The 71212-nt window shown below is 47.4% G+C and overlaps 2 protein-coding genes and 2 gene segments (V, D, J or C); 2 read left to right on the plus strand and 2 right to left on the minus strand.

The window, feature by feature from the left end:
* Window positions 1-2727: 2727 nt before the first annotated feature.
* On the minus strand, window positions 2728-8431 carry LOC137306742 (immunoglobulin gamma-1 heavy chain-like). The segment is given in 5 exon segments: window positions 2728-3480; window positions 4818-4876; window positions 7103-7405; window positions 7493-7831; window positions 8320-8431. Coding segments are annotated over 5 exon segments (789 nt in total).
* A 3601-nt stretch (window positions 8432-12032) lies between these two features.
* LOC137306743 (Ig kappa chain V-V region MOPC 149-like) lies at window positions 12033-17255 on the minus strand. The segment is given in 5 exon segments: window positions 12033-12300; window positions 13512-13570; window positions 13683-13799; window positions 15117-15455; window positions 17147-17255. Coding segments are annotated over 5 exon segments (594 nt in total).
* A 3453-nt stretch (window positions 17256-20708) lies between these two features.
* On the plus strand, window positions 20709-38242 carry paqr6 (progestin and adipoQ receptor family member VI). Its single transcript, XM_067975907.1, has 8 exons — window positions 20709-20886; window positions 23496-23684; window positions 24405-24532; window positions 26379-26584; window positions 28424-28550; window positions 29575-29671; window positions 30960-31104; window positions 32341-38242. Exons 2-8 carry the CDS (start codon window positions 23634-23636, stop codon window positions 32610-32612), a joined length of 1026 nt encoding a protein of 341 aa, XP_067832008.1. The 5' UTR covers window positions 20709-20886; window positions 23496-23633; the 3' UTR covers window positions 32613-38242.
* A 2542-nt stretch (window positions 38243-40784) lies between these two features.
* LOC137306609 (eukaryotic translation initiation factor 3 subunit J-A-like) lies at window positions 40785-49486 on the plus strand. Of its 2 annotated transcripts, none has more exons than XM_067975908.1 (4): window positions 40785-40834; window positions 40935-41023; window positions 42503-42554; window positions 43611-49486. In XM_067975908.1, the coding sequence occupies exon 4, from the start codon at window positions 44623-44625 to the stop codon at window positions 45829-45831; it is 1209 nt and encodes a 402-aa protein (XP_067832009.1). In that variant the 5' UTR covers window positions 40785-40834; window positions 40935-41023; window positions 42503-42554; window positions 43611-44622; the 3' UTR covers window positions 45832-49486. The 2 variants fall into 2 exon arrangements, with proteins under 2 accessions (XP_067832009.1, XP_067832010.1); XM_067975909.1 differs by having other exon boundaries at window positions 40791-40834.
* Window positions 49487-71212: the final 21726 nt, after the last annotated feature.

Raw genomic sequence — 71212 nt, forward strand, 5'->3', positions numbered from 1 at the left:
GTTCACACATTCTGTAATGTACACGTGTCTGTCTCATTCATAAATAATTCTACCAGACTGAAGCAACTAACTATACGAGGTGTATAAAATGATGACATTTTCTATCATCTCCAGACTTTCTGCTCCACCCCCCATCGACGGCCGCCGTTAGAAAATCCAAGTAGCCATTCTTAGTGGGCCAGCCTGCCCAGGGGCTTCTCAGCCCTGAAAGAGCAGCTTGTGAATGCCTCATCCCAAATCCAGACACTGCGAGGCAGTGGAATGCACTTCTGGGGTGAGTGGTTGAGGCTGAAACTACATCATACAATCAGATTGGAGGAATGATTTGGAAGCGGGCGGGGATTTGCGATTAGATTTGCGCATATGGAGGGTGAACGCCAACACGGGCTGGTCGGGCCGAATGGCCTATTTCCGTGTTATGACTTCTATGTTTATTTCGATGCATATTTCCAGTGGGGCTAATATTTGCCTTCCCGTTTACCAGGGGACATCCTATTGGCCGCTGCACCAAAATTGAGACAACTATACTGTTGCTACTGTTGCTCTGGCGAAGATGAGTTAACAAGTGTTTTAAACATAAAAGGAGCGGCACAGGTTAATAAGGCCATTAAAAAGCAAACAAAGCACCGGGGTTCATTTCTAGAATTGAGAAGCAGAGAAGTTATGTTAAACTTGCATCGAAACTTGGTTAGACCACACTTGGGGTACTGTGCACAGTTCTGGTCTCCATATTATAAAAAGGATATAGACACTGGAGAAGGTGCAAAAAAGGTTTTACAAGGATGATACCAGAACTGAGAGGTTACGCCCACCAGGAAAGTCCGAACAGGCTAGGGTTTTTTTTCTCTAGAAAAGAGAAGACCGAGAGGAGTCCTGATCTTTAAGATTATGGGAGAAGCTGATCGGGTAGACATAGAAATGTTTCCACTTGTGAAGCGAGTTCAAAACTATGGAGCCATAAATATAAGAGAGTCACTAATAAATCCAATATGGAATTATAGAGAAACTTCTTTACCCAGAGAGTGGTGAGAATGTGGAACTCACTCCCACAAGGAGTAGTTGAGGCGAATAACATAGAGGCATTTAAGGGGAAGCTCGATAAACACATGAGGGAGAAAGGAATAGAAGGATATGCTGATAGGGTGAGATGAAGAGGGGAGGGAGAGGAGGCTCGTGTGGAGCAGAAACACCAGCATAGACCAGTTGGGCCGAAGGGCCTTCTCTGTGCTGTAAATTCGATGTAAGTTAATAACTCAGATGGAATCTAAGTCAAAATATGTCAAAATACCAGTAACTGTTCCTTAATACTGGAAAGCGAATCTACATTGAAATTGCAGCTAACTTTTACAGAAACTTCACAAATCGAGCATTTATTTTGTCATAAACTCCTGCTGATTAGTAATTAATCATCAATTTGACTGACATAACTTGACAGATCACCCGTTCATATTTATCTTTTCTCCGCCTCTTGGCGATTCCTTTTGACTGGAAATCGATCCATTGATCCCTCCAGGCAACCGTGCGCCCTCGGATTCCCTTCCGAGCCGCTGGAATGGTTCTGACCTGATGACAGAGGGGACAGACCGATTCTGGTATAACGGACACAGAATCAGAAGTCCCAATTATGGGGGTAAACTCGGAGCAGCGGCCCTGCCTATACTGGCGCTGTTCGAATCAACAACTACAGTGGGAAACTTTTGGATTTTAACCGAGCAGGTCGGGTGAAACTGTTGCCTCTGTGGCATGTGGGCCGGTAGCCAGAGGGCGCCGGTTTAAAATAACTGACGAAAGAACTAGAGGGGAGGTGGGAAATTTGTTTTCACACAGACAAGCGGAAGGCGCTACCAGAAATCAGAGTCTACAAGAAAGTCTACCAAAAAAAAAACACAATTGGACGTGTAATTGAGGTGGGGGCTAATTTGCAGGAACAAGCTGGGCTGCGGGACTGAATTAGACAGCTCCTCCAAAAAGGCCAGCACAGGCACGAAGGGCCGAATGGCCTCCTCCTGCGCTGCAAGATTCCAGGCTCCCACCGAGCGGTGACACCTAATCTTGGTGTTTAATGGATGGCTCGACTGTTTTAGATTAGATCAAACCAAATTTATTATTGTTGAAGTCCGTTTCTTTCCAGCCAGACTATATCCCTCCACAGCACTTCAACATTTGAAGAAGATTGAAGGTGAGGACAATAATTTGTCTATTGAGAGAGAGTGTCACCATGCCGCGAAATTACACAACGCAGGCTCAGCTTTCCCCAATCTCCAACGTTTCATGATTACTTCTGCAAAATACCCGCTTTCACTCGTATTTTTAATTAAATATAATTTATTCTATTCCCCAGAAGTTCTTCGCCTGCTTTAGGGGATTCTACCGGTGAATATCCCTTGTTTTTTTTCTGAGAAACGGTGACAGGGATTGGGGGGACCAATCGCGACAACCAGGGGGCGACCTGAAGCTGGGGTATTTATTGATTGAACCTCGGTGTAAATTTGTATATTTAATGTAACTTTAATTTTCTGCGATGACTGTGCAGAGGTTCGGGATCCACTTACACTCCTTATTTAATATACAAGCAGGCTAAATCCGGAGTCAGTGCCCAGTCGGCCCCCACTTTTACACCGCGCACATCTACACTGTAAATCGACCCAAGAGATACACAGAGCGCATCTGGACTGAGCGTGCAAGCAATTGGAATCACAAACGCAATGCGCGGGTTTTTAAAACCTGTTTTATTGTGTAATTGCTGTTATAACTCGCACACTGATGCACTTTAAAGATGATTTGAATTATGGGATGCTCATGTGCTGTATAAAATGCACAACGAGATATAAAACGCCAGTACAAGAAAGCAGAAACAGATCGAGATTGAACTAAAATGCAGGCGATATGTTAACGTAAAGAACAGGGCACGATTACAGCACTGTGTGAGAGATCAACTAAATTTGTTAGCATGGAGTTTCCAAGCGGGAATTGGCGCCCAAAATGCGCTCGAAATTCCTCTGGTCAAATCAGACTTCAAGACTCTCCAGCAGGCGAGAAATCGGTTCTGTGTCGAGCAGTCTCTCGTCTGAATGATAATTAATTATTGATAAATGTGTATTAAGGGAACGTGAGGTCGACAATAAAGAGAGTCTAGAGAGCGTTTAGCTGCACTGCGCTGCTTTCGATGGTCGGATTTACAGAACCCGGTGTCTGAGAGTCTCCAGGAAGGGTTCACACCTCCAAGGTTTACTGCGGCTGCTGATCTTCTGGATTAGATTGCCTGTTTCTCATCGATGGCTCCCAAATGGACAGGGAAGCAGCACAAAATTGGTGACTTTGAAGTATTAATGAGTAATGTTTCTTACTGATTCCCTAATGGGAGCAAAACAGAGGAAGCTTTCTGCCACATTTATATCCGGGATGCAGAATATGACTGTTCGTTTTGCTTTCCCATCAGAGCGTCGGATCTGCATTAAGCGCCAGGCGGGCATAAAGAGTCTATGAGAGACAAGAGAGACCGTCATCATGACCCGCTTCATCATCATAACAATATAGGAACAGGAAGAGGCCATTCAGCCCCTCGAGCCCGTTCCACCATTCAATTAGATCATGGCTGATATGCACCTTAACTCCATTTTCCCGCCTTGGTTCCCTAACCCTTAATACCCTTACCGAATAAAAAATCTATCAATCTCAGTTTTGACATTTTCAATTGATTCCCAGTCTTAACAGCTTTTTGGGGGAGAGAGTTCCAGATTCCCACTCCCCTTTGTGTGAGGAAGTGCTTCCTGACATCACCCCTGAACGGCCCGGCTCTAATTTTAAGGTTCTGCCCCCTTGTTCTGGACTCTCTCCCACCAGAGGAAATAGTTTCTCTCCATCGACCCTATCGAATCCTTTAATCATCATAAACGCCTCAATCAGATCACCCCTTAACCTTATAAACTTGAGGGAATACAAGCCGAGTCTATGCGACCTGTCCTCATAATTTAACCCTTTTCACCCCGGTATCATTCCGATGAAGTATCATGCTGTAATATCTTTAAAAATCCATATAATTATTTTAAATATCCTTAAAATATCCATATAATTATTTAAAATATCCTTCAAATAGCCAAATATTTATTTAAAATATCTTTTAAAAATCCATATAATTATTTAAAATATCCTTAAAATATCCATATAATTATTTAAAATATCTTTTAAAATCCATATAATTATTTAAAATATCCTTAAAATAGCCAAATGATTATTTAAAATATCTTTAAAAATCCATATAATTATTTAAAATATCCTTAAAATATATCAATATAATTATTTAAAAGATCCTTAACATATCCATATAATTAATTAAAATATCCTTGAAATATCCATATCATTATTTGAAATATCCTTAAAATAGCCAAATAATTATTTAAAATATCTTTAAAAATCCATATAATTATTTAAAATATCCTTAAAATATCCATATAGCTATGTAAAATATCCATACAATATCCATATAATTATTTAAAATATCCTTAACATATTCATATAATTATTTAAAATATCCATATAACTCTTTAAAAATCCCTGAAATATCTATATAATTATTTAAAATATCCATATAATTATTTGAAATATCCATCTAATTATTTAAAATATCCTTGAAATGTCCATATGTATTTTTAAAAATCTACTTTCGTACCTCTACACAAAAGACAGACAGTGCCATCCTGCAGTGCCAAGTTTTATGGACTGTAACACAACAATAACTATGAATCTTAACCGATAGATTAAAAATCAGCGAAGTGTATCTAAATGTGCAAAATAAAAACAATTCTTTTCATATTTACCTCCTTTTCTTGATGGCGTGGTCTCGAATCCGTGAACTCCTGGTCACTGATTGTGCTCCCTAATTTAAAGAGAATCTTAAGCTAAGTATCAAGGTGCAAATTTCACACAGAACGGACCCATTAAGAGTAAATAACACGGTAAATGGATTTGACTGGGACTGCAGATGCTCCCGACAATCGGTACCTGACTGCCTGATCCTGCAGCTCTTTCCCGCGGTGATTATAACCATCGCCAGGAGGAGAAGCGCCGCCGACGAACTCCCGTAAAGCTGTAATCTGCAGACGGTTAGTGGGAGAGACTCTGCAGGAAAGAAAAAAAATATCCCGTAACCCAAACCTTCCGGTGCTCGCAGACGGTTCACTGGGACCCACCGCCACCGTCTAGAGATGGGCAGTCAATACCAACCGTGCCCACATCCCGAGAACAAATTAAAAAAACGTTTCTGAAAATAATGAAACAAGTGAAGCGGTTTTGCAAAGCTGACTGTGTGATTTCACACAACACCGGGAAGTGCTCTGCTTATTTAGCCAGCCATAAATCAAGCTATGTTAACCCACTGTTTAACCATGACTTAGGCAGAGATTTTACGATAGATAGATCGATAGATAGAGAGATAGATAGATAGATAGATAGACCACACAAAACTGGGGTGGAATGTGAGCTGTGAGGAGGATGCAAAGAGGCTCCAATGTGATTTAGACAAGTTGGGTGAGTGGGCAAGAACATGGCAGATGCAGTGTAACGTGGATAAATGTGAGTTTATCCACGCTGGTTGTAAAAACAGAAAGGCAGATTATTATCTGAATGGTGATAGATTGGGAAAAGGGGAGGTGCAACGAGACCTGGATGTTCTTGTACACCAGTCGCTGAAAGCGAGCATTCAGGTGCAACAAGCAGTTAGGAAGGCGAATGGTATTTTGGCCTTCATTGCAAGAGGATTTGAGTACAGGAGCAGGGATGTCTTACTGCAGTTATACAGGGCCTTGGTGAGACCACATCTGGAGACCACATGTGCAGTTTTGGTCTCCTTATCTGAGGAAGGATGTCCTTGCCATGGAGGGAGTGCAATGAAGATTTACCAGACTGATTCCTGAGATGACAGGACTGACGTATGAGGAGAGATTGGGTCGACTAGGCCTGTATTCACTAGAGTTTAGAAGAATGAGAGGTGATCTCTTCGAAACATATAAAATTCTAACAGGACTAGACAGACTAGATGCAGAGAGGATGTTCCCGATGGCTGGGGAGTCCAGAACCAGGGGTCACAGTCTCAGGATACGGGGTATGCCATTTAGAACCGAGATGAGGAGAAATTTCTTCACTCGGAGGGTGGTGAACCTGTGGAATTCTCTACCACAGAAGGCAATGGAGGCCAAGTCATTAGATGTATTCGAGAAGCAGATAGATATATTTCTTAATGCTAAAGGGATCAAGGGATATGGGGAAAAAGCGGGAACAGGGTACTGAGTTAGACGATCGGCCATGATCATTTTGAATGGTGGAGCAGGCCCGAAGGGCCAAATGGACTACTCTTGCTCCTATTTTCTATGTTTTCTATGTCTATGATAGATAGATAGAGAGATAGATAGATAGAGAGATAGAGAGGTAGATAGATAGAGAGGTAGAGAGGTAGATAGATAGATAGATAAATGGATTAGATAGATAGAGAGATTTGATAGATGATAGATAGATAGATAGATGGATAGATAGATAGATAGATAGAGAGGGAGAGAGAGATGATAGATAGATAGATAGAGAGATAGATAGATGATAGAGAGATAGATAGATAGATGATAGATAGATAGAGAGATCGATAGATACATAGATTTGATAGAGATAAATTGATAGAGAGATAGATAGATGATAGATAGATAGATAGATAGGGAAATAGATAGATAGATAGAGAAATAGAGAGATAGATTGATAGAGAGATAGATAGATGATAGATAGATAGAGAGATAGATAGATAGAGAGATAGATAGATAGATTATCGATGGATAGATCGATAGAGAGAGATAGATTATCGATGGATAGATAGAGAGATAAATAGATAGATGATCGATAGATAGATAGAAAGATAGATGGATAGAGAGATAGATAGAGAGAGTTAAACAGTCAGAAGCTAAACACTGAAATATTGAGAGATATGGGGGAGTAAATGATGCTGTAAATATACATCGACACACAGAAAGGGAGAAAGTTTTAATATACAAAGTGAAACAGCTAAAAGATAAGTCTTACACCAGATTAAAGATAGAAATAAAGGGTCACTGTCAATACTCACCTCTCTGATATGAAACACTTTCACTGGTGAGGATTCCAGTGGTGTTAGTTTGAACACTGCAAGTACAGACAGCGCCGCCGCTCCAAGTTTCCGCCGAGACGCTAATGTAACTCCTGACACTGTAGCTCCCGTCCGGGTCTATTATCCCGGAATCGGTCCGCCCCTCGGTCACCAGTCCGGAAACATTCCAGCGGATGGGAGAGGATTCGGGAGATACGCCTCTCGCCAGACACATCAACGCGACCCTTTCCAGCGAGCGAATTTCATCCGGCGGCGGAGTTAGGAGAAATATGGCCGGGGGACCTGCCGAGTTTCCGGGTTAAGGTTAGTATTCAAACATTAATTCGTGGTTATTTATGATGAAATGAGTAAAAGAATCGTAATTCGTACCTGTGATGAGCAATTTCGAGCCGTTTCCGAATACAAGGGGCATTGTGCTGTATGCTTTAGCTGCACAATAATACACGCCCGAATCACTAGTCTGGACACCTTCAATAACCAGAGAATAAACAGTCGATTCCTCGTTAACTTGCCCCGAAAACCTCCCGTCTGCGGGCATGTGTTTTGCTACGATGTAAACGTGTCGTAGCTGCTCTCGGTGCTGCCGTTTGTACCAGGTAACAGCACCGTATGCTAACCAGTCCGTGTGACAATGGAACTTAACGGAACTTCCAACGGAGACCGTCTGAACCGCCGGAGTCTGGTGGAAAACCGCCTGAGATAAAATAACTGGGAAAGGAAGAATATTCACAAGAGGTTTCTGTTATGGCAGGGGGGGATAAAACGCTGTTTCGTATTTATACCGCGCCTTTAACTATATCAGGACATCCCAAAGCGTTTTACAGCCAATGGAGGACTTTTTGAAAATGTAGGGAAACGCTGGCAGCCAATTTACGCACAGCAAGATCCCACAAACAGTAATGGGTTAATGACCAGATCTTAGTGGTGTTGGCCCCAGGACACCGGGGGAGAACTCTTCTTCCAATATTGGCCCGTGGGATCTTTCATATCCACCCGAGAGGGGGCAGACGGGGTTTAACGTCTCAACCGAAAGATGGAGAATGTTGACATTTGGTCTATTTTAATTAGCCTGAGATAATTAATTCCTTCAATGTGACACTAATATTGGAGAATACAGTACACAATCTTTTACTTCAGACTATCTTAATGATCTCACACAGGAATTCGGTTATAAATCTGAAAGAGAGACGACTTACCTGGAAAGAGATGGAACAGCGCACAGGGAGCAAAGCAACTCATTGTCTGTGGGACCGAGGCGGTTGCTGTGAGCTTTGCACTGGCACTTTGCTAAATGTGATACCTTTGCGCTGAGATGTGAAATGCACAGTTGCGGATATTGCGTGCTGAGTTTAAAAATAACAGGCTGGAAAATACAGCCCGATGCAAAAGCTCTCTGTGGGTTTCCTGTTTACACGTTGAGTGCCCACGCACAGGTCTGCCTGCAAAGGACAATGCGTGTTAACCACGCGTGAAAGGCAATGCGCAGTCCAAGTGATTAAACCGTGTATAAAGGGCATATAGTGCAAATTTTGACACATTGCACTAGTGTGGGCACGAGGAAATAATCCTGTTCCCTGTATTGTGTTTTATTGGTCTCCAACTCACGCGCTCATACTTTCACCAACAAAAATATAACAGATTGACGAAATATAGAATCACACGTTATTATTTTAGTGACCGTTTCACCCAGTAGCTGTATTATGCCCGTCTCTTTAGTGTGAGCTCTTCCTTATTCTGTGGCTCAGTCGGTAGCACACTCATAGTCTCTTAGAAGTCAGTGAGTACAAAATCTAGGGCTGATACTCCCAGTGCCAGTACTGAGGGAATGCTGCACTGTCGGAGGTGCCCAAACCATCTGCCCTCTTCAAGTGAGATGCAAAAGATCCCACTGCCACTGTTTCGCAGGGGAGTTCTCCCCCGCGTACTGACCAATGTTTATCCCTCCACCGACATCACTAGATCTGGTGATTATCGCATTGCGGTTTATGGGATCTTGCCGTGCATAAATTGGCTGCTGCGTTTGGGTTATTATTTACACGCTCACGCTCAACATTCCTGGATCCTGCGCCCCGCTAAATTCGCATTTTGATTGCATTAAAAATATTTTGGAATAAATTCTTATTGTGTCACATGCAATCGCCAACGATTGTGGCTCTGAGCAATCAGGCAGCGGGTTAATACAGGGTGTCTTAAGTCTTGCTAAAGATTGAAGCCCCGTTGTGAATGTTATATTTGGTATTTCAAACGATAATGAGATTTGATCCGTTGGTATTTTGCAAATCCGTAATTGGTAATTATATCCACTTTTCGATCGAGATGAATGGGAATGGGTTCAGGCACCTGGAATTTTTCACAATGTGAATTCACTGATATTTTCCTCGTGACATTCAATAGGAACGAATTAAAACAGGGGTTTGTCCGTCGCTGTTCCTTGTGATGGGAGTGAATAGGTGAGAGTTCGTTCCGTTTGAATTCTATACATCAAGGGAAGGGCGTTCCTGTATCCAGATTCTACACGATAGGCAGCGAATGGGAGTTTGTTGAGTTAATATTTGCAACAAAGGAACAAAAAAAAAGTTACTGCAAATTAAAAGTGTATTTGGTCAGTGGCGCTGCCTGGAACCGGATTCCTATTTTCTGGAACGGGTTGCCACTGGACAGACCGATTCCGGTACAACAGACCCGGACGGGGATCGAGAACACTGAGGAGCGTCTCGGTTGAAACTTGGAGGAGCTGGCTGCGCTTTGCCTTGTTCAACCGGGCTCCTGCAATCCCTTCACTCGATAGAATTACCCAGAATGTACAGCACAGAAACAGGCCATTCGGCCCATCAGGTCTGTGCTGGCGTTTATGCTCCACACGAGCTTCATCTCACCCGATCCTTCTATTCCCTTTCTCCCTCATGTGTTTATCCAGCTTCCCCCTAAAGAATTATTCTCCCCAACCACTCCATGTGGGAGTGAGTTCCACATTCTCACCACTCTCTGGGTAAAGAAGTTTCTCCTGAATTCCCTATTGGATTTATCAGTGACTCTCTTATATTTATGACCCTCTAGTTCTGGTCTCCCCCACAAGTGGAAACATCTTTTCTATGTCTACCCTATCGAACCCCTTCAGAATTTTTTTAAAGACCTCTATCAGGTCAACCCCTCAGCCTTCTCTTTTATAGAGAAACGAGTCCCAGCCTGTTCAGTCTTTCCTGATAGCTATAACCACTAAACAGGGATGGACAATTTTTAGAGCCTGGAGTAAGCCGAGTTTAACTGGATGGCTGTTGTCTCTAATCGACAATTTTTTCATTTCGGAAATCATCCAGGAAACCAACTATTTACATGAGGGAATCTTGGTAAATAAAATTCACTCACAGCAAAAATTCACTAATAAATCTAATGGCCATGTTTTAGATAATTAATTTAGAAAACTGAATAATGTTTTTTTTTGCATGTTACGCCAGGAAACAGCATTAAGAGTGTGTTACTGGCTATAACCCATAAGATCCCGCCATCAAAGTATGTGAATACTCCATAATAATGTGCAAACAACACTAATTACATCATTTAGATATTCCAATGACTGGTTAATTATTTCCAGTGAATTCGTTTGAAGATGGAATGTTGAATCTTTAGATTCTTAGCAGTAAATGGGGCCGCTCACTTAACCATACGCACCCCCCTCTCCCCGTAGCTATATGGGATAAGGGAATGTGTCTGATGGTGTTTCTCTGTCACCCGTGGCCACTCATTGGAGCATTGGAGCCTTAGTGGAGGGGCAATCTTTCGGGATAAATTTGGTTCTGGGCTGCTTGTATCCAGTATCTCTAAAGGAGAATAATAAGGGATGCTAACTCTGCTGCCCCCTGTATCCTAACTCGCACCAAGTCCCGTTCACCCATCACCCCCTGTGCTCGCTGACCTGCATCGGCTCCCGGTCTGGCAACACCTCGATTTTGAAATTCTCATCTGTGTTTTCAAATCCCTCCATGTCCTCGCCCCTCCCTATCTCTGTAACCTCCTACAACCCCTCCCAGATCTCTGCACTCCTCCAATTCTGGCCTCTTGTGCCTCCCTGATTTCAATCGCTCCACCATTGGTGGCCGTGCCTTCAGCCGCCTAGACCCTAAACTCTGGAATTCCCTCCCTAAACCTCCCCACCTTTAAAACGCTCCTTAAAACCTACCTCTTTGACCAAGATTTTAGTCACCTGTCATAATATCTCCTTATGTGGCTCAGTGTCAAATTTTGTTTGATAATCGCTGCTGTGGAGCGCCTTGGGACGTGAAAGGCGATATATAAACGCAAGTTGTTGTTGTGTTACCTATATGATGATATTCACACAACAGACGCGTGTGAGTTGCACAATTGTTGCAGTTTAACGTTAATCGACTGCAATCACCAGCCATATATTGACACTGAGATACAGTAACCTTCAGATGCCTCAGATTCTGTCACCCTCATCTTCGACCTTGGAATTGACTTAGAAGCAGAAAGTCCAGTGTGTTAAAGATAACATGCCGTCCCAATACGAAGATATGTGCTCCGCAATCAAATTATCCTGCAAATTAGCTCATCCCACTTAAAACCACTTCTAGTATTGGCTTCCTTGCATTTTAGATTTTAGAGCTGTTCTATCTTCTGAGTCTATGTTTTAAATGTATGCGTGCCCTGTGCACTTTCTGATGCACATTATAATCAAATATAAATATCTGTTTGCCTTTGATATCAGGGCTGGCGTGTGTTTGCAGGTGAAAAATCAGAAGCTGCAACATAGACCGGAAACGTGAATTTCTACAGCCAGCAGTGCGGTGTAGCGCCCTCTTGTGTTGAAAGTCATGTATTACAACCCGTTGGTTATTCTCTCAAAAAATATTGAGTTCTCTGCTGGCTTTCCTCTCGAAATGATAACGCACAATTTTTAAATTATGTTATAAAGGAAATGGAGTTGCTTTATTGAAACGGTAATCATGTCTAGGCGCAGATCGCCCTGACAGTTAGGGAATATTTCTCGTCCAGTAATTTGAAGTTACAGAGTTATTCTCAGAAGTGATGACACGTTGAGGAATGCTTCTTATCTAAAGCTTTAAAACTCTTCATATCCGGGGCAGGAGGACGTTCCCACTCTCTTTCCATTCCCGTCACGATGCTTAATCCGCACTGTACGCCAGGCGAGCGTACAGAGTCTGTGAGGGAAGAATATGAGAATAATTACTGCCATCTTCACCCCCTCTCTTCACTGTTATCTCTTACTGTGAGAAGTTAGAAGTTTGACTCAAAATGATAAGCTATCGGTGATCTCCCGCCTGAGTGTCCTTAGATTAATTTAAGAACAGGAAAAAGGACTTTAAAAAAGAAAAGTTAACGTATATTATTTACATAGCAATGCAAGAATAAACTCAGAAAAATCTTCTCTCCTTATCTCTGTAACCCCCTCCAACCCTCCGAGATCTGTGCGCTCCTCCAATTCTGGCCTCTTGCGCATCCCCTACGCCCTTAGCCCCACCATTGGCGGCCGTGCCTTCAGCTGCCTGGGCCCTGAGCTCTGGAATTCCCTCCCTAAACCTCTCCACCTCTCTCTCCTTCTTTAAGACGCTCCTTAAAACCTACCTCTTTGACCAAGCTTTTGGTCGCCTGTCCTTAAGGGGTGATCTGATCGAAGTTTATAAGATATTAAGGGGAACGGATAGGGTGGATAGAGAGAAACTATTTCCGCTGGTTGGGGATTCTAGGAGTAGGGGGCACAGTCTAAAAATTAGAGCCAGACCTTTCAGGAGTGAGATTAGAAAACATTTCTATACACAAAGGGTGGTAGAAGTTTGGAACTCTCTTCCGCAAACGGGAATTGACACTAGCTCAATTGCTAAATTTAAATCTGAGATAGATAGTTTTTTTGCCAACCAAAGGATATGGGCCAAAGGCAGGTATATGGAGTTAGATCACAGATCAGCCATGATCTTACCAAATGGCGGAGCAGGCTCGAGGGGCTGAATGGCCTACTCCTGCTCCTCTGTTCCTAATATCTCCTTATGCGGCTTGGTGTCAAATTTTTGTCTGAAACGCTCCTGTGAAGCGCCTTGAGACGGTTTACTACCTTAAAGGCGCTATATAAATGCAAGTTATCGTTGTAAGCAATTCATTACATGTGAACCGCTCTGGGTCATATCTGAGGGAGAATTATGTGTTGTGTAAGTGAGAATCTTTCTTTAAACTTACTACCAACCGACATATCCATTAATATCAAGGAAACATGTGATACAAGTATAGAACCATACAGCACCGAAGGAGGCCATTCGGCCCGTCGTGCCTGTGCCTGCCCGTTGAAAGAGCGATCCAATTAGTCCCACTCTCCACGCTCTTTAATGAAAACAAAAGCTCTCAATTTCTTCATACGTACCTCGCTTTCTTGTTTCTTTATTCTTGGTTTTGTGCCTTGGTCAGGTGTGTCTGGACTGCCTGATTTAAGGAGATGATTATAATTATAAATGTACAGACCTACACACCAAAGGGACATGTTCAACAAACGGTAAATCACTCCATCGACGGTTAAGTTCAAACAGTCGGGTACCTGGTTTGCGGTTCTTATCGCGTCTTCTCGCGGCGACAATGATCATCCCGAGCAGAAAAGGGGCCGCCACCAGACAGGCGTAAAGCCCGATGGGGCAGGCCATGCTCTGGAGAGACTCTGAATGACAAAGAAATAACTTTTATTAAATGAACAAAAAAAAAAAGAAGTTGACTTTCAGTAAAATTCTGAAATCTATTGGCATTTTCTGATATTTCTGCGGTAATCAATGTGCACACAATGGTGTACTGTCCGCTATATAAATCTGGCCTCTTGTGCATCCCTCACCCCTTTCGCCCCACCATTGGCGGCCGTGCCTTCAGCTGCCAGAAAGGAATGAGGGTGTTAGGCGATCTTTTGTAAGCATTCGGTTGAATAAATATTTGGGGGGGAAAAAACGTATGTAGAAAGGGCAGCTAATGGGATTAAGGCAGAGTTCTTTCAGAGAGAGGGCACAGGGGCGATGGGCCGAATGGGGAAAGGATAGGGGAATGGGACTGAGAATATTCCTTTCAGAGAGAGGGCACAGAGGCGATGGGCCGAATGGGGAAAGGATAGGGGAATGGGACTGAGAATATTCCTTTCAGAGAGAGGGCACAGAGGCGATGGGCCGAATGGGGAAAGGATAGGGGAATGGGACTGAGAGAATATTCCTTTCAGAGAGAGGGCACAGAGGCGATGGGCCGAATGGGGAAAGGATAGGGGAATGGGACTGAGAATATTCCTTTCAGAGAGAGGGCACAGAGGCGATGGGCCGAATGGGGAAAGGATAGGGGAATGGGACTGAGAATATTCCTTTCAGTGCGAGGATAGAGGGGCGATGGGCCGAATGGGGAAAGGGCAGGGGAATGGGATTAAGGCGTTATTTTTTTCAGAGCGAGGACACAGGGGCGATGGGCCGAATGGCTCCCTTCTGTACAGGAAAATTCTGTATCTAGATCGGGGGAGGTCATGGGACAGGTAACTAATGAAGCAGTTTAAGGTATAAAGTAACAGATACAGCAATTTAACACTATCGTTAACTATATTAAACTTCCAATATCTCCACTCACCTCTCTGATATGAAACACTTTCACTGGTGAGGATTCCAGCGGTGTTAGTTTGAACACTGCAAGTACAGACAGCGCCGCCGCTCCAAGTTTCCGCCGAGAGGCTAATGTAACTCCTGACACTGTAGCTCCCGTCCGGGTCTATTATCCCGGAATCGGTCCGCCCCTCGGTCACCCGTCCGGAAACATTCCAGCGGATGGGAGAGGAATCGGGAGATACGCCTCTCGCCAGGCACATCAACGCGACCCTTTCCAGCGAGCGAATTTCATCCGGCGGCGGAGTTAGGAGAAATATGGCCGGGGGATCTAATAAATTCGATAAATGAGCCGGAACAATTCAAAACGGATGTGTAAATGAACATTTGAATGAAATAATTGTGAATTTTACCTGCAATCACCAACATGGTGCCATTTCCGAAGATAAAGTTGGTATTTTCCTGGTTGTGAATTGCACAGTGATAAATTCCTGAATCGTTTCTCTGGACGTTTTCAATAACCAGAGAATAATTACTCGACGCATCACTTATCTCGCCGGAAAACCTTCCCTCTGCATGTATGTATTTACCCGCGCTGTAAACGAGCTGCATCGCCTCCCGGAGCCTCTGCTTGTACCAGAGCACAAAAGTGGGCGCAGCCTTCTCGATATGGCAAGTCATTTTAACAAGGCTCCCGACCTGAACCGTTCGAATCGGCGGAGATTGGGACAAGACCGGCTGAGACACAATAACTGAGGAGGAGGAGGAGGGGAAAAAAATCAGATTCACGATAGGCTATGACCCCCGAAATCCAGCTGATACCGAAAAATCTCAAAGGGCGGAATTTTTGGCGTAATAGGAGCGCAGCCAAAGGAAATTCGGGCGCCCTGCCCACAGATTGCGTGCCCGCGGCGTTGATAGCCACCTGTACTTTCTAAAGGCACAGTCCGAGTCCATTCACCGCGGAATCTGATATAATCACTTGGGAGGAACATGGGAATTGTCTGATGTTTAAAGATTTAAAAGTCTTCTCCAAAACTTTTTTTTCAGCTATGATTTTGCTCAACTTTTTCCCCAGCTCGTTCATTTTTTTCTCAAGTCTGGGGCTATAATATTCCCTAATGTTCTACTTGAAACCCTCCCCACCCCAATGGCCGGCCCTTACCTTCAAACAAAGCCTTTTTATCTCGATAAAAGTTTCCAATTAATTCCATTCATTGGATATAATTGCACCGTTTCAATGTCGTGCGATTGTTATTGAATGGAGCGCATTATTTCCCACTTTGCGGAATATCTGCGTTGTTTTTTGTCTTATTAAAGTTGCATGCTAAATTACAGATCATAGAATCGTACCGCGCAGAAGGAGGCCATTCGGCCCATCGTGCCTGTGCCGGCTCTTTGAAAGAGCTATCCGATTAGTCCCACTCCCGCCTGCTCTTTCCCCACAGCCCTGCATTTTTTGTTTGTTTTTCAAATATTTATCCAGTTCCCCTTTTGAAGGTTATTATTGGATCTGCTTCCAACGCCCTTTCAGGCAGCGAATTCCAGATCATAATAACTCGCTGTGTAAAAAAACATTCTCTCCATCTCCCCTTCTGCTTCTTTTACCAGTTACCTAAACCTGTGACTTCTGTTTACTGACTCTCCCGCCAGTGGAAACACTTTCTCCTTATTTACTATTAAACCCTCCTTATTTACTGAATTAAAACCCTCCTTATTTACTGTATTAAAACCCTCCTTATTTACTGTATTAAAACCTTCTTATTTACTATTAAAACCTTATTTACTGTATTAAAACCTTCTTATTTACTATTAAAACCTTATTTACTCTACTAAAACCGTCTTATTTACTATTAAAACCTTATTTACTATTAAAACCCTCCTTATTTACTATTAAAATCTTATTTACACTATTAAAACCTTATTTACTATTAAAATCTTATTTACTATTAAAACCTTCTTATTTACTATTAAAACCTTATTTACTCTATTTAAACCTTCTTATTTACTATTAAAACCTTATTTACTCTACTAAAACCTTCTTATTTACTATTAAAACCTTATTTACTATTTAAACCTTCTTATTTACTATTAAAACCTTATTTACTCTACTAAAACCTTCTTATTTACTATTAAAACCTTATTTACTATTAAAACCCTCCTTATTTACTATTAAAACCTTATTTACTATTAAAACCTTATTTACACTATTAAAACCTTCTTATTTACTATTAAAATCTTATTTACTATTAAAACCTTATTTACTCTACTAAAACCTTCTTATTTACTCTGTTATAACCTTATTTACTATTAAAACCATCTTATTTACTATTAAAACCTTCTTATTTACTATTAAAACCTTATTTACTATTAAAACCCTTCTCCTTATTAATTCTATCAAAATCCTTCTCCACTCTATCAAAACAAAGTGAAGATGTCTCACCCTGGAAGAGATGGCCCAGCGCGCAGACGGCGATCAGGCACATTGTACATGCCCCAGACGGTGACACTCTGAGCCACGGATCGACTGCTGCACTCAGAAATCACTCTGGTTAGGTCAGTGCGATGGAGGTGTGAAATGCAGAGCGAATTGCGGAAATCGTGCGCTGTGTTTATTAATAAACGTGCGGTCGGACTGCAAAATAATGTCCGAGGTACTAGGTTGGCTGTGGGTTTCCTGTTTTTTTACAGGCCAAGCGCTCTCCCACATACCCCACAGCACCTGGGGTCTTTTTTTTGCACAAGGCACCGCGTTTCTGTTCGTTAGTTACACCTCACTTGGAATAGCACAGGATCTCACTGCACAGAAGGAGGCCATTCGGCCCGTCGTGGCTGTGCCGGCCCTTTGAAGGACCTGCCCAATTTAGTCCCACTCTCCCAGCTATTTCCCCATAACCCTGCAAATGAGTCCTCTTCAACATAGGTTCAATTGCCTTTTGAAAGTTACTGTAGAATCTGATTCCACCGCCCTCTCAGGGAGCACGTTCCAGATCTGTGCGCAAACAATTCTCCTCATTTCCCTTCTGGTTGTTTTGCCAATTATTTTACATCTATGACCTCTGGTTGCTGACCCACTTGCCAGAGGGAACAGTCTCTCCCGATTTGCTCTGTCAAAACTCCTCATTACTTTGACCACCTCTATTAAATCTCCCCTTAACCTTCTCTGCTCTAAGGAGAACAATCCCAGCTTCTCCAGTCTCTCCACGTAACTGAAGTCCCTCATCCCTGGTATCACCCCTAAGGGGACATAACCTGAAAATTAGAGCCAGGGCTTTCAGGAGTGAAGTTAGGAGACACTTCTACATGCAAAGGTAGAATTTTGGAACTCTCTTCTGCAAACAGCAATTGAAGCTAGCTCAATTAATTTTAGATCTGGATTGATAAATTCTTGTTAACTAGAGGTATTAAGGGATATGGAGCTAAGGCGGGTATATGGAGTTAGGTCACAGATCAGCCATGATCTCATTGAATGACGAAACAGGATCGAGGGGCTGAATGGCCTCCTCCTGTTCCTATGTTCCTAAATCTCCCCTGCACCCTCTCCAAGGAGGCGTGCTGCCCAGAATAATACGCAATGCTCCAGCTGAGGCCTAACCAGTGATTTGTAATGGTTTGTGCATTCAATGCTCCTATTTAGAAAGCCAAGTATCCCATAGGCTTTCTTAACTGCCTTATCAACTTGCCCTGCCACCTTCAAAGATTTGTGACTATGCACCCCCAGGTCCCTCTGCTCTTGCACCCCTCCTCCATGTTGCTCTTCCCACGTCACACCTATCTGCATTAAATTGCATCTGCCATGTGTTTGCCCATCTTACCAGTCTGTCTCTGTCCTCCTGAAGTCTGCTACTGTTCGCCTCACTATTTACTATGTTGCCAAGTTTTGTATCATCCGCAAGCTTCGAAATTATACACCCAAGTCTAGGTCATTTATATATGACAAGAAAAGTAATGGTCCTAATACAGATCCCTAGGGGACCCCACTGCATATCTCTCTCCAGTCAGAAAAACATCTATTCACCACTACCCTCTGCATCCTGACCCTTAGCCACTGTCCCTTTAATCCCATCTGCTATTATTTGCGGTATATTGTGCACAGTTCTGGTCTCTATTTTATGAAAACGGATATGGGGCTCTGGAAAAGGTGCAAAAAAGATTCTCAGCGATGATCCCAGAACTGAAAGGTTATACTTATCGGGAAGGACTGAACAGGCTGGGGCTCATTTCTCTGGAAAAGAGAAGACTGAGGGGTGACCTGATAGAGGTCTTTAAGATTATGAAAGGGTTTGATAGGGTAGACGTAGAGAAGATGTTTCCAGTTGTGGGGGGAGACCAGAACTAGGGGCCATAAATATAAGAGAGTCACTAATAAATCCAATAGGGAATTCAAGAGAAACTTCTTTACCCAGAGAGTGGTGAGAATGTGGAACTCACTCCCACATGGAGTGGTTGAGGCGAATAACATCGATGCATTTAAGGGGAAGCTGGATAAACACATGAAGGAGAAAGGAATAGAAGGATATGTTGATAGGGTGAGATGAAGTAGGGAGAGAGGAGGCTCGTGTGGAGCATTAACACCAGCATAGACCTGTTGGGCCGAATGGCCTGTTTCTGTGCTGTAAATTCGATGTAATTCTATGTAATTTTAACACTATTGCCCCCCAGTGTCGAGATCCAAACCTCTTGAGCTCAGGTGAGATGCAAGGGCCTCTCCGCTCCTACTGGACCAGTGAGGTATGTCCACTACTCCGACCTATCATCAGTCGGAGGCTGTCGATCGGACGCTGGTCGCTGCTCGATCCTGAGCAGTTTGTGTTCCTTTGCAGCACATCCACATGGGGCCAAATCGATAGAGGAGACTTTCGGCCATGTTCCACCGGAGAATTGGCACCCACTCAACTTTGACTTTGCCCCTGGCTACAAAATGTATCCGGCAGCAGGGAATGAACAAGGTGACAGACCCGGGACAAGATGCTAAACTTCTTGTCACTCAGCAGCATGTGAAGGTCCACAGAGCTGATCAGCTGCCACCGCTGCAGCCCCAGTGGCTCATGTGATCACAGAATCACAGAGCACAAAAAAAAAGGCCTTTCAGCCCATCGTGGCTGTGCTGGCTCTTTGAAAGAGCTATCCAGTTAGCCCCACTCCCCGGAGCCCTGCAAATTTTTCCTTTTCAAGTATTTATCCAATTCCCTTTTGAGAGTTACTATTGAATCTGCTTCCTCCACCCTTCCAGATCATAGCAGTCCTGCAGAGTGGGGACGCTGTATCTTTAAATGGCAGGAGCAGCCTTGCAGAGTGCGGGCGCTGTCTCTTTAAATGGCGGGAGCAGCCTTGCAGAGTGCGGGCGCTGTCTCTTTAAATGGCGGGAGCAGCCTTGCAGAGTGCGGGCGCTGTCTCTTTAAATGGCGGGAGCAGCCTTGCAGAGTGCGGGCGCTGTCTCTTTAAATGGCGGGAGCAGCCTTGCAGCGTGCGGGCGCTGTCTCTTTAAATGGCGGGAGCAGCCTTGCAGCGTGCGGGCGCTGTCTCTTTAAATGGCGGGAGCAGCCTTTCAGAGTGCGGGTACTGTCTCTTTAAATGGCAGGGGCAGTTACACAGAGTTGGGACACTGTCTCTTTAAATGGAAGGGACGGTCCTGCAGTGTGCGGATGCTGTCTCTTTAAATGGCAGGGACAGTCCTTCAGAGCGGGGACGCTGCCTCTTTAAATGTGTAAGGAATCTTAGAACACCAGGTTATAGTGTTGGACTATTACCTGGTGTTGTAAGATTCCTTACATTTGTCCACCCCAGTCCATCACCGGCATCTCCACATCATCTTTAAATGTGGGGGTCAGACCGCAGAGAGGCACACGCTGTCCCTTTAAACGTTAAGGGGCGGTCCTGCAGAGTGGGGACGGGGAGGGACACTGTCCCTTTAAATGGCAACTCCCTTCATCAGCTGATCCTCGGAAAACAAGGGGCCCTTTCTTTATCCTTCCGCCAATCAGCCCGCTCCAAGAAGGCGGAGATTGACTCCAGCTATAAACCCAGAGAAAGAAAGGCGCAGGAGAGGAGAGGAGAGGCAGCAAGCAAGAGGTTGGTGACTGAACTCTGTACACAAGAGTCTCCAGGCATCATGACCAGCCGAAAAACTCAGGGGCAAAGAAGTCCGGAATAGGGAGAGGTACCTCACTGCACAAGAGGCTGGTAAGCTTCCCGTTCAATCTCTCCTAAGCTGTCTGCTTAAAGTCATTTTAATCACCAGTCTCAAGCCCGAGCAGCACAGTGGAACTGGAAAAGATGAACAGTAGACAAGCTGCAACTTCCTTTTTGCAATTTTTTTTTTTGCAGAACAAATTGTGCAAAGTTCCCGTCCGATGTGCTGGGTTTTTGGAGCGAAAGACTTCAGGAATGTTTCTTTTTTTTTGAAAGCTTAGCGATAGAAATCTTACTGCAATTTCTTGAAATATTGAAACTTATGAAATTCTGACCGGGCTAGACAGACTGGATGCAGGGAAGATGTTTCCCCTGGCTGGGGGGTCCAAAACGAGGGGGTCACAGTCTCGGGATAACTATAACCTGGTGTTGTAAGATTCCTTGCATTTAGGACTGAGATGTGGAGAAATTTCTTCACTCAGAGGGTGGTGAACCTGTGGAATTCTCTCCCACCGAAGGCAGTGGAGGACAAGTCACTGAATATATTTAAGAAGGAGCTGGATAGATTTCTGGACACAAAAAGCATCAAGGGGTATGGGGAGAGAGTGGGAATATGGTATTGAGATAGAGCATCAGCCATGATTAAGAAAAGACATACTTGCTCTCGAGGCAGTACAAAGAAGGTTCACTCGGTTAATCCCGGGGATGAGGGGGCGGACATATGAGGAGAGGTTGAGTAGATTGGGACTCTACTCATTGGCGTTCAGAAGAATGAGAGGCGATCTTATTGAAACATATAAGATTGTGAAGGGGCTTGATCGGGTGGATGCGGTAAGGATGTTCCCAAGGATGGGTGAAACTAGAACGAGGGGGCATAATCTTAGAATAAGGGGCTGCTCTTTCAAAACTGAGATGAGGAGAAACTTCTTCACTCAGAGGGTAGTAGGTCTGTGGAATTTGCTGCCCCAGGAAGCTGTGGAAGCTACATCATTAAATAAATTTAAAACAGAAATAGGCAGTTTCCTAGAAGTGAAGGGAATTAGGGGTTACGGGGAGCGGGCAGGAAATTGGACATGAATTTAGATTTGAGGTTAGGATCAGATCAGCCATGATCTTATTAAATGGCGGAGCAGGCTCGAGGGGCCGATTGGCCTACTCCTGCTCCTATTTCTTATGTGCTTATGATCATATTGAATGGCGGAGCAGGCTTGAAGGGCCGAATGGCCTACTCCTGCTCCTATTTTCTATGTTGCCTCCCCAGGGGAGGAGATGGTGATGTGATAGCACTTCCAGAAACCTTAGCAACAAAGGTCAGGGGGCAGCCAGCAGAATGGACTGAAAGATGGCTACGAAACAGAAATTGAGGGTGTGAATTGAGGGTAGTTTGTTGGACTGGCAGCAAATGGGAACGGCCATTTGGACTCTGAAATTGGAGATATGGTATTGAAATCTGCAGATGGTGCCTCATTGAGGGGCTGGAACTAATAATGTGGAGGACAGCACCAAAATACAGGACGATACAAACAGGCTTGCAGACTGGGCAGATGAACGGGAAATGAAATTCAATATAGGGAAGAGATGGTCCATTTTGGTAGAAGGAATAAGGAGGTAAGAGACTAAATGGGGCAGGGGAGCTAAGAGATTTGTGAACACATACACAAAGGTAGCAATGCATGTTGATAAACCCCAATGCTTTGTTTGCACTGTTTATTTCCAGAATAAAATACGAAAGCAGAGAAGTTATGTTAAACTTGTATAGAACCTTGGTTAGACCGCACTTGGGGTACTGTGCACAGTTCTGGTCTCTCTATTACAAAAAAGGATATTGAGGCACTGTAGTCAGTTGCATCCCCTCAATTCTGGTATCATCCTTGTAAACCTTTCCTGCACCATCAGGAACGATTGAGCAGGCTGGGACTTTATTTTCTGGGAAAGAGGAGATCGCTAAGATTATGAAGGGGGTTCGAGAGGGTGGGATGTAGAGAAGATGTTTCCACTTGTGGGTGAGTCCAGAACAAGGGGGACATAAATGTAAGATAGTCACTAACAGATCAAATAAAGAATTCAGGAGAAACTTCTTTACACAGTGGTGAGAATGTGGAACTTGCTACCACAAGGAGTGGTTGAGGTGAATAGTGCAGATGCATTTAAGGGGAAGCTGGATAAACACAAGAGGGAGAAAGGGATAGAAGGATATGGTGAGATGAGGAGGCTGCTGTGGAGAATAAACACCGGCATAGACCAGTTGGGCCGAATGGCCTGTTTCAGTGCTGTACACCATATAATTCTATGCTTGGAGCCTGACGATATTTAAACCTCTGCACTTGAGCTGATGAGCTTTGTGTCACGTGCAAACCAGCTTCACTGCAGGACACTTGCTTACCCTCAAGCTCGATGTTTTTGAAAGATGTGAGGCGGAGATTGCGCTTACAAAAAAAAACTTGCATTTATATAGCGCCTTTCATGACCTCAGGATGTCCCTAAGCGCTTTACAGCCAATGAAGTGACAACTAAGTGAAGCACCTTGAGATGTTCTACTATGTTAAAAACGCTATATAAATGCAAGTTCTTTTGTAATGTAATTAATGGAATGACCTCGTCTCATTCCTGGCTCCTTTTTTTGTTCTATTCTAAAACACCCTTTATTGTGTTTCCTGCAGACGGGAACCAGACCAGCAATGGAGTTGAGGAGGAGAAGGTGTGGAGGGCACCTGACTGAGCTACATTGATCGTCCAATACAGGACGCCTACAGAAAACCAGGGTAGCGCGTCATCTTGTACGGGAAAAGGACTCCGAGATGTTAACAGTCAAGTTGCCCCACCTCTTAAACAATCACCAAGTCCCCAGAGTAAGTCCAACGGAACTGAGATCTCATCCAAATTTTCAGAGCAAAGGGTGTTAGTACAACCCAGACTCTCAGATTAATAGCCCCGGTAATGATTACGCTATCCATCAAATCTCTGCATTAATACAAAAATCTTGCATTGGACACCCACTTCCTGTTGTCACGGGTATTTGGTCACACTTTTCTGACAACATCCCAATGCAAAATTGCTATGTCAACATTTCCCATTCAGTTTTGCTATGTAAACGGTCACGCTGTAGTTTCAGACTCTGGTCACTTGGTGGCTCTGTGGAGCAGATTTCTAAAATCTCTCCTCCCAATTCCAGCACCAATCTTGTGTATATATATTTTTAAAAACCTATACATTCATCAACTGTCTGTGGGGAAATTTTTTTAAAATTAAAAAAAAAACTCATAAGTATCATTCATCTGTCCTAATTTCAGGTTAAAATAGTGTTAAAATTTCTAGTTCTTGATCGCTCTCTGGTGCCTCCTGCTGCAGACAGCTGTGCATACACATGTAGCCAGGGGTCCAGTTACCCCTCTCCTGAGCAGGACAATCGATGTTTCAGCCAAGCATTGCAAACATTGTCAACGCAGCCTACAATCGGAAACCTCTCCGGGCGACGTTCCAGAATGGAGGAATTGGAAAGTGGCTCTGCCGAGGTTTGTGGGATCCTTCTCTGCTCACTTTGTCTTTTTTTGTGCTTCTGTGCCATCCAGGTTTTCCGTGAAGATGGAATTATCTCTGGCTACCGTCACCCAAAGAGCACGGCAGTCGACTGCCTCCTCAGCACGTTCCAAATGACTAACGAGACTCTTAACATTTGGACTCATTTCCTCCCTACGTGGTACGTAAGCGGTCTAGGGATGGGAGGGAGCGGGGGGGGTCTGCTCGTTCTTGATGTAAGTTCCCTCTTTTTTTTTCCACCCCCCTCAATCCTGCTGGGGTACGATTCCATCAGCTTCAACTGCCCTCCCGTGCTTCATGTGTGGGAGTGAGTGTAAGCAGCCTAGTCAACCAAGGGGGGCATCGCAAGCACGCCCTCGCCTGATACTCCCGCACGTGGATTTTTCCAGCGAGAGTCCTCGGACAGCAGTCTGGATAATAACACCACCGCTGATTTTAACGGTCCCTGAGGCCAAGAGGTTGAAATCACTAATTCAGCACAGACTGAGGGTGAAACCTGGGACTTTTGTTGCCTGACACTGGGCACTGTATCACCCATCGAACAACATGGCTCAGTACAATACTAGGCACTGTATTCACTGCGGGTTATCAGTGAAGCTATACTTAAACTCTTGACTGTGTTTCACCTAAAAGGATTATGTGGGAATGAGTGTTGATTTTAAGAAACTGAATCTGTGATTTCCTTTACTGCACTTTTTTTTTTGCACACTCACTGAGCACAAGGACACAGTCACTTCCTGGCCCAAACATTGCTCTCCTCTTCCTACGGAGTTATTGGCTCCGCTGCACTGATTACAAAAAGACAGTCGAAACCTTGTTGTACAACACCAACCTGCATTTATATAGCGCCTTTAATGTAATAAAACATCCCAAGGTGCTTCACAGGAGCGATTATCAAACAAAAATTGACACCGAGCCACATGAGATATTAGGACAGGTGATCAAAAGCTTGGTCAAAGAGGTAGGTTTTAAGGAGGAGGAGAGAGGGGTTTAGGGAGGGAATTCCAGAGCTCAGGGCCCAGGCAGCTGAAGGCACGGCCGCCAATGGTGGAGCGATTAAAATCGGGGGATGCGCAAGAGGCCAGAATTGGAGGAGCGCAGAGATCTCGGAGGGTTGTAGGGCTGGAGGAGGTTACAGAGATAGGGAGGGAGGGGCGAGGCCATGGAGGGATTTGAAAACAAGGATGAGAATTTTAAAATCAATTTTACAAGACTATATTTCTGCCAGTAAGCAGTTTCCCCGCGTGCTCTAACATAACTGGGTGACAGCAAAACCATTACTACATTGCCCCGCAGTTCCCTGGCAGTCTAGTGATCCATTGTACATGAATTTGGCATTGAGCCACTCTGGTTAACTATTTTCAAACATACCCAGAACTGAGAGCTTCTAAATATCAGGGAAGGCTGAACAGGCTGGGACTCTCCTCTAGAAAAGAGAAGGCTGAGGGGTGACCTGATCGAGGTCTTTAAAATTATGAAGGGGTTCGATAGGGTAGACGTAGAGAAGATGTTTCCACTTGTGGGGGAGACCAGAACTAGAGGTCATAAATATAAGATAATCACTAATAAATCCAATCGGGAATTCAGGAGAAACTTCTTTACCCAGAGAGTGGTGAGAATGTGGAACTCACTCCCACAAGGAGTGGTTGAGGGGAATAACATAGATGCATTTAAGGGGAAGCTGGATAAACACATGAGGGAGAAAGGAATAGAAGGATATGCTGATAGGGTGAGATGAATTAGGGTGGGAGGAGGCTCGTGTGGAGCATAAACACCAGCATAGACCAGTTGGGCCGAATGGCCTGTTTCCGTGCTGTAAATTGGATGTAACTCTATGTAACAGCTAAAATTGGTCTTGAGATCAGAGACTAGACAATCGAAGAGCAATCCCCATTGACCTCACTGGCGCCTTCCACACGTTCTCTGAGACGCGTGTCTGTGCCCTTCGACCCCTCGCACCCACTTATTTACGCACCAGGCTCACACCTCTTCCTTGTTTCTTGCAGGTACTTCCTGTGGAAGTTTCTGGTCCTCTCGCACACCTTGGACTTCTATAATGAGGCTTACACATGGCCGCTGTTCGTTTACATGCTTTTCATCTGCCTCTACCCTTTCACATCCAGCTGTGCCCACACCTTCAGCACTATGTCCGCCGAAGCCCGACATATCTGCTACTTCTTCGACTACGGTGCACTTAGCCTCTACAGCTTGGGTATGTAAGTACCACTCACTCCCACGTACCTCACCTCATCCGCTCACTGTCTACCATTGTGTGATCTCCGAGTATGACTTAAGTTTCTTCCTCTTCCACCCCCCCAGGTTGCTCAGCTAGGGGTCGCCAACTCTGGTTGGACATATTCCTGGAGGTTTTGTCACGTGACCTCCAGTGCCCCACCCACCCCCCCCAAAGCTCTCGCACCATTGGTCGCCCAACACGCCCATCCTCACATCGCTCCGCCTTCCCACGGCCAATCGGAAAGCAAACAGACTCTTCGTTACCCGATTGGATAATTCTTGACTGTCGGGCAAACAGCCCAGTTTCTCCCTCGTTTTCCCCATCTCCAATATTTTAAAAACTAATAAACGTAAGTGTTCAAAAAAAATTGGAAAAGAAACGCCTCCCCATACGAATTTTCTCCCAGGTCGCTCGAAAGCCGGGTCTTGGAGATTAATCTTCCATTCCTGGAGACTCCAGGCCATTCCTGGAGACTCCAGGCCATTCCTGGAGACTCCAGGCCATTCCTGGAGACTCCAGGCCATTCCTGGAGACTCCAGGCCATTCCTGGAGACTCCAGGCCATTCCTGGAGACTCCAGGCCATTCCTGGAGACTCCAGGCCATTCCTGGAGACTCCAGGCCATTCCTGGAGACTCCAGGCCATTCCTGGAGACTCCAGGCCATTCCTGGAGACTCCAGGCCATTCCTGGAGACTCCAGGCCATTCCTGGAGACTCCAGGCCATTCCTGGAGGGTTGGCAACCCTAGCTTAGGGGCGAGAGAGAAGAAGGCCCAGCCGCCAATGGTGGAGCGCTGAAAATCGGGGATGCGCAAGAGGCCAGAATTGGAGGAGCGCCGAGATCTCGGAGGAGTTGTAGGGCTGGAGGAGGTTAGAGATAGGGAGGGGGTTGCTGGTGAGGCCGTGGAGGGGATTTGAACACGAGGATGAGAATTTTAAAATCGAGGAATTGCTAGACTAGGAGCCAATGTAGGTCAGCGAGCACAGGGAATGATGGGTGCACACCAGTCGAATACTGATCTCCGGATGTGGCTTCTAACAAGAAGCAGGTTGTCCCTGGGCAGTCACCAGAATTCTGGCGCTCTCTCTCTCTCTCTCTCTCTCTCTCTCCCTCCCTCCCTGCCTTGGGTTTACAATCGAGCCGCACCAGTGCGATCTCGGGAATGTTGAGATCACACGGTTCCTGATCAAATTAAAACAGGGGGAGGGGGAGAAACATCCCTACCAGCTGCCCTGTATAGCATTGAGTCAAACAAGCCTGACTGGGAGGGATATAGACAGAGGCATTGTCTTCACAAATAAAGGCCCAATTCACAGCCCTGTTATTGAGCACAGAACTGAATTAATTTACGGCGTACAAACTCCCCTTGTTTTCCACTATGTAACCTTTAAGTAGATATCCGACACTGAATGGCCAAAAGTTAAACCGAAGGAACATTTTGGAAAGAAATTAATTATTTTTTAAAAAAACTTCCTTACAGAAAAACACAAGCCGACAGTTCTCGCTGCCTGTATTCAGAGTTTATTACTTGTGCCAAATTTTTCATGGGCTTTTTCCGACTGCAGAGGGAATCTGACAACGGCTGGGTGAAATAAAATGAATTTAAACCCGGTGCTGAGCCCCGCAGAGGATAGGAAGGGCCCATGTTTCATCCCCAGCCTGTGCTGCGTTAGCTGATCCCGCCCGGAGTGGGGCTCGGCCCCACCGAGAGCAGGAAAGGCCCAGGTTTCGTCCCGGGCCTGCGCTGCGATAGCTGACCTCGCCGACCCCACTGATTGTTCGATATCCCAATGCCCTCCCTGTGTCTCTGTTGCAGGATGTGCAGTCACCTACAGGGCCTACGTCATGCCAGACCGCTGGATTAACAGCACTCTACATTCCTGCTTCATCCCCGTGGCTGTCTTTAACACCGTGGTTTGCACGACGCTCTCTTGCTACTCCAGGTAGGCCCGGTTACCATGGTGACGCTGGTGAAAGTCAGATTTGAGCTTTCCAAAACATTCTTTCGGTGTCCGTGGTGAGTTTGTTGGAAACTTTGTTCTCCAATCGTAACCCTTCACTTGTAGAAATATCCGTCTAAATTGAAATTCCTGCACAGGATATAAAGGCCTCAGGGTGGGGGGGGCCGGAGCGGGCGGGCCTAGATAAGACGCTTGAAACACCGTAACCCTGCTGTGGAGTAACTTCTGCTCGTCACTCTGCTGCTGGGAGGCTGGTATTAAAACCGGAACAGCAACGTAAATGTGTGAGAAAGACCGAGCTCAGAGAAAGGAGAAGAGTCAAAAGAAAGCGGTCAGATTATATTCCCAGCTAGGCCAATGAATCAAAGGCCATCGCTACCTACGAACAGTGTCTTTCCCCAAGTTCCCTGTCCCCCCCTCTCATGTACAAATGCTCCGGGTGAGACTCCTGTCCTTTTGATGGTTTGGACTTTTATCTCTGGGAATGCGGGTAAATCAGTTTGTGCCTGATGGGATATTTCATTACACTGTCCAGACGCACCACGTCCAATGGCGTTAGAGACACTTATCTGTTATTCGGACCTCTCGTCCCTCAGGGGACATTTACCTGTTTTAACCCTGAGGGACATGAGGTCTGAATCATTGGAAAGGTCCAGTTCACTTTTAAACCTTGTTTTTTTTGTTACGTAAAATATTTAATCCGTTATAGTTTGGCTCAGTGGTAACTCCCCCACTCTTCGCAATAGCAGCCGTGGGATCTTTTGCATCCACCCAAGAGGGCTAGACTGGGCCTCTGTTTAACGTCTCATCCGAAAGACGGCCTTTCCGACACTGCAGTACCGTACTGGGCGTGTCGGCCTGGATCGTCTACTCAACTCTCTGGCGTGGGGCTCGAACCCACGACCTTCTGATTGAGAGGCGAGCGTGCTACCCGCTGAGCCACGGCGGACAGACAAAGATTGATAACTCCACAAGGTTCCTTTCTGGCTGTTTCTTTTGTTACCAGGTTCCTAGAGATCGAACAGCCCAAGCTGAGTAAAACACTGAGGATCACAGCCTTCACCTATCCCTTCCTGTTTGACAACATCCCCCTCTTCTACAGGGTAAGAACTAACTGGCAAAGTATGGAACATAGGAACAGGAGTAGGCCATTCAGCCCCTCGTGCCTGCTCCGCCATTTGATAAGATCATGGCTGATCTGTGATCTAACTCCATATACCTGCCTTTGGCCCATATCCCTTAATACCTTTGGTTGCCAAAAAGCTATCTATCTCAAATTTAAATTTAGCAATTGAGCTAGTATCAATTGCCGTTTGCGGAAGAGAGTTCCAAACTTCTGCCACCCTTTGTGTGGAGAAATGTTTTCTAATCTCGCTCCTGAAAGGGCTGGCTCTAATTTTTAGACTGTGCCCCCTACTCCTAGAATCCCCAACCAGCGGAAATAGTTTCTCTCTATCCATCCTATCCGTTCCCCTTAATATCTTATAAACTTCGATCAGATCACCCCATGACCTTCTAAACTCCAGAATACACCCCCAATTTGTGTAATCTCTCCTCGTAACTTAACCCTTGAAGTCCGGGTATCATTCTAGTAAACCTACGCTGCACTCCCTCCAAGGCCAATATGTCCTTCCGAAGGTGCGGTGCCCAGAACTGCTCACAGTACTCCAGGTGTGGTCTAACCAGGGTTTTGTATAGCTGCAGCATAACTTCTGCCCCCTTGTACTCCAGTCCTCTAGATATAAAGGCCAGCATTCCATTAGCCTTATTGATTATTTTCTGCACCTGTTCATGACACTTCAATGATCTATGTACCTGAACCCCTAAATCCCTTTGGACATCCACTGTTTTTAACTTTTTACCATTTAGAAAGTACCCTGTTCTATGGCTATAGACAGATAAAAGGGAACAATTCACTCCCGTCTGGTACTGTGCGGCCCGTGTGTGTCTCCGTGTCAGCTCCTGTACATGTACAGTACACAGCGGGTAAAAGGGAACGATTCACTCCCGTCTGGTACTGTACGGCCTGTGTTGGCTCCTGTACATGTACAGTATATATCGGGTAACGGGGCAAATTAGAAAGCAGAGGTGATTGGAACACAGCAGTTCCTCCCTGAAGAGCTGAGATGCAAAAACCGAGCCACAACGGCGCCACCAGATGGTGGGAGGGTGTAATCGCAGCGTGACACGTTTACATAGGCAACTTCCATTATAAATAAGGACATGGCGGAGAAAGCTGGCACAACAGGGTGACGAGAACTCGCAGACGCAAGATTTAGAATCTTTTGAAACTGAAAGATGGCGTCAGCGCGGACAAGTTCCCCCGGAGAGCCCGGGGAGTGTTCGAATGTGAGACTGCTCAGCTCTCTCCCTTTTTCCCTCGCTCCACAGCTGTTACTGTGCTGGGGCGAAGATTGCAGCCACAATGATGCTGTGCCCACTCACTACCACCACCTGATACTCGCTATCCTCACCTGCTTCCTGTTTGCCTCACACCTACCAGAACGCCTGGCTCCTGGCTGCTTCGATTACATCGGTGAGTCTCTGGCCTGCCGGGGATTGGGGAAGTGGGGATGGGGGGAGAGCAAGGGGAGCAGGGGCGGGTTTTTGGGGGATGGTATTTAACCTCAGTCAGCCTGCAGCACTGGCGAGAAATGTAATAGTCTGCAGGACCGACATTCACTGAGTGCGTCCGAGCTGCCCTTTGACCTCTGACTTGTGTCCAACCTGTGCAGGATAAAGGGGCATCACATCTTAGGGTTGCCAACCCTCCAGGATTGACCTGGAGTCTGCGGGAATGAAAGCTTCCTGTCCTGTGAGCAACTCGGGGCGGGGGGAAATCACAGGCGTTTTTTTGTTTTTCTTTGTTTATTAGTTAGAGAAATATTGGAGATGGGGTGGGGGGAGAGGCTGTTTGACCAGTTGGGGCCGATTGGAGGCGCAAGGTCATGTGACGAAACCTCCAGGAATACGTCTAACCACAGTTGGCAACCCTGCGTCATCGTCAACAATAACTTGCATTTATATAGCGCCTTTAATGTAATAAAACGTCCCGAGGTGCTTCACGAGCATAAGTCAGATTAAAAATTTGACACCGAGCCACGTAAGGAGATATTAGGACAGGTGACCAAAAGCTCGGTCAAAGAGGTAGGTTTTAAGGAGTGTCTTAAAGGAGGAGAGAGCGAGGCGGAGAGGTTTAGGGAGGGAATTCCAGAGCTTAGGGCCGAGGCAGCTGAAGGCATGGCCGCCAATGGTGGAGCGAAGGAAATCGGGGATGCGCAAGAGGCCAGAATTGGAGGAGCGCAGAGATCTCGGAGGGTTGTAGGGGCTGGAGGAGGTTACAGAGATAGTGAGGGGGGGGCGAGGGCCATGGAGGGATTTGAAAACAAGGATGAGAATTTAAAAATTGAGGCATTGCCGGACTGGGAGCCAACGTAGGTCAGCGTAGAGCACATCTTTGTGAATAAATATCTGGCATTTTTTCCATTTGGTTGACACCGTGAGACACATTGAATATCGACATTGTGTCGCTCAACTTATTTTCAATTGGAAAACCGGGGGGATTCCTCCCAGAAAACCACTGCAAATGGTCTAGGAACGGGGAACTCGGCAACTACAGGGGCTCAGACCTGGGGCTTTTCCGGGAGAAGCTTTGAACAGGAGATTCGGATCCTGGAAACCTGCTCTGTTCTCGTGCGGCGAAAGCTGATTTGAAACCTCTGGTTTCTCGGGCCTGATGTTTTTTTTTTGTTGCATATTTTCCGTCTCCTAGGTCACAGCCACCAGCTGTTCCACATCTGTGCTGTCGCCGGCACGCACTTCCAGATGGAGGCCATCATCACCGACATGGGCTGCCGCCATTCCTGGCTGGAGCTCCACGCCCCATTGCCGTCGCTCGAGGGGACGTTGGGGGTCACGGTGGTCTGTTTGCTCCTCAACCTCCTGATCATCGGAATCTTCGTCCTCCTCTTGTCCTGGTCCCCCAGCTCCTCTTCCTTTCTGCAGAGCAACTTCCCCGACAGGGTCAAGCAGAAGAGAGAGTGAGCCAAGCTGGTGGCCCATGACGTTTTGACTCTTCAGAAGGGAGAACCCAAGATGCACAGCTCCCCCCAGCCCCCACCCACCTTGGTCAGGGAAGGAGACACTTTCAGGTCAGAGCTCCTGTCTCTACCACAACTTTGGTTTGAAAGCGCCATTTTTGCACAAGTCCCCAGGAGATAACAAACGGATCCCAACTGGACTGCCCATCTGGGTCCTTTTGGAAGACGTTCACATTTGCGTTCTGAATGCCAGATTCCTCCAATCGACCCCTGGCATGGGAGGCCCTCGGTTTTAATTTGCTGACCAAAATTGTGCCCGTTTTGAAAGAGTCGCCGGCAATTTTGACCAGCGTTGGTCTTTAGCCTGCTCCTGGCGCTCGGTCATAGGGGAGTCTCGTTGGTCGCTCGATGGAAGAGAGCGAGTGGGGCCTGGGAGAGATCTGGGCTGCTTTGCGAATGAACAAAGTCGTCTTAATCTTCCATCCTCTTCCCTGGCCCCCAGAGAAGCCTTTCGGTATGGATATGGAGTTGAGGTACATATCAGCTGTGGTCTAATTGAATGGCGGGAAGAGGCTCGAGGGGCTGAATGGCCTCCTCCTGTTACTATGTTAGTCACATGTACACAAACCATTTACCCTCTGGACCCAAAGAGGTCTTAAAACTCTTCACTATCTTTCTGACAGTTATGTGTTGAGCTAACACCGGGGCTAGTATCTATCATTAATCTCCCCGTTACCATTCCCGGGACCACATTACATGCATTGTCTCCCCACCCTGGTACAGAGCCTACTATATTACCAGGGCAAGTGAATTGATGCAACAAGTAATTTAATCCCTACGATCCACTCTCAAACTAGCAGTGGAACATCGTAACGGCCAGGACTTAGCACTGCTTGGAGATTGCAAGCAAGACCTGGTGGTGGGTGAGTTAAGTCATGTCATATATCCAGAATGGACCCAAAATATGCAAATGAGATTGGTTCAAACTTTGCAATTGACTAACAACTACGTGTCAGGTGCATGTCTGTCACACTTGGGGTGTCCCATGCTGCACCTCACACTTAGGGCGTCCCACGCCATGCCTCACACTTGTAAATGTCACGGGTACTAAAACAAAAGCAATAATACCGGTCAGTTTCCATTTGCTTTCTCAGACCCCACTGTCCGTCCCCAAGGGAAATTTACCAGTAACCGCCAATCTACGGAAACTGCCCTCAGCAATTATTCCCTAATTCAGGGTGTGGCTAGTCAGACCACTTCCCCACAGGAAGTATCTGAGCAATGTCCCTAAAAGTACGGGTCAGATTAAACACCGCTCCATTTTAAAAGCTTAAAATCGTAACCATAACTGCAATCCCAAACTACCTGCAAGCAATGCCCCAGAAAGCTGCTAGCTTTTTATTGTATGTGTGGTGTGTGTGTGTGTGTATGCCCGAAATGTCATACCTCTGATTTAAGAGATGGGGCCCATGTGCCTTAAGTTCTAGAGTGCGCCTTTCTACCTAGTGAGTGAAAAGTGCCTAGTCCCATTCCTCGTCAATAACAAGTAATATTATCTCAGAATAATGCTGCTTTCCATAGCCTTCAATACTAGTGGAGTATTTAAACCAAATATCGGGAGATTTTAACAGAATTTTTATGTTTACTGCTTTTGAAAGCAGAATTTGTATTGATAGTCGGGTCTAAAATTTCTCTATTATAACAGATTCTTACCCTAAGTTTTCTTAGCCCATACCAGTAGAGAGCAAGACAGGCCGATAAAGGATGTTAAATGGTGTAATATAATCAATCTAAGGATTCTGGTGCCCTGTACAGAGAGGATAGTGTTTAATTCATTGTGCGTGCAGTCACCTCACATCTTGTAATGTCACAGAGCAACTTGTTATGGGGTTCCATGTTCTCGTCTACACGATTATCCACGAAATAGAAATGAGGGTCTTCGGTTATGTGGAGAGACTGGAGAAGCTGGGATTGTTCTCCTTAGAGCAGAGAAGGTTAAGGGGCGATTTAATAGAGATGTTCAAAATTATATGGGGTTTTTGATAGTGTAAATAAAGAGCAAATATTTCCACTGGCAGGAGGGTTGGTAACCAGAGGTCACAGATAAGGTAATTGGCTAAAGAACCAAAGGGGAGATGAGGAGACATTTTTTTTTACACAGCGAGTTGTTCTGATCTGAAAGGGCGGTGGGAGCAGATTCAATAATAACTTTCAAAAGGCGAATTGGAGAAATACTTGAAAAGGAAAAATTTGCAGGGCTACGGGGGAAAGAGCAAGGGGAGTGGGTCTAATTGGGCAGCTCTTTCAAAGAGCCAGCAGGGGCACGAGGGGCCGAATGGCCTCCTTCTGTGCTGTACGATTCTAAGACCTGGAAGTGGTGGGTGAGTGAGTTAATCAGTCAATTATACTTGAACCCACATTGTATCAATAAGTTGGTTTGGAGCTTCCAATTTTCCAGTGACTATGTAGTTACATAGGAGTCTTGCAGCTGGTGCACATCTGTCACACCTCAAAGTGTCACGGGTATTAAAACAAAAGCACGAACAGGAGGCCAATACGAACGCACTTGTAGTTAATGTGTCCGTGCTTACAGGGCAATTAATCCCCCGGGGTTTGTCAATTAAATCCACATCCTGCCAGAGTGGGGAGTATTAAGTCTTTTCTGGCCAGCCTGCACACATCTCTTTTACATCGAGTCTACAGTCGGTCTGTGCCGGTGTTTATTCTCCACACGAGCCTCCTCCCACCCCTCTCCATCTCACCCTATCAGCATATCCTTCTATTCCTTTCTCCCTCATGTGTTTATCCAGCTTCCCCTTGAATCCATCTACACTATTCACCTCAACCACTCCATGTGGGAGTGAGTTCCACATTCTCACCACTCTCTGGGTAAAGAAGTTTCTTCTGAGTTCCTTATTGGATTTATTAGTGACTCTCTTATATTTATGGGCCCTAGTTCTGGTCTTGCCCACAAGTGGAAACATCTTCTCTACGTCTACCCTATCGAACCCCTTCATAATCTTGAAGACCTCTATCAGGTCACCCCTCAGCCTTCTTTTCTAGAGAACAGAGCCCCAGCCTTTCCTGATTGTTAGAACCTCTCTGTTCTGGGATCAGCCTTGTGAATCTTTTTTTTGCACTTGCTCCAGTGCCTCAATATCCTTTTTGTAATATGGAGACCAGAGGTCCCCATTCTCAATGGCAATTTTACACTGCGTTTAAGAAGTTAATCTCCAAATCTGGCCCACTGGCTTCATCGACCAGGAAGGTCCAAAGTTGGATTTCCAATCTTTGCTGTGCTTGCTGATTGTGTCGGAGTGGCTACAATTGGCCTCACCCATACCGCCCCTGGACCAGGGTGAACCGAAATCAGCCAGGAGGTCCCGAACCCCTGAATGCCACCCAGCGACCCTCGACTGGACCGTGCACACGAGTGGCATCGAGCTCGAGCAGGGTGCCCTCCTCTAACCAGCCAACGCCCGCTGGCTGGGTTTCCCGGCGTGAGAAAGATGGCCTCTGCACTCCCGCCTGGGTTTCCCGTGGTCTGGCCGAGCAACGGAAGCTACCGAGGGTAAACCAAGGCCGCAGATTGTTCCCGTTCCCAATGGGAATTATACCGGCACTGGAAAAGGTGCAAAAAAGATTCGCAAGGCTGATACCAGAACTAACAATAACGTAATGAGAGGGTAACTGGTGCTTAGGAAGTAACTGGTTGCCAACTAGGAGAATTCATTAGTTGCTGCTGTAACTGGAGAGAGGGGCGTTAACCACTTTTTTAATAAAGCCAGTTAGAAGTCATTTGTGGCCCGCCCACACAGGCCTTGATACTACGTAGGTAAGGTTATTGGCCGATGCTCCTCCCAATCCCGCGACCTGCTCCATCTAGAAGGACAAGGGCAGCAGGTGCATGGGAGCACCCTCACCTCCAGGCTCCCCTCCGAGTCACACACACCAGCGCGAATTGGACGTCTACCGGCCGTTCCCTCATCGTCGCCGGGTCAAAAATCCAGGAACTCCTGAGAACGTCTGGTTGCCAACCTCGGGCGGGCCTGTCGGTTCAAAGGTCACGTTGGCAGCATCGCGCCTCAGGTCCCCCCCCACTTCCCTCATGAGGGTGCGTACAGGCCAGCGTTTCAAAACTGGCCTTCCCAAAAACAAGTTAAGTCTTGAGAGGACCCTCTCCATCATGCCCTCACGTGGTAGCACCAATGCAAAGCTGAGAACCACAGGCCACGAAACTGCCCATCAACTGTAGCTGTCCCTCCTTTAATGTCGCTACAGGTCCATTTGGTAATCAAACCATTTCTTCTCAATGGTCAAGCAATTTAGATGTTAACCATTTATAATACTTATGTAGATAATAAAGTTTGGACCGTGTTTGCTTTTGACACCTGACAGCAATTGAAAACATAACTTCATCAAATTGGCATGAGCTGGAGTTAACATATAAAATAGCCATTGGGTGTCCAAGGACCAATTGATTTGATTCGCTTAGGTTCAAAGGCCATTGAAGCTTTGGCCCAGCCTTCCGGTCAGCAGTCTGCCATGTTGAATTTCCATGATGGCAGGTGGCATCCATTTTAACTCCAGCTGCTTTGAAAACGGCCTCAAACGAAGATGCAAATCTCTGCACTGGTCACAGGCTTAAAAAGAAAACTCTGTGTTTTGTCCCACCATTGTCCATTTGGTTTAAGACAAAACCCTTTCACCGTATACGTCCACTGGCCCCCTCATCCCGAGCACAATTTTAGAGCAGGGAAAGAAACCTCGCACTATTTTTTTTCCAACGTTGCCTTGGCGTGATTATGAACGCCTTAGATCCTTGTGTCGCGAAGTGTGACGAATTATATAGTGCAGCACCCACCTGTAGTGTGACTGAATGTGCCTCCTTTGTCGTGTTCCCTATACAAGTAAAAATGCTAACATGAAACACTTGCCCTTCAAGTGCCTGAGTGTGTGTAAGAACGTGGGAGAGAGGAAGACCCCTCACTGATATGTGTAGCGACACCACAAGCCCATTGCAGTAGAAAATGTTCACAATGTCGCTACACATGGTGGCCACAATTAATTCTCCTACAATGTAGAAATGTGGACACCCTTATCTTAATAGCACTTACCTGCCATGTCACTTTGTAAACCATATTGCCAGCCAATCCTCAACCTCTTGCCCCTCTCCAAAGTAGGAACGAGTAGGACTTGACCCTGTGACGCTATTCCAAGACGAGCGGACGAGGGAGTTCTCCTGGTGTCCTGGCCAGCACTCCTCCCTCGACCGACCCCCAACAGCTTAACTGGTCAATCATCTCATAGCTGTCCGCGGGATGTTGCTGGTAGAACGTCAGTCACTGAAATGGTGAGCCCTTGGGCCTACGTGACCAGATTGAGAGTGCTGTAGCCCGACATGGGAACGCCATCCACTCTATCCCTTCACAGGAGGTCAGCCTTCTCTTCAGATAACTGCTCAAAGTTTCTGTGTGCACCGATGAGGATTGGCTAAGGGAATATGGTGGCCTTGGTCATTTAATTGGATGACGTTTGGTCAACAGCTAACTGTGTAATTTCCTTCCAGTGTGCAAAAAAATAAAGAATGTCCCAATATCTGGAATAAAATCTATAATAAAAGTTTAATCCTAACCACTTTGTCATTGTTTATTTTCTCAAATGAGTGCTCCAGGGGCCTGTGGGAGATATCCAACGTGAATCAGCCCATGGCTAAATCAAGGTTATGAGATATAAAGTTCTTTAGGGAAGGAGACCTGCCGCCCTTATGCGATATATGTGACTCCAGTCCCATGCTAACGTGGTTGACTCTTAGCTGCCTCTGAAGTGGCCTAGCAAGCCCCTCAGTTGTATCAAAGAGGAAGGCCCACCTTCTCGGAACAACGAGGGATGGGCAATAAATGCCAGCCTTGCCAGCGATGCCCAATCCCGAGAATGAATAAAAAAACACATGCTCCACCCTCTTGTTAGAACTTGTCTTGTTTCCTTTTTCCGTTCCCCTCCGCCTCTCCTGTCGGCATTGAACCTCCTTGCTCAGGTGCAGTTCCACGGGCACCAATTGCCCTCTGGTAGCTCACCCAAGTAGTCAGGGCTAATTGCTGCCCCAGCTGGGGTCAGCTAACAGAATCAAACCTGGGACCTTCCTGATCTCAGTGTGGCTCAGCTACTCATTGTTCTAACCAGTTGAGTGAGGATGCTCATTACTTAACAGTGGAGCAGCATTCCATCCTTGGTTAGCTGTCAGCCGTGGCTCGATGGATAGCACTCTCGCCTCTGAGTCATAAAGACCGTGGGTTCAAGCCCCACTCCAGAGACTTTGAGCACATAATCCAGGCTGACACTCCCAGTGTGGTACTGAGGGAGAGCTGCACTGTCAGAGGTGCCGTCTTTCACATGAGACGTTAAACTGAGGCCCCGTTTGCCCCCTCAGGTGGATGTAAAAGTTCCCATAGCCACTATCTATCCCACCAGCGAACAAAAGTTATCTGTTTTTAATATAACGGGTCATTTGCTGTCTTTCTCTTCCTTCCGGATGTTTCTATGTTTCTGCCTCTCTGTTTTTTTTGGTTGTTTGTATATTCAGTGGCCCTGTAGGTAACACCTCTCTGTCTGAACACTTTGATTGCCTTGGCAACGGGCAGTTGGAAAGACTGTCTGTAATCACCAGGTATTGTTCTGTGATTTATAAATGCGAAAGGTTCGAGGATTTCATTTCCACATTCACCAGAGGAAGGAGGAAGCCTCCGAAAGCTTGTGATTTTCAAATAAAATTGTTGGACTATAACTTGGTGTTGTAAAATTGTTTACCACTATCTAAAGAGCAGAGGAGTATTCCAGGAGTGTCCTGGCCAATATTTATCCCTCAACCAATGTCACTAAAACAGACTATCTGCTCATTATCACATTTCTGTTTGTGGGATCTTGCTGTGCACAAATTGAGCTGCCCTGTTTCCCACATTACAACAGTGACCACACTTGAAAAATTACTTCATTAGCTGTAAAGTGCTTTGTGCATGGTGCCCAACACAGGTCAATGCATCCGTTTACTCCTCCAGTGACAGCGCCACCTGGAGGCTCGGATGACCTGCTGAATCGGCAGCTGCAGCCCCCAGCGGCGGGGATGATGATTATAATTCGTCTGCAGCGCCGCCCAGTGGCTGGGATGATGATTATATTTCGTCTGCAGCGCCATCTAGCGGCTGGGATTATGATATATTTCGTATGCAGCGCCACCCAGCGGCTGGGATGATGATTATAGTTCGTCTGCAGCGCCCCCAGCGGCTGGGATGATGATATATTTCGTCTGCATCGCCATCTAGCGGCGGGGATGATGATATATTTCGTGCACAGCGCCCCCCAGCGGCTGGGATGATGATATATTTCGTACGCAGCGCCACCTAATGGCGGGGATGATGATTATAGTTATAGTTCGTCTGCAGCGCCACCCAGCGGCTGGCTGATGATATATTTTGTCTGCAGCGCCACCCAGCGGTTGGGATGATGCTTATAGTTCGTCCGCAGCGCCCCCCAGCGGCGGGGATGATGCTTATAGTTCGTCCGCAGCGCCCCCCAGCGGCGGGGATGATGCTTATAGTTCGTCCGCAGCGCCACCCAGCGGCTGGGATGATGATTATTGTTCGTCTGCAGCGCCACCGAGCGGCTCGGATGATGATATATTTCGTCTGCAGCGCCATCTAGCGGCGGGGATGATGATATATTTCGTGCACAGCGCCCCCGAGCGGCTGGGATGATGAAATATTTCGTCCGCAGCGCCCCCGAGCGGCTGGGATGATGATATATTTCGTCTGCAGCGCCATCTAGCGGCGGGGATGATGATATATTTCGTACGCAGCGCCACCCAATGGCGGGGATGATGATTATAGTTATAGTTCGTCTGCAGCGCCACCCAGCGGCTGGGATGATGAAATATTTCGTCCGCAGCGCCCCCCAGCGGCTGGGATGATGCTTATAGTTCGTCCGCAGCGCCACCCAGCGGCTGGGATGATGATTATAGTTCGTCCGCAGCGCCACCCAGCGGCTGGGATGACGATTATAGTTCATCCGCAGCGCCACCCAGCGGCTGGGATGACGATTATTGTTCGTCCGCAGCGCCACCGAGCGGCTGGAGGACCGATTTAATGCAACGGGAGGACCGGTGAAAGCTCTGCGCGCAGGCGCGGTGCGAGAGTTTGCCGAGAGACAAGATGGCGGACGTGGATACCTGGGGTAAGTGGAGAGGCGGCGATGGCGGCGGTTCGGGGCCTCGCTGTTGGTTCAGTTTATTTCTAATCCCCTCCCCGCTCTCTCTTTCTTGTCTCAACCCCAGACGCGGACGGATTCGAGCCGGAGGAAGCGGTGCCAAAGATGGTGGCGTCGGACCGGTGGGAAGGAGAAGACGAGGAGCGGACGGTGAAGGTAGGAATTAAAAAAAACAATCAAAGGGCCGCGGGGAAGCCGGGGCCTCGAGTAGGGGAGGGACGAGCCGCCCGAAAAACTCCCTCCAAAGCCCGAGACCCGCTTCGTGTGAGGCCGCAACCTGAAGTACTGGAGTGGGCGGAGAGCCTGAGGAGGAGGCGGGGTAAATATTCCGTTAAATGAGGATACGGTCCGGGTGTGATACGGGTTTAATGTACCGTGGGTACGGTCCGGGTGTGATACGGGTTTAATGTACCGAGGGTACGATCCGGGTGTGATTTGGGTTCGGTGTACCGTGGGTACGGTCCGGGTGTGATACGGGTTCGGTGTACCGTGGGTACGGTCCGGGTGTGATACGGGTTCGGTGTACCGAGGGTACGGTCCGGGTGTGATACGGGTTCGGTGTACCGTGGGTACGGTCCGGGTGTGATACGGGTTCGGTGTACCGTGGGTACGGTCCGGGTGTGATACGGGTTCGGTGTACCGAGGATACGGTCCGGGTGTGATACGGGTTCGGTGTACCGTGGGTACGGTCCGGGTGTGATACGGGTTCGGTGTACCGAGGATACGGTCCGGGTGTGATACGGGTTCGGTGTACCGAGGATACGGTCCGGGTGTGATTTGGGTTCGGTGTACCGAGGGTACGGTCCGGGTGTGATTTGGGTTCGGTGTACCGAGGGTACGGTCCGGGTGTGATTTGGGTTCGGTGTACCGAGGGTACGGTCCGGGTGTGATTTGGGTTCGGCGTACCGAGGGTACGGTCCGGGTGTGATTTGGGTTCGGTGTACCGAGGGTACGGTCCGGGTGTGATTTGGGTTCGGTGTACCGAGGGTACGGTCCGGGTGTGATTTGGGTTCGGTGTACCGAGGGTACGGTCCGGGTGTCATTCAGGTTTGGTGTAATGTGCACCGCAGGGTGCAGCCCGGGTGCCAGAAGGATTGGTGTCCAGTGGAGCGTACGGTGCAGTTAGCATGCTATGGCGCACTGGCACATGAAGTTGGTGCACCGTGAGGCTGTTTCTCATGGTAGTGCCTGTACACTAGTTCCTGCAAATGCTGAGTTCCTGACCTAGAAAGCTCTGATCAGGTAGAGGCCGTGCACATCTGCATGAGGAGGGGGGAAATTGTTTCTAGTGCTCCCCTGAGGAACTCTGCAGCAGTTGCTTGGCAGAGAAAGAGGAGCAGATCACTCACGACTGCGTTGAACAAAGGGGGCATCTGAAAGATCGCAGGATGAGGAACGCCTTAAGAAAATGATGGACAGGACAGACCCACTAGCCTGTCCCATATAGTTCTGATGCTGACATTCCCGACCCACCTCCAGAACGGTGTCATCTCCTTGGAGATAAACCAGATCCGACCCAGGACATTCAGGGGGGAAAAAAATCTGCAAAATGCCTCTTCCACGAGTTGCGGTACAGATGCAAGTTGGAAATCAGTGCCCCGTTGTCTCTTTGTGACTGCTCTCCTTTCCATGCAGGATAACTGGGATGACGAGGAGCAACAGCAAGAGCAAGAGGCAAAGCAATCAGGTACAGTGAGAGCCGCTGCATTTTAAACGACTGCGTCCAACGCTCTGCCTCAGCGCCACTGTGCTGAATAAGTATTTTTAAAACGAGCTGCAGAAATAAGTGGATTTACAGCACAGAAACAGGCCATTCGGCCCAACTGGTCTATACCGGTGTTTATGCTCCACACGAGCCTCCTCCCTCCCCTCTTCATCAAACCCTATCAGCATATCCTTCTATTCCTTTCTCCCTCATGTGCTTATCCAGCTTCCCCTTAAATGCATCTACGCTATTCGCCTCAACTACTCCATGTGGTAGCGAGATTGTGAATAGTGCAGCTGGGAAAAATTGAGACACTTGGAGTATTGTGCACAGTTCTGGTCTCCATATTAGAAAAAGTATATAGAGGCACCAGAGAAGGTGCAAAAAAGATTTACAAGGATGATACCAGAACTGAGAGGTTATACCTATCAGGAAAGATTGAACAGGCTGGGGCTCTTTTCTCTAGAAAAGAGAAGGCTGAGGGGCGGCCTGATGGAGGTCTTTAAAATTGTGATAGGGTAGATGTAGAGAAGATGTTTCCACTTGTGGGGGAGACCAAAACTAGGGGCCATAAATATAAGAGAGTCACTAATAAATCCAATAAGGAATTCAGGAGAAACTTCTTTACCCAGAGAGTGGTGAGAATGTGGAACTCACTCCCACATGGAGTAGTTGAGGCGAATAGTGTAGATGCATTTAAGGGGAAGCTGGATAAACACATGAGGGAGAAAGGAATAGAAGGATATGCTGATAGGGTGAGATGAAGAGGGAGGTGGTTCCTGTGGAGTATAAACACCGACCAGTTGGGCCGAATGGCCTGTTTCTGTGCTGTAAATTCTATGTCATTCTATGAATTGCTGATAAATACAATAACCCATTTTTGGCCCAAAAGGTTCTCTTCCCCCATCACGTGGCTCCATTTTCAGCCCCCCTCTCACCCCCTGTCCCCTCGTCGATCAGTCTCGCGTGAGGATTTTTGTTTTTCTCCGACTGATGAATTCCGGGTTTTATTAAAAACTTTTTTTTTCTCCCGAGTAGAAGTAAAAGTCCCAGAGAAAAGGAAAAAGAAGTTGAACGACAAAATCAAACAGAAGGAACAGAAGGCAGCAGAAGAAAGGAAAGTGAGTAGGTTGGATAAACCCGTATTATACTACACGATGTAACCGCAGGACAATCGCAGGCACCGGGGCCGCGAGACAGAAACATTGTCTGGTCTGTGCGCTACGACGCAGTAAGATGGCTGTACCTATGTGATCCAGCAACGAGAAAAACCCTGATTGCATTGTTAGTTTGTATAGCCTACGGTTGTAATCATACTTTTCTTTGCTTTCCTTTCCTTTCCCTTTCCCCCTCCATCCCCAACCTTCCCCCCCCCCGATTGAACGGGGGCTCAGACGGGAAGCTGAAGTTTGCAGTGTGATAAAGGCCTGGTCCCGTTGCCCCGGTGGATAAAAGGCACTGCCTTCCCCGGTGTAGCGGTACACAGGCTAGAAGTTCCCGAATTCAATTCCCCCACTCCCGCCCCGGACTGTGCAGGGTTGGGTTGGGCTGCTCCATCTGGTCTCCAGGCCCCTGAGCTGATGCAGGGCGGGGTGACAATCAATTGGGGGTTCCTGCTCCGGATCGGGATCCGACGACGTGTTCCGGAGAGTGTGTGGCCGAGGACGGGATTGGGCTGGGCCGTGACGTTTCCCCCCCCTCCCCGTGGTGGAACGGCCCATCGTCGCGTCAGTTCGTCCGCGAGGAGCAGGCCTCTCGAGTGAGGGCTGACTGTCCCCACACAACTGTACCCCAGCAACAGCCAGCACCACTAGGAGGAAATTGGGAAGGGTGTGGGGGCGGAGAGAGGTTAGATGGACTGATCAGCAATGCGAGCCATCCGTTTGGGTCGTACAGTGCAGTGGGATGGTAGATATGACTAGCTGCTGTGGAAAACATTCCCTCCAAGTAACAGAGCCCCAAGTACTGCTAAACATACAGGACAATCACAGTTACCAGGGCCGTTTTTCTGAAGGAGATAATAGTGTTTTGCACACCGAGTTTCAGCAAAATGGGCTCATTGTTGGGACTGGCCTTCACGCAAGGGAAGGTAATTAGTGGGAGGCCAATATCTATCCCCCTCTTCGTGTGTCTCTCTCTCTCTCTCACTCACTCACGCTCTCTGCCCCTTTCTCTCACTCTCTCCTCTCTGCCCCTTTCTCTCTCACTCTCTCCTCTCTGCCCCTTTCTCTCTCACTCTCTCCTCTCTGCCCCTTTCTCTCTCACTCTCTCCTCTCTGCCCCTTTCTCTCTCTCTCCTCTCTGCCCCTTTCTCTCTCTCTCTCTCCTCTCTGCCCCTTTCTCTCTCACTCTCTCCTCTCTGCCCCTCTCTCTCTCCTCTCTGCCCCTTTCTCTCTCTCTCCTCTCTGCCCCTTTCTCTCTCTCTCCTCTCTGCCCCTTTCTCACTCTCTCTCTGCCCCTTTCTCTCTCTCTCCTCTCTCTCTTTTCTCTGCCCCTTTCTCTCTCTCTCCTCTCTGCCCCTTTCTCTCTCCTCTCTGCCCCTTTCTCTCTCCTCTCTGCCCCTTTCTCTCTCCTCTCTGCCCCTTTCTCTCTCCTCTCTGCCCCTTTCTCTCTCCTCTCTGCCCCTTTCTCTCTCCTCTCTGCCCCTTTCTCTCTCTCTCCTCTCTGCCCCTTTCTCTCTCTCTCCTCTCTGCCCCTTTCTCTCTCTCTCCTCTCTGCCCATTTCTCTCTCTCCTCTCTGCCCCTTTCTCTCTCTCTCCTCTCTGCCCCTTTCTCTCTCTCTCCTCTCTGCCCCTTTCTCTCTCTCTCCTCTCTGCCCCTTTCTCTCTTTCTCCTCTCTGCCCATTTCTCTCTCTTTCTCCTCTCTACCCCTTTTTCTCTCTCTCTCTCCTCTCTGCCCCTTTCTCACTCTCTCTCCTCTCTGCCCCTTTCTCACTCTCTCTCTGCCCCTTTCTCTCTCTCTCCTCTCTGCCCCTCTCTCTCTCTCTCTCTCCTCTCTGCCCCTCTCTCTCTCTCTCTCTCCTCTCTGCCCCTTTCTCTCTCTCTCTCTCTCCTCTCTGCCCCTCTCTCTCTCTCTCTCTCTCCTCTCTGCCCCTTTCTCTCTCTCTCTCTCTCCTCTCTGCCCCTTTCTCTCTCTCTCTCTCCTCTCTGCCCCTTTCTCTCTCCCTCTCTCCTTCTCTCTGCTCCTTTCTCTTTCATCAGTGCAGCTGTATTTTGGTCCACCTGACTTTCCTGTCCTGCATCCTCTTTCCCACCCCTGATTCCTCGCAGCATTGAAATCTCTGAATTTACAAAGATCTCAGAGCTGCCTAATTCCTCACTCTTCCCTCCCCCCCTCCTCTAGTCTACAATCTTAAGCCTGGGTTTTAAAACCGAGCCACTCCTTGATGTACCTCCCCTCTTCTGCTTCAATCAAGCTTCCTCGATTCTAAGAAAATCTATTTTGTGATCCGCCCATAATCTTACTGTCTAAAAACTGTTAGTTTATTCCTTCAAAAAAAAGCTTCACAATTATTGTCTTTCCAATTTGAAATTCCAGTAGTTTAAAATTTATTAAACATGTACGTAATCTTGGTCCCTCTAATCAGCACAAACCTTAAATCTTCTCATCATTGTACTGTAGTGTTGGTTCTGATTATTGCTTAAATACCCTCCAGTCTGATACTGAGCTGTGCAGCACACAGATACCAGGCTTCAAATCCACCCCCCACCCCTTTCCTTCAAAGTTTGTACTGGGTTAACCAAGCTCAGTTGGATGGCTAAAATTGGCCTCAGTGCCCCTGGGTCACAGGTCAAGCGGACAGCGATCTGGAGTGCGAAACCCCGGCCAATGGCCCCTTGCCCGGAAGAGGGCACCTGTGGTGGGAGTCAGGGTAAAGGGATTGACCATTATGCACCCCTTCCCCCCCCATCCCTGCTCAGCAGTGGGATAGTCGACCGTGTGAAGAACGAACGTCCCTTTGGGACCGCGGGCCGGCCCACTCAGGAGAAGGTGAGGGGGGGAGCGGAAATTGGGTGGGTCGGAGAAGAAATAATACAAAATATTGCTTATTCACACAGCAGTTCTGGGGTCGAGTGAGAAAGGCACAAGTGATCAATAGTGAGGTGACGTACAAACACGTGTTGAGTGGAAGATATAGCTTAGGTTATTCAGGCCGTGCGATAAGGAAGGGGGGGGACTTGAAATTGTTGAATCGGTGATAGAAATGCCCTCTCCCCCGCCCCCCGATCAATAGCAAACCATTCCTCAGCGATGAGCTGATATAGCGCTGTCTGCATTCAGTAAACCCGATAGCGTGGACGCCATCGAACGCTGATAACCGGAATCGTGCTGGCGATCAGCGTCTGTACATTGACCCCCGCAGGGGCAGAGCCCCCGTTGCTATTATAAAAACAGAAAATGCTAGAACGTAGGCACAGCCATTCAGCCCCTGATCCGCCATTCAATGAGATCATGGCTGATCGATATCTTAACTCCCATCTACCCACCTTGGCTCCAAATCCTTTAATACCCTCGACTAGCAGAAATCTATCCGATTCATAATTACTAACTGAGCTAGCATCTACTGTTTTTTTTTGCGGGAGAGAGTTCCACATTTTCACCACCCTTTGCCTGAAGAAGTGTTTCCTGACTTCTCCCCGGAATGGCCGGGCTCTGATTACCAGGTTAAGTCCCCTTGTCCTGGACTCTCATCAGTGGAAAAACACCCCGCAGGTCAGGCAGCATCTGTGGCGAGAGAAACGGGAGTTAACGTTTCAGGTCGATGACCTTTCGTCAGATGCTGCCCGACCTGCATTTTCTGTTTTTATTTCAGATTTTCCAGCATCTGCAGTGTTTTGCTTTTGCCCAGTTGCTGTTAAGCTGTGAGTGTATATTTATCCTTCGGAGACTTTCGCTTGCTGTACACGGATCTCAATTTAGGCTGTGTGTTGTACACATTGATTGTAACCTGTATAATCCAATACTCTGTATCTGCTACTTAACGTGGCTTGTCTTACAAACAAAAAGCACTCTTTTCTTTCTTGCCTGCTTTTTTTTTTCCTCTCCGCTCCTTTCTGAAACGCAGACTCTCCGCGGGGATGTGGAGCAGCTTCACTGGGCTCCTCTGGTACCCCCCGCCCCCTCACCAGCCGGCCGTGCGTAACGTGAGCCCAGACAGCGAACGCCACCCGGCTGTTCGACTGCAGGTGGGGCACCGGAGCTGAGCCTGGACCCTGTCCTTATCCGGTATCCAGGCGCCTGCATGAGAGTCGGTGGGCGGTGATTTGTGCTGGAGCACCATGGTTGACTTTTCCTCCCCTGGTCGAAGAGCACCGAGGCCAGTTGTAGCTCCCACCACCCCCAACCAAGCTAACTCGGCACAGACCAGGGATCAAACACACACTTCAAACTCTGTGCCGCACCAGCAGTGGTGCGTTTCTGCACTAAGCCAGCGAGAGACCCATGTAAATGCCGAGTGTCAGCCAATGAGTTGGAGGCGGGGCGCGACTTACGGCAGGATTCACGGCAAACAGTCCATTTTACAGCAAGCAGAGTCTATTTACTCAGCAAATAAGAGTCTAATTAAACAGCGCACCACAGCAAACAGTCTACAGAGTCTATATTTCAAAACAGCCTCGACAAAGAGAAGTCATGACCAAAACTACAGCAACTTCTCCCGATAATAGCAGGATTATTTCCCCAGCAAAATGCAGTAAGTGGAGGATAGTCACAAACTATATGCGTAAAATCCCAGTCACTTATAGCAGTGTAAGATTGATGGGGGAATTACCCAATCGTCCACATTCTGGCCGGGACTAGTGGTGTCGCCCATCGGCAACTTTCGAGGTACTCTGGCACCATGTGACCCCCACCGTTAAGGCATTAAATTCTCGCAGGGATGAGCTGCCCCGCCTACCCTGATGAGCGAAGGTGCCTCCTCGTTGCAGCACTGAGTCGCACAGGCCAGAATATGCCAGGTTTGATTCCCAGCCTGCGCTGGGTTGGCTGATCTCTGTGGATGGGAGGGGGCAACAGTCGAGGGGTTGCAATTAGTCTCGGCGCCTTAGTGAGGGGAAAAGGTCTGCCAAGGGGTTTTCCTATTTCCGATCAGTGTTTACCAGCATCCCCCCACCCCCAAACCCTGCTGGAAAGTGTGTGTGTGTGTTTGTCTCTCAAGGTCCTTGTTCAGCTCTTAAGGTCAAATAGATCTGACGGTGCGAGACAGTTGCTTAGATGAGGTTGGCGTCTTCAGGAGAGCTGCGGGCGTTAATCGGCGGTGGGGGGGGCGGGTGGTAGTTGTTGGGGGGGGTGGAAAGGGTAGCTATTTCTTGCCGGCCGAGCCTGTTTGCTGCTTTCACTCCTCCGTCTCGTTAGCTACGCGACTCCAGGCACTTCTCCCCGCTGCGCTACAAAGGCCGTTACCGATACCTGAAGCGATATACAGACAGGCCCCCCCCCCCCCCCCGGTCACCTGCAACGCGAGCTGCGGAGCTGAGGCTTGGTGGTGAGACAGTGGCGTGGGATGCCACTTCCCCCTCCCCCCCCCCCCCCCCCCACGAGCGAGCGACCGCAGCGTCCCGGAGGCGTAGCCCGTGTCACCGTGCCCCATTGCGTTCCTTGAAGCTTCCGTGTCGAAAGCCACTTGCCCTGGTTATTACGATTGTCGACTTGGAGTCCCTGCCGTGTTTCCCCTGGTCTCCAAGCTCGTTTGACTTGCAGGTTCCTGTTGCAGGAAGCTCTGCAACACTGTAAATATCTGATATTGTCACTTTAGGAGCTCCTTCCCTCTTCTTCACTCCCCCGCCCGCCCCACTCCCCCCAACCCGAGAGCTATTAACATTTTTTTATATGTAAGGAGGAATCCCTCCCTGTTCAGTACGTACTGTTGATGTTGTTCACACTCGAATAAAAATCTGTATTTTTAAAAAATGAAATATTGGCATCTCGCATCTTTTCTTGTAACTGGTCTCCACGGAATAGCCTAGTCTGGTGAAGCCTCGTTGCTGCGGAGGAGGACGAGAGACGAGCTCGGTGTCTGTACTATGTTTAGTTTGACCTCCCTCCCTTTTGGACAGTGTGGGGGGGGAATGAAGAAATGGGAGTTTTCTTTTTGTGATGCAAAGGTGTGGCCAGATTGTACTTTAAGGAGGGGCACTTATCTTGAACGGCTAACAGCTGTTTCTAAAGGGGCACGCGCACGCATGTGAAGAAGCTAATATTAAAACTCTTGCATCAGTCTGCACTTCCTGTCTGCAAAACTGTACTTTTGTGTCGACCTTTTCCATTATCAATTCCTATGGCCACATTTATAATGGGAATTTCCTATGTAAACTTGTCACGTTGTAATTACACCCTCCTGCCAATGGTGGCGGTGTAGCACTTCAGCGAAATTCCTACGCTCCAACCAACTCTACATCTCTGCTTCTCAAATTGCGGTAAGTTTTGCTATTCATCTATAATTAATATCAAAGTATTATATTAAAAATAAGGACATGTATGACTTTAAAATGGTGACTGAATTACACCAACGTCCTCTGGTCCGATTATTCCCTGCCATCTAATCCCACTTCACCTACAGGTGACACTTGGTCTCGACTCCCAATGTGGGACGTCGACTAGTTTTTAAAGATATATTTAAAGGTACCACAGACACAATTTGGAGTCACTTCCGCAGACTCGCTGGTTAAGGAGTCTTGAACCCTTTTTAAAACGTCCCGTATCCCAGGCCAATAGAGTTGGGAGAACTGAATATCCATGTCATCGTCTTCTCCCATGTATTTTACATCTCAGCATATTTACAGTGTGGGTTTCATGCGGCAAAGGAACAGGCAACTGTATCTGGGGCAGATCTCCTGAAACGTGACCTCGGTAGTTGCAGGGAGGTCTGTGCAGCCTGTAGGATTTATGCTGAGTTGCCAGAGGGCAAACGGATAGAAGAAGAAGAAGAGGTTTTGCATTCCTATAGCGCCTTTCTCGACCTCAGGACGTCCCAAAGCGCTTTACAGCCAATGAAGTACTTCTTTGAATGGTCGTCACTGTTTATAGTGCGGGTAAAACTCTTGCATCAGTCCGCACTTCCTGTCTGCAAAACCGTACCTTTGTGTCGACCTTTTCCACGGTTGAAAGCGTGATCTGGCCACACCCTGGTAGATGATTAACTCTGCGTTTGAACTGGAGGGGGTTAGTATGGCAGGAGACAGCGGGGCTGTCACGCAGCCAGGCGGACGTGTCGACGTGAAGCTTTGCCGCGGGTATTTTGCGCCAGCCGTTAGGATGGGTACGGGACATCGAAGTACAGCCGCAGCAGTCCTTGTGTTGCCGAGAGACGCTGGGCTTTAGGCACTGCCTTGGGCATGAACTTGGAGAGGACTGTCAGCACCAGCACATCGGAGAGCTCCATCCTCGTGCAGTTCGTAGATATACCTTGAAATTAAAGCGCAGGATCAGGCCATTTGGCCCAACTGGTCCGTGCTGGTGTTTATGCTCCACACGAGCCTCCTCCCACCCCTCTTCATCTAACCCGATCAGCATCTCCTATTCCTTTCTCCCTCATGTTTATCTAGCATCCCCTTAAATGCATCTATGTTATTCGTCTCAACCTCTCAGTTCTGGTATCATACTTTGCAAATCTTTTTTTGCACCATTTCCAGTGCCTCTATGTCCTTTTTATAATATGGATAACTAGCCTTTAATGGCCTAGGACTGACCAGGAGCAAGACATTGCTTTAATCTGGCCCATTGTCAATCAGCTCGACGGAGCTGTCACTGGGCAGATCCAGGCCCCGTATCACATGGTTGTCCTTTTCTGTCATCTCGTCTGACTCTGAGAACCAGGATTACATTTTAACCGTTCAATTGTGCCACTCAACAACAAAGCTCCTTTAACATAGTAAAATATCCCCAAGGTGCTTCACAGGAGCGATTATCAGACAAAATTTGACACCGAGCCACGTAAGGAGACATCAGGACAGGTGACCAAAAGCTCGGTCAAAGAGGTAGGTTTTAAGGAGAGTCTTAAAGGAGGAGAGAGAGGCGGAGAGGTTTAGGGAGGGAATTCCAGAGCTCAGGGCCGAGACGGCTGAAGGCACGGCCGCCAATGGTGGAGCGATGGAAATCGGGGATGCGCAAGAGGCCAGAATTGGAGGAGCGCAGAGATCTCGGAGGGTCGTAGGGGCTGGAGGCAAGAAAAGTCCTGCATAAAGTGTTCATTTTTACGACGGGTTTTCTTCCCAATGTCCGGAGGTCTACGAATGTTACACTGATTCTGATTTCTCTTTATATTGTAGTAATAGTAACCCTTAGCCTGTTAAGTGAGGAATTACAAGTCAATTTAGAACTGTTGGATTAAGAATGGTCAGTTTAGACAATAGAGTGAGCTTTCATTTATAAAGCACCTTTAATAGGACTTGAACCTAGGACCTGCTGACTGAGAGGCCAGAGTGCTACCCACTGAGCCACGGCTGATCTAGCAGACTAACTGGAGTGGCAATGGTTAATCCCAGAGCACCATTAGCGACATAGTGCACTCGGTGACGGGCGAGTTCAGGTCTGAGATCAGGAAAGCACCTCTTCACAAACCTAGCAATCAAAGCCTGGGATGGTCACCGACCGACTGGATAGGGGTGAGAAGGCTAAAGCTCTTGAATCACTCGAGAGACAGTTGGATGATGGGCTGCATGTTTGTCTCCAAAAGTAGTGATGAGCTCTGAGGTGTTTGCGAGAGACTCAATACGGCATTGTACAAATGCGAGACTTTGTGAGCCACTAGCTAGAGGGTCGGTGACCAGAGGACACAGATTTAAGGTAATTGGCAAAAGAACCAGAGGGGGAGATGAGGAGAATGATTTTTTAACTCAGCGAGTTGTTACGATCTGGAATGCGCTGCCTGAAAGGGCGGTGGAAGCAGATTCAATAGTAACTTTCAAAAGGGAATTGGATATATACTTGAAAAGAAAAAATGGGGAAAGAGCACGGGGTGGGGTGTTGGTAGTGGGACAAATTGGATAGTTCTTTCAAAGAGCCAGCACAGGCACGATGGGCCGAATGGCCTCCTTTCTGTGCTGTATGATTCCACGTTAAGTGTTCTCGCGTGTATCATGTATCCTGCAGATGGCACCCTCGCGCTACGTGACTCCTGCACCAAGAACGATTCCCACAGTGAAACAGCCTGCAGCATAATTGCCTGGGTTTAGTGTTTTATTTAAACCGATGCTGTCTTTGTTTTCCTGTTTCTTCCCCCTCCTCCCCCGTCCCTCCGGGCAGGTTTGAAAGCCACACGGTCTCAAATCGACTCCACGCACTCGGTCCCGGGAGATGAGAATTCAGCAGAGCCCGCCTCTCGAGTTGCAGACAAGACGTTTGCGTTTCTTGTAGGTACTTCCGTTTCTAGTTGTTTCGCCCTTCGAGCAGTTAACAAGAAGTTCGTGAAGTTAGCATGTCAGCCTTAAGCTGGTAAATACGCAGGACAAATAAGGAGGCCACATACTCCTTGGAAAATAAGAGTCTGAATGGGATAGAGGAGCAGACTGGATTTCGGGGTACAGATTCACAAATCATTAAAAGTAGCGACACAGGTTAACAAGGCCATAAAGAATGCAAACCAAGGGTTCATTTCTAGAGGGATAGAATTGAAAAGCAGAGAAGTTATGTTAAACTTGTATAGAACCTTGGTTAGACCGCACTTGGGAGTACTGTGCACAGTTCTGGTCTCCATATTATAAAAAGGATGTAGAGGCACTGGAGAAGGTGCAAAAAAAAAAGATTTACAATGATGATATCAGAAATGGGAGGTTATACCTATCAGGAAAGGCTGAACAGGCTGGGGCTCTTTTCTCTAGAAAAGAGAAGACTGAGGGGTGACCTGATAGAGGTCTTTAAAATTATGAAGGGGTTCGATAGGGTAGACGTAGAGAAAATGTTTCCACTTGTGGGGGAGACCAGAACTAGAGGCCATAAATATAAGATAGTCACTAATAAATCCAATAGGGAATTCAGGAGAAACTTCTTTACCCAGAGAGTGGTGAGAATGTGGAACTCACTCCCACATGGAGTGGTTGAGGCGAATAACATAGTTGCATTTAAGGGGAAGCTCGATAAACACATGAGGGAGAAAGGAATAGAAGGATATGCTGATAGGGTGAGATGAAGAGGGGAGGGAGGAGGCTCGTGTGGAGCATAAACACCAGCACGGACCAGTTGGGCCGAATGGCCTGTTTCTGTGCTGTAAATACTACGCAATTCTACATAAAAGGGAACTCAGTGTAATTGCACAGCAATTAACCCTTACGCTGCTCAGCAACCAGAAACACCACACAATTAAGCAGCAAGTGATCCCTCCCCTGTTAAACAGGCAGGAGCTCCATCCATCGTGAGTAAACATCTCCTACTCCAGGGGCTCGAGTCCATAATCCAGGCCGACACTCCCAGTGCCAGTACTGAGGGAGTGCTGCACTGTCAGAGGTGCCGTCTTTCGAATGAGACGTTAAACCGAGGCTCCGCCTGCCCCTCTCAGGTGGATGTAAAAGATCCCACGGCCACTATTTCGAAGAAGAGCAGGTTCTCCAATATTCGGTGTCCTGGGCCAACATTTATCCCTCAACCAACACCTAAACACAGATTATCTGATCATTATCACTTTGCTGTTTGTGGGAGCTTGCTGTGCACAAATTGGCTGCCGCGTTTCCCTACGTTACAATTAAGTCCTTCAGAAGTACTTAATTGTAACGTCACAGGACAGAAACCTCGGCAACCCTCGCTGACCTCCTGGAGGGCAGGGGGGCCCCGATTCGGAAACCAATGCAGTAGGTCGAAGGGGAAGCAACGGTCGAGGTAGGCCGTCCCACGGCCACCAGGTCTTAGTAAAGAGGGCACTAGCGTAGAGGACGGTTTGACCAATTCCGCACATCTCCTCTGATGTTAAATATCAGCGGGCAGCTTATCTTGCACCAGGTCGGCAATGAGACAGCTCTTGTTTTGCCCGGTTTGATGAGAGAGCACAAGTGAGGAGGAGCCTGAGGCCACCAGCTTGTGATTCTCTCTCTCTCTCTCTCCCCCCACCCTGCAGTCAGATTAATTTGCATTTGCAGCCTTTCCATTAACACCCAGATGTTCCCCCAGTTGCTATTAAAAGCATCCATTAACTGCTCGACCCTGCTTTTTGCACTCGGAAGATTTGCATACTGTTTGAAACTGGTTGTTTTTGGTCTGTCGAGGCACAGTGGAGTTAAAAATATCACCAAAACGAAACTATTTTACACAGACAGCGAATTTCCACCAAGTGGGAGGTTAAAATTAGGCTCAAATGGAAAAAGAATTTTGAAAAATATTCAGGTGGTCAATCATTTATTATTTATAATATAATCCCAATCATTTGTTATTTATAATATAATCCCAATCATTTATTATTTATAATATAATCCCTCTCATTTATTATTTACAATATAATCCCAATCATTTGTTATTTATAATATAATCCCAATCATTTATTATTTATAATATAATCCCTCTCATTTATTATTTATAATATAATCCCAATCATTTGTTATTTATAATATAATCCCAATCATTTATTATTTATAATATAATCCCAATCATTTATTAATTATAATATAATCCCAATCATTTATTATTTATAATATAATCCCAATCATTTATTTACTTAAAACGTCCCAAGGTGCTTCACAGGAGCGATTATCAAACAAAATTCGACACCGAGCCACATAAGGAGATATTAGGACAGGTGACCAAAAGCTCGGTCAAAGAGGTAGGTTTTAAGGAGCGTCTTAAAGGAGGAGAGAGAGGCGGAGAGGTTTAGGGAGGGAATTCCAGAGCTTAGGGCCGGGGCTGCTGAAGGCACGGCCGCCAATGGTGGAGCGAAGGAAATCGGGGGATGCACAAGAGGGCAGAATTGGAGGAGCGCAGAGATCTCGGAGGGTTGTAGGGCTGGAGGAGGTCACAGAGATCGGGAGGGGGGGACGAGGGCCATGGAGGAGATTTGCAAACAAGGTGGAGAATTGAGGCATTGCTGGACCAGGAGGCAATGTAGGTCACCCAGCTGCTGCTTAAACTTACTTCCCACTTGTGTCCGCTGATTCCTGCCTTTGTGCTTTAAAAACCGCCGTGTGCATTAGTGAACGGGAGCATCGGCCCTCTCCTGGCCCTCTAACCCTGTTTGCAATGTGGCTGGAGAGATGGAGAGGTGAGAGACATCAGCAAGGGAAACACAGCAGTCGAAACGAACCATTTCCTCTTGTAAGCTTCGTCTCATTTCATTAGTTTATCCCACCCCTTCCTCACCCTGTCCTGGGTCTGACAATTGTCTGACAACTGGGTCTGAGTAGCTTTATTAATAATAACCTTAATAATAAAATAAATATAAAAATAATCTCTCTGTATGGAGGTGCAGTTGAAGGGAGCAAAAATCAGGAAGGTTTTTTTTTTGTCACCGTAGTGGGGAAGTGCAGTGCCTGGTGCCTTAACCGGCCATCCCTGGTCTATGCTGTGTCACCTGATCTCAGAAAGGGTAGCGTTAAGGGGGCTACAATTGTCACCTCTGGGCTGGCGGGGGAGGTGAACAGTCAGTCCAGGGTGTTCCCTCCCACCCCGGCCGCCTGATCGCTGGCCTAGAGACTCCCGTCCGTGTGTGGATCGCGGGTGAGGACGGGTTTGGGCTGGGTTTGCGATGCCCCCCACGGCCAAACAGCTCGCCGCCCGGGCTCACGCCAGGAGAACGGCTGCTTCGGCTCAGCAAGAGTCAGTGCCTTTGAGAGAGAAGAGGTGACCGGGGACCTTTTCTGGGACCTGGGTGCCAATCCAGCCCAGATTTGATGGTCTTCTCTCTCTCTCTCTCGATGCTGTCCGAAAATAATGAATTCTGAACCCAGTTTCTAATGGACACCAGGCCACAGCAACAGCCTGATCCAAATTTAACGCTAAATTGGCAACACTCAGGGAGAGCGTTTGCAAGGAATAGTGATCTCACAGTGACGTGGGTATCTCTCTCTCTCTCTCAGTCAGAAGGTCATGGGTTCGAGCCCCACTCCAGAGACTTGAGCCCATAATCCAGGCCGACACTCCCAGCGCCAGTACTGAGGGAGTGCTGCACTGTCGCAGGTGCCGTCTTTCGGACGAGACGTTAAACCGAGGCCCCGTCCGCCCCTTTCAGGCGGCTGTAAACGATCCCGCGACCCCTAATTCGAAGAGGGGCAGGGGGAGTTCTCCCTGGCGTCCTGGGCTGATATCTATCCCTCAACCAACATCAATAAAAAGCAGAGTATCTGGTTGTCATGTCGTTGCTGTTTGTGGGATCTTGCTGTGCGCAAATTGACCGTTGTGTTTCCCTCCATTATAACAGCGACTACACTTCCAAAAGTACTTCATTGGCTGCAAAGTCCTGAGGTCGTGAAAGGCGCTATATAAATGCAACTTCCTTTTTCACAATGACCCATGCTACGTCAACATTCGGGGACGCCCCCCACGGTTGAGCAGGACGCTGCGGCTGGCTGTGCAGGCTCACGCGGTGGAATAGCCACTTGGGTGAGGTACCCACACAAGGGGCACCCGGCACCTGTGGAACCAGCACATGACTCCGTGCCCTTGGTGGGGGGGGCGGGCGAGGAACGGAGCATTTCGAGCGAGGGACAGGGGGGGCGAGGGGGAGGGGGGGGTTTGTAGAAACACCAGGTGAGAAAAACGGCAATAAGGTTTTTTGGGAGAATACTGATTTTATCCTGGTGAGCTCTCCTTAGAGTGAAAAAGAGTTTTAGTTCTACCGATTTTTATTCAGTATCCTGTCTTTCGCAGCCGAATTTACAGAGTCAGAGAACAATGCAACAGAAGGAGGCCATTCGGCCCATCGGGCCTGTGCCGGCTCCTGGAAAGAGCGATCCAATTAGTCCCACTCTCCTCCTCGTAACCCTACGAGTTTGCCCCCCCCCTTCCAATTACTTATCCAATTCCCTTTCGAAAGTCGCTAATGGGCCTGCTGCCAACGCCCTTCCAGATCGTGACAGCTCGCTGAGTAAAAGAAAGCTCCTCCTCATCTCCGCCTCGGGTTCTTTCGCCGATTGCCTTAAATCCGCGCCCTCTGGCCACCGACCCTCCTGCCAGCCGCAGCGGCTTCTCCCTTACTGCGGCCGTCGGAACCCCCTTTGGTTTAATTCCACCGTTGAATTAAAAAAAAAACAAAGACACCCAAGCTTTCTCGACACTCTGCGTGCTGTCGTCGTAGATTCTGCCTGGTAGCGCCGTGCCAATAAAGAGCCTGTTTGGGTGAAAGGAAACGACGCACCCTAACCCAAACACAATCATTTACTCAGGGCGCACAGCTAATCACACATTTTACGGCGTTATCAGAGAAAGGATTAGCGAGTTTTATTAAAAGTTTTTCAGCAATGACTTGCAACTCCTTTACAATCCCCCTCGTTAATCCCCCCTTCTTTTTCGTTTAAAACGCCATATGGATGGTGTGTGCACAATGCGCGGTCTTTAAATATAAACCGAGTTTATGGCGACTTAAATAAGTCAAATTATATTTTTATTACGCAGACTTCCAGCGTTTCTGTTGGTGTTTCCGAGATCATCTGTTTTTTTTTTTTGCACAAGAACTGGTGACTTTTGTAAATAATTTACCCAGAGATTCCCGCCTTCTCTCAAATCAGCGAACGGAAAGAAAGACTTAGCATTTATACACGACGTCCCAAAACGCTTCGAAGCCAGTTTTCTTTTTGAAGTGTAATGTGGGGAAGTGCGGCTGCCACTTAGTGCACAGCAAGATCCCACAAACAGCAATGTGGTGATGTCGGTTGAGGGATAAATATTGGCCCCCGGACACCGGGGGGGAGAACTCCGCCCCCCACCCGCCCCCCCCTGCTCTTCTTCCAATCGTGGCCATGGGATCTTTTACACCCAGCTGAGAGGTGGGGGGTAGACGGGGCCTCGGTTTGACGTCTCATCCGAAAGACGGCACCTCCCGACAGTGCGGCGCTCCCTCAGTACTGGCACCGGGAGTGTCGGCCTGCGTTTTGTGCTCGAGTCCCTTAGAGTGGGATTATGAACTCTCAACCTCTCATAACTCAGGAGGTGAGAGTGCTACCCACTGAGTCACGGCTGACAAATCTAATTCCACTCTTACCATGCGGCCTCCGGATTTTTCCCAGCGTTTTCGGGATTGTGTCCTGTCGTTCTGTTTTCTTGCTGCAAGCCTTGTTATAAAGTGTTGTCCACGGGTTTCAGAATGTAAATGTTGATTTTGTACGTCGGAATTTATTGCCCATCCCTAGTTGCCCCTGAGAAGATGGTGAGCCGCCTTCTCGAACTGCTGCAGTCAGATAACAACAACACCAACCTGCATTTATATAGCGCCTTTCATGCAGTAAAACGTCCCAAGGCGCTTCACAGGAGCGATTATCAGACAAAATTTGACACCGAGCCACATCGGGAGATGTTAGGACAGGCGACCAAAAGCTCGGTCAAAGAGGTAGGTTTTAAGGAGCGTCTTAAAGGAGGAGAGAGAGGTTTAGGGAGGGAATTCCAGAGCTTAGGGCCGAGGCGGCTGAAGGCACGGCCGCCAATGGCGGAGCGATGGAAATCGAGGATGGGCAAGAGGCCAGAATTGGAGGAGCGCAGAGATCTCCGAGGGTCGCAGATACAACTGAGTGGCTTGACAGAGGACAATCAGGAGTCAACCATATGGATGTGGGGACTGGAGTCACATGTAGGCTTGGTAAGGACAGCAAGTTTCCTTCTCCAAAGTGAACCAGTTGGGTTTTTGGGACACTTCTACCGATCCCAGATTTTAAAAAAACTGAAATTAAATTCTGATACTGCCGCTGTGGGATTTGAACTCACGTTCGCTGGATTATTAGTCCAGTAACATAACCACAGCAACACGGTATAGTGCCAGGCTCCTAGGGAGTCTCGTCCTGAAGAGTGTGTTTCTTTTGGTCTGCTAAATGCGGAAACCCCATCACCGTGTTTAAGAGTCTCCGAGTCACACACCATCCCGACTTGGAAATATATCGGCCGTTCCTTCATCGTCGCTGGATCAAAATCCTGGAACTCCCTTCCTAACAGCACTGTGGGAGAACCTTCACCACACGGACTGCAGCGGTTCAAGAAGGCGGCTCACCACCACCTTCTCAAGGGGCAATTAGGGATGGGCAATAAATGCTGGCCTCACCAGCGACGCCCACATCCCCAAGAATGAATTTTTAAAAAGCCTCACGCTGTGATTTCACCCATTAAGCCATCGTAACAGCTGACACTTTCTGTTTCTATGTGATTAATTTGAGTCGGTCATATTATTCTCTTCAAACTGTTGTTAAATTGCCATTGAAAATGAGGATTTGATATTCAGGCAAGTGGCCTGTAATTGTTTTTTAATGAAGGTTTAGCTCATACAATTCCCCCCACTTGCTGCAATTGTGTTAATGTCTTAATTACAATCCCACAGTGACACTTCCTAATGGCAGGCTCAGCTAAAAAGTGCAATTACCCCTTCGCAGCTGACAGACACTCTCTCCGCCCCCTGAATCCCTCTCTCAGCTCTGTTAACATGCCAGAGAATGATAATTCGAAGCTGCTCACTCTACGGCGAGATATCTTACAATAACAATAATTACAGGCGAGATGAGGAGACTTTTTTTTTAACGCAGCGAGTTGTTATGATCTGGAACGCGCTGCCTGAAAGGGCAGTGGAAGCAGATTCAATAGCAACTTTCAAAAGGGAATTGGATAAATACTTGAAGGGGAAAAATTTGCAGGGCTACTGGGGGGAAAGAGTAGGGGGGAGTGGGACTAATTGGATAGCTCTTTCAAAGAGCCAGCACAGGCACGATGGACCAAATGGCCTCCTGTGCTGATTCTATGAACACATCTGAGTTAAGTGTATTTTTACTTCGCTATTAATAACTGATACTAGTCTATCACCCTTGACACAAGGGCTTAAAGGGTTAAATTACGAGGCCAGGTCGCACAGACTAGGCTTGTATTCCCTCGAGTATAGAGGGTGATCTAATCGAGGGGTTTAAGATGATTAAAGGATTCGATAGGGTCGATAGAGAGAAACTATTTCCTCTGGTGGGAGAGAGTCCAGAACAAGGGGGGGCAGAACCTTAAAATTAGAGCCAGGCCGTTCAGGGGTGATGTCAGGAAGCATTTCTTCACACAAAGGGGAGTGGGAATCTGGAACTCTCTCCCCCAAAAAGCTGTTGAGGCCGGGGGTCGATTGAAAATGTCAAAACTGAGATTGATAGATTTTTGTTGGGTGAGGGTATTAAGGGTTAGGGAACCAAGGCGGGTAGATGGAGTTAAGATACAGATCAGCCATGATCGAATTGAATGACGGAACAGGCTCGAGGGGCTGAATGGCCTCCTCCTGTTCCTATCTATATAAAAAAAGTTGCTATCATCAAAAAAGCAAATGCAACAAGGCTCAAGCAAGCTGCAGGACAGTCCAATTAAAACATTAATGATCGCTGGAATTTAAATCAGAAACTGCCCAGAGAGAGCACTCCCAGTGCCAGTACTGAGGGAGTGCTGCACTGCCGGAGGTGCCGTCTTTCGGATGAGACGTTAAACCGAGGCCCCGTCTGCCTCGTACAGGTGGATGTAAAAGATCCCACGGGCCACTATTTCGAAGAAGAGTTCTCCGCAGCGTCCTGGGGCCAATATTGATCCCTCAACCAACACCACCAAAACAGATGATCTGGGTCATTTATCACATCGCTGTTTTGTGGGATCTTGCTGTGCGCAAATTGGCTGCCGCGTTTCCTGCATTACAACAGTGACCACACTTCGGAAAAGTTCTTCATTGGCTGTGAAGCGCTTTGGGGAGTCCTGGGGCCGTGAAAGGCGCTATATAAATGCAAGTTCCTTCTTTTAAATATGGAGGGTGGCCTTTCAACCTTACTGATGGTTTGGTGAGATTAATATTGACTTTAAAGCTTGTGTTGTTGCTGAAAATATCGTCAAAATGTTAAGGACTAGATTGAACGGGGCAGAGGGAGAGAGTAAACATGAATGCCCTATAACAGAGCCTGTTCCTGGGTTACAGGAAAGAAATGTAAAGCAAGTATATCTTTCCGACCCAATGAAAATAAATTAAGGTTTATTTTCTACCCTCTTCCGTTAACATCAGCTGTGGATAACATTTATTATGATTAATGTTAATATTTGTGGTAAAGAGCGAATTCATGTTTCATATGAAAGGACACTAATCTCAGCTCTGCGTCCTGTGAATGAGATCATTCTTTTTACTCGTGGCCTCATAACAGTCCTGTAGTTTAGGTTTTCTGGGATTAGTGGGCGCGATCTTTGATCCCGACACTTAACTTCGAATCCGACTCAGACTCCGAATCCCCTACGCAACTGCCCGGGGGCAATTTTAACCTAACTAGCTGAGCGGGAATCCCACCAGATCGGGTGGAACGCCCCGCCCAATGTAGCAACATCACGAAGAATTTACGGCACAGAAACAGGCCATTCGGCCCAACAGGTCCGTGCTGGTATTTATGCTCCACACGAGCCTCCTCCCTCCCCTCTTCATCTCACCCTATCAGCATATCCTTCTATTCCTTTCTCCCTCATGTGTTTATCCAGCTTCCCCTTAAATGCATCTACACTATTCACCTCAACCACTCCATGTGGGAGCGAGTTCCACATTCTCACCACTCTCTGGGTGAAGAAGTTTCTCCTGAATTCCCGATTGGATTTATCAGTGACTCTCTTATATTTATGGCCACCGGTTATGGCCTCCCCCCACAAGTGGAAACATCTTCTCTGCGTCTACCCGATCAAACCCTTTCATAATCTCAAAGACTTCTATCAGGTCTCCCCTCAGTCTTCTCTTTTCGAGAGAAAACAACCCCAGCCTGTTCGATCTTTATAACCTCTCATTTCTGGTGTCATCCTAGTAAATCTTTTTTGCACCTTCTCCGGTGCCTCTATGCCCCGTTTTGTTTTAGGAACAGGAGGAGGCCATTCAGCCCCTCGAGCCTGTTCCGCTGCCATTCAATCAGATCGTGGCTGGTCGGTACCTCAGCTCCATCTACCCGCCTTGGCTTCATAGGCCTCGATAGCCTTACCCAACAAAAATCTATCCATCTCTGTCTCGAATTTTTCAATTGACCCCCAGCCTCAACAGACTTTTGACTGGCTAAGTGGCAGAAAGCAGAGAGTACTGGTGAACAGTTGTTATTCAGACTGGAGGCAAGTATACCGTGCTATCCCCAGGAATTAGGACCACTGCTCTTTCTGATGTGTATTAATGACCTGGACTTGGCATCATTTCGAAGTTTGCAGAAGACACCAAACTCGGAAAAGTGGAAAGCAGGCACCATGAGCCAAATGGCCTCATTCTGTGCTCTGCGATTCTACAAACGGTGAGTAAAATGGGACAGGGTATAAAAGCAGCCTTGCACCCGATCCCATCGGTTTGCCAACGGGCGGGCTAGGTTAACATTTCGCCACTCTGTGTTGAAATGAAGGCCCATCACGGCGTCTCCTACCCATGACAATAATAGGCAGGAAAAGACGGGCTGACTCCTCGAGACTGTCCCAACGCAGTCTGGAACACCGTGAGTCACAACACCTCCTCGCTATTATTTCTCCCCCTCAGCCTCCTCTGCTCCAGTCCCAGTATCTCAAGTCTCTCCTCATATCTCGGGATTCCCATCCCTGGCCTCGAGCTGGCAAATCTTCCCTGTTTGCGCCCTAACGTCCTTTCAGTAAACTAATTGGAGCAAATTCTGAGCAATTCGCACCCTAGAACGGTATTGAGAATGTTAGAACATAAGAAATAGGAGCAGGAGTCGGCCATTCGGCCCCTCGAGCCTGCTCCGCCATTCAATCAGATCATGGCTGATCTTTGACCTCAACTCCACTTTCCCGCCCGATCCCCATATCCCTCGATTCCCCTTAGAGTCCAAAAATCTATCGATCTCAGCCTTGAATATATTCAACGACTCAGCATCCACAGCCCTCCAAAGATTCACAACCCTCTGAGTGAAGAAATTTTTCCTCATCTCAGTCTTTAATGGCCGATCCCTTACCCTGAGACTATGCCCCCTAGTTCCAGACTCTCCAGCCAGGGGAAACAACCTCTCAGCATCTACCCTGTCAAGCCCCCTCAGAATTTTATACGTTTCAATGAGGTCGCCTCTCATTCTTCTAAACTCCTGAGAATGTTGCTGCCTTTCCAGCATTGGACTAGGTCGTCCCTCTTTTGCACGTTGCTGTTTGGCCTTTTCACATTATGGCTCTTCCTCCGGCCTAGTAGGGAAAGGCTGCAGAATGAAACCGCAGCGGCCTGAAGGCCCCAGGTTTTGTTCCCAGTCCGTGCTGAGTTAGGTGATCCCAGGCGGGTCTCTACAATTCAGCTACACCGGGTTTGGCATCCAGTGGCCCTACTGGAGAGTGCCCCTCAGTGTTGGCCATCGGTTACCATCACCGAATCCCCCACCATCAACATCCTGGGGGTCACCATTGACCAGAAACTTAACTGGACCAGCCACATAAATACTGTGGCTACAAGAGCAGGTCAGAGGCTGGGTATTCTGCGGCGAGTGACTCACCTCCTGACTCCCCAAAGCCTTTCCACCATCTACAAGGCACAAGTCAGGAGTGTGATGGAATACTCTCCACTTGCCTGGATGACTGCAGCTCCAACAACACTCAAGAAGCTCGACACCATCCAGGACAAAGCAGCCCGCTTGATTCGCACCCCATCCACCACCCTAAACATTCACTCCCTTCACCACCGGCGCACCGTGGCTGCAGTGTGTACCATCCACAGGATGCACTGCAGCAACTCGCCAAGGCTGCTTCGACAGCACCTCCCAAACCCGCGACCTCTACCACCTAGAAGGACAAGGGCAGCAGGCACATGGGGACACCACCACCTGCACGTTCCCCTCCGAGTCACACACCATCCCGACTTGGAAATATATCGGCCGTTCCTTCATCGTCGCTGGGTCAAAATCCTGGAACTCCCTTCCTAACAGCACTGTGGGAGAACCTTCACCACACGGACTGCAGCGGTTCAAGAAGGCGGCTCACCACCACCTTCTCAAGGGCAATTAGGGACGGGCAATAAATGCCAGCCTCGCCAGCGATGCCCACATCCCATGAACGAATAAAAAAACGGTGAGACCTATGGCAGGGGTGGGGGGAGGACGCAGGTTTGACTGTGACGGCTGAAAAGGAGAGAAAAGTCACGGAGAGCGCTCATGGGGCTGTACCCCAACACGTAGCAATGCCATTGGGAAAGGAGAGGTGGGGAGGACCTGATTTAAAAAGGGAAATCTGTAACCGTGTGAGAGGAGAAGGAATTTGCGGGAGATTTTCCACACTTCCCTGCTTCTCGTTTCTCAGCAATGAGAAAGAAACGTTGCGACATTTTCAATGGAAAGTCTTTTATTCCTGGTCTCTTGCCTTTCCTGTCTGATTTCCTGTCCCCTCCCCCTGCCACCGTCCTGTCTCCCTTGAATATAAAGACTCGATGATAAGTTTTCCACCCACATGCCTTCTGCCACAGCATTGTTAATCCAATTAGCAAATGTTTGCAGAGGCCGCTCACCGCTCCCAATCAATACAACTTCAATCAGTTCAGTCGTCTCCTGAGAAACAGGCAACTTACGCACAGCACAGGCCGTAAAACCACTTATCAGGACGGCAAAATAGCCCAAACAGCGTATAAAAAGAAAGAACCTTCATTTCTATCGCGCCTTTCACTGCCTCAGGACGTCCCAAAGCGCTTTACAGCCAAAGAAGCACTTTTTTTTCTGGAAGTGTAGTCACCGTTGTGACGCAGGGAACGCAGTAGCCAATTTGCGAACAGCAAGATCCCACGAGCAGAAATGGGATAATGATCAGTTTTATTTGTACTGATGTTGGTTGAGGGCTAAATATTAGCCCCAGGACACCGGGGAGAACTCCCCACTGCTCTTCTTCGAAATAATGGCCGTGGGATCTTTTACGTCCACCTGAGAGAGGGGCAGACGGGGCCTCGGTTTAACACCTCATCTGAAAGACGGCACCTCCGACAGTGCAGCACTCCCTCAGTAATGCTCATGCTCAAATCGTCAGATTGTTATAAAAACAAAATGAAAACCAAACACACTATTGAATTATATCTCAGATCATATATCCCTCCACCTCTCTCTCTAAGACCATCGTTAAAACTTACCTTCTTGACCAAGCTTTTGGTCACCCCTCCTAATTTTTTTTATTCGTTCATGGGATGTGGGCATCGCTGGCGAGGCCGGCATTTATTGCCCATCCCTAATTGCCCTTGAGAAGGTGGTGGTGAGCCGCCTTCTTGAACCGCTGCAGTCCGTGTGGTGACGGTTCTCCCACTGTGCTGTTAGGAAGGGAGTTCCAGGATTTTGACCCAGCGACGATGAAGGAATGGCCGATATATTTCCAAGTCGGGATGGTGTGTGAATTGGAGGGGAACGTGCAGGTGGTGTTGTTCCCATGTGCCTGCTGCTCTTGTCCTTCTAGGTGGTAGAGGTCGCGGGTTTGGGAGGTGCTGTCGAAGAAGCCTTGGCGAGTTGCTGCAGTGCATCCTGTGGATGGTACACACTGCAGCCACGGTGGTGAAGGGAGTGAATGTTTAGGGTGGTGGATGGGGTGCCAATCAAGCGGGCTGGTTTGTCCTGGGTGGTGCCGAACTTCTTTGAGTGTTGTTGGAGCTGCACTCATCCAGGCAAGTGGAGAGTATTCCATCACACTCCTGACTTGTGCCTTGTAGATGGTGGAAAGGCTTTGGGGAGTCAGGAGGTGAGTCACTCACCGCAGAATACCCAGCCTCTGACCTGCTCTTGTAACCACAGTATTTATGTGGCTGGTCCAGTTAAGTTTCTGGTCAATGGTGACCCCCAGGATGTTGATGGTGGGGGATTCGGCGATGGTAATGCCGTTGAATGTCAAGGGGAGGTGGTTAGACTCTCTCTTGTTGGAGATGGTCATTGCCTGGCACTTATCTGGCGCGAATGTTACTTGCCACTTATCAGCCCAAGCCTGGATGTTGTCCAGGTCTTGCTGCATGCGGGCTCGGACTGCTTTATTATCTGAGGGGTTGCGAATGGAACTGAACACTGTGCAGTCATCAGCGAACATCCCCATTTCTGACCTTATGATGGAGGGAAGGTCATTGATGAAGCAGCTGAAGATGGTTGGGCCTAGGACACTGCCCTGAGGAACTCCTGCAGCAATGTCCTGGGGCTGAGATGATTAGCCATTTTTGCCTGATTGTGTCCCTGTGAAGTGCCTTAGGATGTTCCTCTACAACAACTTGCATTTAAAGAGCACATTTAATGTAGTAATCCCAATCATTTATCTACTTAAAATGTCCCAAGGTGCTTGACAGGGGTGTGGGGTTTATATCAGAGTGTTACAGTGAGGGGTGTGGGGTTTATATCAGAGTGTTACAGTGAGGGGTGTGGGATATATCAGAGTGTTACAGTGAGGGGTGAGGGGTTTATATCAGAGTGTTACAGTGAGGGGTGTGGGGTTTATATCAGAGTGTTACAGTGAGGGGTGTGGGGTTTATATCAGAGTGTTACAGTGAGGGGTGAGGGTTTTATATCAGAGTGTTACAGTGAGGGGTGTGGGGTTTATATCAGAGTGTTACAGTGAGGGGTGAGGGGTTTATATCAGAGTGTTACAGTGAGGGGTGTGGGGTTTATATCAGAGTGTTACAGTGAGGGGTGTGGGGTTTATATCAGAGTGTTACAGTGAGGGGTGTGGGGTTTATATCAGAGTGTTACAGTGAGGGGTGTGGGGTTTATATCAGAGTGTTACAGTGAGGGGTGTGGGGTATATCAGAGTGTTACAGTGAGGGGTGTGGGGTTTATATCAGAGTGTTACAGTGAGGGGTGTGGGGTATATATCAGAGTGTTACAGTGAGGGGTGTGGGGTATATCAGAGTGTTACAGTGAGGGGTGTGGGGTTTATATCAGAGTGTTACAGTGAGGGGTGTGGGGTTTATATCAGAGTGTTACAGTGAGGGGTGAGGGGTTTATATCAGAGTGTTACAGTGAGGGGTGAGGGGTTTATTACAGAGTGTTACAGTGAGGGGTGTGGGGTTTCTCAGTGTATATCAGTTTGATTTCCTGTAAAGTAACCAGCTTTCATTCCTCTTCTGTACACTCTATCCCTTCTATTCTATGTATTTCTGACACAAAATAGGGTCGCAGTTTAATTCCCCTTGATATTGTGCTGGGAATACGCTGTTCCAATTACTAAAACAACATTGGCTGTTGCATTGCTTTTCTAATTGCTGCAAGGAAGGACTGATTCCAATCCCAAATAGGTATCTGATCATTTCATGCTCTGAAACGCTCAGTATTTAACAAATTACCGTTTGAAATGCCACTTATTCTACTCAAAGGCAATTTTTGTTGAAATGGCATTGTCTAGTTCTGCGGCAGTGATATCGAGACACAATGCGCCCCTTTGTGATCTAAAGTGGCATTGACAGGTTAATATTTTGAGTGTTCTCTCTCCCTGTTTGGTTGTAATCTGGACTCCTTGACTATTTCGTAGCCTTAATCACTATTCTATATATAAGAATCGCATGAGCCTTGCTTTACATTACAATCCTTCTCAGTCACTATCAGTGATATTAATTAACTTGTCTTTCTGCATTTTCACCCAACTCTGAAACTTGCATTTTCACTCGCAAACTTCATGGAACCATCGAAATTTATAGCCCAGAAGACTATTCGGTCCAGCGTGGAGCATATGACAGATGTCAGGTGGATAACACAAGTGAGAACCAGGCTGAATAAAGAAAGTTCAGAGGGGAAATGAAAAAGGAAATAAGAGGGGCAAAGAGAGAGTCTGAGAATAGACTGGTGGCCAACATAAAAGGGAATCTAAAAGCCTTCTATTGGCATGTAAACAGTAAATGGGCAGTGAGAGGAGGGGTGGGGCCGATTAGGGACCATAAAGGAGATCTACTCATGAAGGCAGAGGGCATGGCCGAGGTACTAAATGAGTACTTTGCATCTGTCTTTACCAAGGAAGAAGATGCTGCCAGAGTCTCAGTAAAGGAAGATGTCGTTGAGATACTGGATGGGCTAAAAATTGATTAAAAAGGAGGTACTGGAAAGACTGGCTGTACTTAAGGTAGATAAGTCACCCGGTCCAGATGGGATGCACCCTAGGTTTCTGAGGGAAGTAAGGGTGGAAATTGCGGAGTTACTGGCCTTAATGTTCCAAACATCCTTAGATACAGGGGTGGTGCCAGAGGACTGGAGAATTGCAAAAAGGGTGTAAGGATAAACCCAGCAACTACAGGCCAGTCAGTTTAACCTCGGTGGTGGGGAAACTTTTAGCAACGATAATCCAGGACAGAATTAACAGTCATAGAGTCATAGAGTTATACAGCACGGATAGAGGCCCTTCGGCCCATCGTGTCCGCGCCGGCCATCAAGCCCAGTCTAATCTAATCCCATATTCCAGCATTTGGTCCGTAGCCTTGTATGCTATGGCATTTCAAGTGCTCATCCAAATGCTTCTTGAATGTTGTGAGGGTTCCTGCCTCCACAACCCTTTCAGACAGTGAGTTCCAGACTCCAACCACCCTCTGGGTGAAAAAGTTCTTTCTCAAATCCCCTCTAAACCTCCCGCCTTTTACCTTGAATCTATGTCCCCTTGTTATAGAACCCTCAACGAAGGGAAAAAGCTCCTTAGTATCCATCCTACCTGGGCCCCTCATAATTTTGTACACCTCAATCATGTCCCCCCTCAGCCTCCTCTGCTCCAAGGAAAACAAACCCAATCTTCCCAGTCTCTCTTCATAGCTGAAGCGCTCCAGCCCTGGTAACATCCTGGTGAATCTCCTCTGCACCCTCTCCAAAGCGATCACATCCTTCCTGTAGTGTGGCGACCAGAACTGCACACAGTACTCCAGCTGTGGCCTAACCAGTGTTTTATACAGCTCCATCATAACCTCCTTGCTCTTATATTCTATGCCTCGGCTAATAAAGGCAAGTATCCCATATGCCTTCTTTACCACCTTATCTACCTGTTCCGCCGCCTTCAGGGATCTGTGAACTTGCACACCAAGATCCCTCTGACCCTCTGTCTTGCCTAGGGTCCTCCCATTCATTGTGTAGTCCCTTGCCTTGTTAGTCCCTCCAAAGTGCATCACCTCGCACTTTTCCGGGTTAAATTCCATTTGCCACTGTTCCGCCCATCTGACCAACCCATCTATATCGTCCTGCAGACTGAGGCTATCCTCCTCGCTATTTACCACCCCACCAATTTTTGTATCATCAGCGAACTTACTGATCATACCTTTTACATTCATATCCAAGTCGTTAATGTAGACCACAAACAGCAAGGGACCCAGCACCGATCCCTGTGGTACCCCACTGGCCACAGGCTTCCAGTCACAAAAACAACCTTCGACCATCACCCTCTGCCTTCTGCCACTAAGCCAGTTTTGTATCCAAAGTGCCAAGGCACCCTGGACTCCATGGGCTCGTACCTTCTTGACCAGTCTCCTGTGGGGGACTTTATCGAAGGCCTTACTGAAATACATGTATACCACATCCACTGCGTTACCCTCATCCACGCGCCTAGTCACCTCCTCAAAAAATTCAATCAAATTAGTCAGACATGATCTTCCCTTGACAAAGCCATGTTGACTATCCCTGATTAATCCTTGCTTCTCCAAGTGGAGACTAATTTTGTCCTTCAGAATTTTTTCCAATAATTTTCCTACCACTGATGTTAGGCTCACTGGCCTGTAGTTCCCCGGTTTTTCCCTACTCCCCTTCTTGAATAATGGTACTACATTAGCGGTTCTCCAGTCCTCTGGCACATCCCCTGTGGCCAGAGAGGTTCTGAATATATGTGTTAGAGCCCCCGCAATCTCCTCCTTTGCCTCACACAGGAGCCTGGGATACATTTCGTCCGGGCCTGGGGATTTATCCATTTTTAGGCCTGCTAAAACCGCCAATACCTCCTCCCGCTCGATGCTAATATGTTCGAGTATATCACAGTCCCCCTGCCGTATTTCTATGTCTACATCGTCCTTCTCCATAGTGAAAACAGATGCAAAAAATTCATTTAGAACCCCTCCTACATCTTCCGGCTCCACACACAGATTGCCATTTTTGTCCCTAATGGGCCCTATTTTTTCCCTAGTTATCCTCTTACCCTTAATATACTTATAAAACATCTTAGGATTTTCCTTTATTTTGCTCACCAGAGTTTTTTCATGGCCCCTCCTTGATCTCCTAATTTCCTTTTTAAGTATCCCCCTGCACTTTTTGTACTCCTCTAGGGCTTCCTCCGTCTTTAGCCTTTTGTATCTGCCAAAAGCCCTCCTTTTTTTCCTAATCCATTCTCGTATATCCCCTGACATCCAAGGTTCCCTGGAGTTCTTGGAACCACCCTTGACCTTTACGGGAACATGTTGCCATTGTATGGTCTCAATCTCCCTTCTGAAAGACTCCCATTGCTCCGATGCGGATTTTCCTACAAGCAGCTGATCCCAGTCCATTTTGGCCAGATCCTGCCTTATCCTATTAAAATCGGCCTTCCCCCAATTTAGAACCTTTATTTCCGGCCCCTCCCTGTCCTTTTCCATGACCACCTTAAATCTCACTGAATTATGGTCACTGTCACCAAAGTGCTCACCTACT

This window comes from Heptranchias perlo, chromosome 44, assembly GCF_035084215.1.
Source record: "Heptranchias perlo isolate sHepPer1 chromosome 44, sHepPer1.hap1, whole genome shotgun sequence".
Taxonomy (NCBI): Eukaryota; Metazoa; Chordata; class Chondrichthyes; order Hexanchiformes; family Hexanchidae; genus Heptranchias; species Heptranchias perlo.

Coding starts and splice junctions, on each gene's coding strand:
- paqr6 (XM_067975907.1), top strand. CDS start 23,634: ATGTTAACAGTCAAGTTGCCCCACCTCTTAAACAATCACCAAGTCCCC. Junction 23,685..24,404: donor ACAATCACCAAGTCCCCAGA/GTAAGTCCAACG, acceptor TGTGCCATCCAG/GTTTTCCGTGAAGATGGAAT. Junction 26,585..28,423: donor ACTTAGCCTCTACAGCTTGG/GTATGTAAGTAC, acceptor TCTCTGTTGCAG/GATGTGCAGTCACCTACAGG.
- LOC137306609 (XM_067975908.1), top strand. CDS start 44,623: ATGGGCTCATTGTTGGGACTGGCCTTCACGCAAGGGAAGGTAATTAGT.